The sequence below is a fragment of the Contarinia nasturtii genome, unplaced genomic scaffold (assembly GCF_009176525.2).
Source record: "Contarinia nasturtii isolate CC-2019 unplaced genomic scaffold, AAFC_CNas_1.1 Cnas_scaffold_2678, whole genome shotgun sequence".
Taxonomy (NCBI): domain Eukaryota; kingdom Metazoa; phylum Arthropoda; class Insecta; order Diptera; family Cecidomyiidae; genus Contarinia; species Contarinia nasturtii.
Genome location: NW_022199997.1, coordinates 1,006,313 through 1,073,451, shown reverse-complemented (window position 1 = coordinate 1,073,451; position 67,139 = coordinate 1,006,313). Strand labels below are relative to the sequence as shown.

The window sequence follows — 67,139 nt, the reverse complement described above, 5'->3', positions numbered from 1 at the left end:
CGTATTATTATTGTTAATTAAATTCTGTTTCAATTTTGTGAGATCTTTGATTACCACGAAAGAGAAGTGGTTTGGTGTTGTGCACAAGATTATTATTTCCGTTTGGTTATGCTACCAACAGTCGTAAACTTCCATTCAAACGATCATCTCTTATGTTGAGTTTATGCGAAAGCCTTAGAAAACCAAATTGTTTGGCTTAACAGATTAACACAATGCAGTGCAATTATTTTCGATATCTATGCAATAAAGTGGCAAAACTATTGTAACAATTTCTCCGATTGAAAAACGGAAATTCAAAGTGTTTTGCCAAGAAATCGAATTTACACAAATTTCGATTTGAACACTGGGTTGCTGCAAAACACGTATCACTGGTGCCCTCACTGTATTGCATAGTGAAACAGCTCATTAATACGTGTGTGAAATATGCATGTTTTTTCGCGCACAAACTAGATGGCGCTAATAACTAAGTGTCTTTGCAGCAATGGTGTGGATTTGAACAATGAAACAGCAATCAAAACAATTAAATCATTTGAAATATTTGAACATTTACATCATTTATTTAACTCCACGTTAGGTGCAAGTGGGTGTGCAGCAAAATGTTGTTAATATTTTCCTGTTTTTCACATGACGGATCAACGAAAGTTAGACTGAGTTGGAACGAAAAAGATTTTAGTAGTTTTGAATATAATTCAGTTTACTCTTAATAATGATCTGCTAATTGAATTTGCTATAGAATAAATAAGAAAAACATTTTTCCGCTTTTGCGTCAAAGTACGTTGTTTGATGCCACACATTGTGAAATTTAACTTGTTCACGCAAATACACCCATATGTTAACCTTATTACCTCTGTTTTTTTAAATTTGATCCGTCGTTCCGTAAGTCGATGTGGGAGACAGCGTTCCCATAGCGGCATAATTATCTCTTTATTTTAATTCAGTAAATTTCCTAAATTGTGGAGCAGAACATCTTCAGATTGAACATTTCAGGAATTTAATAGTTGCGACTTCTTGGCAACCGATAATGTTTTTGCAACGATCGTTAAAGATACTGAAGGATGCTCGTATCAACGTTACCGTAATCACTTTAATGAGCAAACCATGGATTAAAAGATGATTTCATTGCGATAATGACTTTTCCACTTATGCATAGACTATTGAAAATCATTTTATTTCGTTTTTGCTTACACTAGCGATGACGAAACTTTCACCATTTTCATTGCGAATGAAATATGTTGTACGTAATTTGATAAGATGATTGGGCACGTCAACATCATACGAACTCTCTTTTTTCTTGCTCCAAATTATGATAATTGTCAAAGTTGGCGTGGCTTAAGTGCACCTAATGTTATATTTGCTCATTAGCGCAAAGCGAGGTTTTTTCGGAGACATATCTTATAGGAAATCACTTAAAAAAAATTCGTTGCCAAAATTCGAATAAGGATCGATTCACAAGTGTCAAAAATAGAATTTTCTTTTTCGCTCTTCAGTCTGTCGACGCCACCTATATTCCTCCCACTCTCTCTCTCTCTCTCTCTCTCTCTCTCTCTCTCCCTGCCTTCATAGCGACAGAATTTTATTATTTGAATTGAAGTTACATTTTTTGCGCATTTAACTTTCGATGTTTAACAGTGCGTAACTGTAATCGTTATGTTTTTCTACTTTTTATTTGAATATGGATTATTCAATCGCAAGAAACAAATTTAACCCGCATTTCAACGGTATAATGTGGAAAAAATTACAGCTCAAAAACGACTATAATATGGCAAATGATTTGAAAAGAAAAGAAAAGAAAAATACACACCCGCGGCTGCATTGTGCGATTATGTAAATGCTGACGAATTGTACATTGTGAAATGTACACGCATTACACACGTGCTGCTCTTTCCACACATAAATTTGAATAAATTTTTATGGATATAGCAATTGTCTTGGTTGTTATTCGAAAATGGATTTGTTGTATTGTTCAAAACCGAATTTGATTTAACATAGAGCGGCGAACACTGAGAACGTTGACGACGACAGCAAAATGCGACCGGTCGCGCTTTTTCCATCACTTCAAGCACAAAAACGAGAATAGCAAAAAAAAGGTATCGTAAAGGTGATAACAATGAATCGAAGTACACTTTTTTTTCTCTATCGAGAAAGCACCATATAAAAATCGCACACAAACCTTCTTATATAAACGAAATTGAAAAATAATCCCATTTATTTTCGTAGATAGAAGACGCAAGTGACAACAAAATAGTAACGTGTTTTACATTATCTCGATGATCCTTCGGAAATGCTGTCCCAAAGTGATTTCGATATCCACTTGGAGGACGGTTGCTGGCGACATCAACATCAATTGAATGATAAAGCCTTGAAATCAATTCAATGTGAGTATTGGTGTGCGAATTTCTGAGGATTTCGTTCCATTGCACAGGTGCCAATTTGTTTTAAGTTCAAAATAAATGGCTCATAATTGAATGATAAATGGGATCACACATTTGAGTGCCTTCAAATTAGTTATAGGCAAACAAATTTCTTATGATGGGCACGTCGTCAAGGCTCTTTTTTTCTTGTTGTTGCATTGAATAGCTCTTGATGCTTCGTTGAATAACATATAAAGATATCTATTTGTCAGATTCTATCTGCTGTGGATTTGCTTGATGATTTTAAATAAATGATCAAATAACAAACATACAACGCAACTTTATCGCTTGAATGAAATTACTTTTTTGAAAAAAAAAAAAAAAAAAAAAAAAAAACTATTCAAACGCATCCCAATTCATTCTTTGTTATATTGGAAACGGATAGATAAAATTTATCATTGTTATAAAAGTTTCACTTCATTTTTTGCCCTTTTAATGCGCCCGAAACACGTGCGACACAATGAACACAATAGAAAGAACGGCACACAAAAAATCCTGAAGTCATCGTACCGCTGTAATGATTATGACCAACATCACTTGACGTTGATACCAGCTGCTACTTATTGGAAAATATTACATTTAAATTGAATTATATGTGAAATTATTGAGAGTAAAATGAAAATTGGGGGTGACCAAGCGCAAAAAAAAACAGTCATTTCCGAAAAATATGGTATACTCAATTTATAAATGTGCAAGTGTGGTCGAAAAAAAGTTAATATTGCAGATGAATCAAACGACAGAAAAGTTACATTCATATATTTTCTTCATCATTTTCGTCTTTTGCATTCGACGCTTTTTGATGAAACTGGAATGAGGAAAATGTTGAAAGGAAAAGTTTTCAAACATGATGGTGTTTAACTTTCCATTTCATTTTCACCAGCAAATCTGTCTATCGGCTTGTAAACATTTCGGAAAAGTCATTATTTTGAAGGATCTGGGGCTTTTGTTGAAATTGAATTTTCTGATTATTTTGGGTGCGTTTTTTTTCGTTGTAAAACGCTGATTAAAAATTTGACACAACAAATGCGCCACCTAGCAACTAGATACTTTTGATCGAACAAAAAACTGTTCATGATAATACAAAACCATATTTAAATGAAATGTTATATTTCATACGAGTTTGACAATTTCAAAATGTTGAGTCCAATTTCGTTCGATTTTAATTTTAATTCTTAAAACTTTTTTCGCTCGTAATTCTGTTAAACCAAACTGGATTTGACACACTTTGGCCAAAGATGTTTCATTCCAACAACATTCGCTGTCACTTCGTTGACAAAATAGCGGTAAATTAGATCAAAATTCGATACACTGAAATCCATTAATAGAATTATCATTTATATGAACATTGGCACCGTACAAGCAACGAACATTAAAGAGTGAGAGAGAGAGAGGGAGAGATAGAAATAAAGACAGAATACAATTTCAAGGTCAATGCCATTACAATGCTTCAATTCTACTGTTCTTCTTTTTTAATTTCAGTTTGGTATGCGACTTTTCATGAATTGTTCTTCAATTCGTTTTGTTCGTTGGTTCGCGCTGCGCCTTTGTCGACACTCTCTGTGTGCGGTACGAGAAGTTCTCAGATTCATTTATTTCAATCAGCGGTCGGGCAAAAACGTTTCAAACAGAAAAAAAATAGCATGTCACCCAGACAAGTTTTTATCAAGCTTCGATTCTTTTATAAGTTCAAGCGCTTCGAAATCAAGGATCAAATTTAAATCATCAACAATTTACCGACTCGAAAAAAAAACACATGAATTTCGAAAAGGAAAGGACCAGTCGCAAAAAAAGTGAAACCGACTTTACAAATTACACAAAACGGCTTTCATGTCTGTTTCTCTGATCCGAGCTGCGGAGTTCTTTATAATAATTGGATTATGCACGCAAATTCAAAGAAAAAATCCATTTACCATTGATACAGTATTTAAATATGTAGTGCTTTTTTAACGATTCACATCGACATGCAATGATAATTTTACGAATGGGCAAAATCAAGTTAGTTCACAGAGTTTCCATTGAGTTAGGTAAGTAAATTGCTCAACGACTTACTCATCATGATTAAGTACTAGAAGTGCCTAATTAATGCGTTTGAATTCATCGAACATAAAATGTCCTCTGAGCACGTGCAAATCCAATTGATATGTGAAACGAATGTCAATCATGGCAAAAAAAAATCCCAAATGTGCTTATATACTTACAATTCTAAGCGTCATCGAAAAGTCCAAATGCAGCAACAATTTTGTATGGCATTTATGGATTTAATGGATTTATTCCTGATGTCAAATCACATAAATTTACTTTTCGCCAACCTTTTTCCCCGATTTGATGGCTACGGAATTTCACCTAAATCAATTATCTTTTATCTTATTCACTAACTCGTCCATTTGTCAAACTTTCGATATTTTGTAAGCATACGCATTGAAAAATATTCAAATGTTAATAATATGTTAAGAAAATCATGACGAACCATAACCCGCATGAAATGTAAATAGCTTCCGACCGAATTTCGCGAGCATTTCGTCTTCAATCGAATGTCGCTTAAGTTGTAAGAATGCACTAAAAGGGAAAAGCTCAGCATGCTTATTATACCAAATTGCTATACAAAGGACAGACAGACAAACAAAACCGTAGACAATTCATTCAAATCATGGAATTTCCATTTGTATGGTTTTTATCGTTGCAATTCCAAACAAAATGATGCGAATTATTCGTCTTTATCCCATGATAATGGTGGAAATGTTTGGGTTTTGGTGCGAGTTTAAATTTAAACTAGCATAAAATTAAGATGAATCTACCGTATGATGCTCGTTCTTTTTAATAATGTTGTGGTCGTCTATCCGACGGTATGTTATACTCCGTCTATCTACGTTCGGTTCAATTGGTTCAAACAGCGCGACATGAATGAACGAATAACACGCGCTGCGCATAGCATTTTTTTGTAGACTTGTTTTTTTCTTCGTCTCCGTTCAACATTCAGCAGCCAAAAAGGAAGAGAGGGAGCCTTTCGTTCGTCTTATTTGTGTACATCAAAATTCACTTTATGTGCGATTATATTGTTATTGAATTGAGACATAATATTTACGAAATGTTTCACCACATGGGATAAGCACGCATTCTAATCAAATAATCATGTGTAAGTAATGTGCTATTTTTGGTTTCAATTAGGATTCACACAAATACACATATACACTCGCGTACGAGTGACTCGCCACTGAATGTTTTTCGTTTTGTTTTGCCCAAAAAGCTATTTTCTCTTCTTTTGCATGGGCTATGCCCGTATTGGCATAGTAAGTTTTAATAATTCTGAATAAGAAATGAATTGACCATTGAAATGGCATAAAAACTTTATCAACAAATGATTGAGCAATTGAAACAAAATATTTTTAGGTAGCTAAGCGATAATACCGAATATTGGTGTGGATAATTATTACCAATAAAAGAGGCAAGTTCATAATTTTGTGTGCCGTTAATATGCTACCAACGCATTTTCTCACATGTCGTCTGCATGGCTTCAAATGGCTCGAATGCTCTATCATCAATTCTTACGAATTGATCCATGAGCGAGTGTGTGCGCCAAACTCGGTTCATGTTCATGCATTATTTATATGGGCTCTAGTGTCAATTATTTTCACCGTCTCGAATGAGCCAACTATTCCAACATAATCAAATAACAAACAACCAAAAATGCAGCGTAAAAAACGAGCGATTTTTCGTCATTCTCTATGTGCGTCGCACAAAAACTCAGATCATTTCATTCGTCGTGTATTTGCCTGTGTGTGTGTGTGTAGTATATAGTATGTAGTATTGAATTATGAGCTCTCTATAGCGACGAAAGAGGCGTAAATTCAGTTAAACACGCAATATAAATACATATATTTTCTTGGATATGTTATCAACTCATCTACTCTCTCGTTGATAACTTGATCAACATAGCCCACGATTCATTCTGAACCGAAAATATAACTTCATCTTCTTTTAACTGTCTTTATCAACAGAACAGCCGCTCCAACAACATTTAAAATTTAACTGAGCAAATGATGTTGACAAAGTATCTGCTTAGACGTAATAATCAGCTTAATTGCTCTTCATGATTGATTCACAGCCAAATGGATAACGAACAAATCGACTGTACCAATTGATAAAAATTTACATTAATCCAAAAAATCAGCAGACATAAATTATCAATTTGTACATCGTTACACAATGCAAACATACAAATAAAACATTTTTCATTTCAAATTTACTTACATTTGATTTTCTTGCAATTTCTTTGATTAATGATGACTTCTTAGCGCTTTTTTTTAAAGAGACTTCATCGGACAATTCATTAACCTGTTTACATGCACAGTCTATTTCTTTTTGTTAATTAATTAAATGTTTTTTCAGTTCAAATACTTTGTAAATATAATCATTACACCCACAATAGTCATGTTTCAATTAATTATACTTTATGAATAATTAAAAAAAAAAAAAATTAATCAGAACAAAAATACACTCCCTTTTTGCAATTGAGAACTGATTCTGTTTTATTTTCGCTGATTTAAGTCGAACGAGGGCGTTAATCTTAGTTTTCTTCTCGTACAACACAGTTTTGCAGACGATTTTTATGTGAAACAGAATATCCGGTTGTTCGTACGTTTTTCTGAATGATGTGGAAAAAACACATGCAATTTAATTACGTGTTCACCGAGTAAAAGCCACTGTTTCAATGAAAAACAAATTGTAGAAATGTCATACCTTAACTGATGGTTACAACTATTTGCTTTCGCTTTTATGCTACAAACATAACACACAAACTCTCTATTTCTCTCTCTCAATGGTACACTCTCTCACGATAAACGCAATGCTCGAATATATTGGTGCTCATACATGTATGTATGTGTGCATAAATAGGAAAAAAACACAAGAGAGCCATTTTAGTGTGGTTGTTGTGCTTTGTGGCATCTCTAGTACTCTTTATGAAACTCATGTTTTCCATCGCTATTCTTGTGTGTTTGATTGTATGTGTATCAATGAGAGATGTGTAAAAAACCTCTAACGTGCTCATGCGCTGCGCTCCTTACATTTCTCCAAGCTGGAAGCTGCTATGTTGCTGCTTATGTATTCAGAATCTCAGCATTTTATCATCATCATCCAGAAATTCATTTCGGCAATTAAAAGCTAATGAAAATGAATTCAAAGCTTTCAGTCTTCAACCAATCAGTTTTTTTTTTGCACTTCTCTGAAATGAGTTACTGAAAATACCAACACTAAACTCGTTATTTGAAGAATTCACAATGTAACAGCGATTTATTAACATTTTCAAATATTCTATTTCAATGGGTTACGCCTTTGAATGAAGAATGAGAATGATGGTTCAAAAGTCAGTTATCTGGAATTTATTCGACAAATTAACAAACAGGTCTTCTATGATTCATACCCATAAACAATTCACACCTTATAGACACATGTTTATGTTTAAATTAAAACAAATTATAGAATTAAGGTATCGGAACTGCTTCGATGATAACAAACTCTTTTCTTTAGACAACTTCTACGTACTATAACATATTTTATAACCTTATGATCTCAAATGGCCAAATTCATTTAGATACATACTATAATATTTGGCACTATGACATTTTGACATTCTTTATCGGTTTTTTTGCCGATGATAAATCGCACATATTTGGAATCGTAATCGCGTTTCATAACAGGTTTGTTCTCGATGCCGTTGTTTACGTGTAGAATTCAACAGCGGTTTATCTAGTGATCGTCAAAGCAGCCGTATTGCCCCTTCTTGTATACACACACTAATTAACGTATAAATATGAATAGTTCGTATTCACTTTGACACAGTCTATTTTCAGTCACATGCCTATTCAAAATGGTTCGTAGGTTTTAATTTGTTTTAATGAAATTTAGTTTTTGATTTCACTTTCAATGTTCGAACAAATTGCTTGATATATGTGTTTGTGTTTGTGTTCAAACAAATCATTAATTTATTTGTATATTTTAGAGGTGTCTTGTGGTTCTATTCAATTTTGCAGTGGTATTCATTTTAAGCATAACCGCCGATGACGATTTATCGTGCCCGTTTAATGCGAAAGGAACGCATCCCAAGTGTATTTGTAACAATGAAAATCCGTATGATGAAATTAATCGGATATGTGCAACTGTTTTAGACGCAGAATTTTTACTAGCCAAGTGTCCAAAAGGTATATTGAATTTGATCGTTACGAATGTCGAAACAGACGATTGCATATGAATTTCTGTGTTTTAAATTGTAATTTTGCAGGCAGTGAAGGTACATTTCCGGCATGTATTTGTGGAGATGGAAAAGTATATGTACCCGACAGAGATGAATGCGTTGTTGTCGATAAATCTCAATGTCCAACTGGATCGAAAAAAGTGAATAATAAATGTGTTTGTGAAACTATAAACGATTTCAAATATGAATTTGACGAAATTTTCTGGATTTGTCGGCCGTGGTACATACCAACGACACGGCCACCACCGACTCCATGTCCAGCGCATCAACATCGTGTTCCAAATGGTGATAAGTGCGAATGGGACCGTTGTCCATCTGGATATATATCGAAAACCGGTGAGTAGAGATAGAATCATAGATTAAAAATAGATCTCTTTTTGAAGAAATTGGCAGAACTATGAAACCGGTTTGGAATTTTCAAATTCTCCATAAACAAATATTCTTCGGTTAACACAGGTTACTGGCCGGACTGCGAAACTTTACCAACATGTCAACAAAAGGGTATGATCGGCGAATATCCAAATTGTTATGCTCGCGTTATTGAACATCATTGCAGTGCACATCAAACGGGCAAATATCCAGACTGTCATTGGCTACCATGTCCAGACGCGTACATAACGAAAACAGGTAATCTTAACGTCATTTTTTAATGACGATATTGAACTGTTTTTTTGTTTCGAATCAAATCGGTTGTTTTGCAAAATAAATAAATGTTGAATTGAAGGATCCTTATCAGTTGACAATGAAATATGTGTCGGCTATAAATATTTAAAAAAAGTGACAGAATCGCATATCGCAATTCATAAAATAACTTGTTTAATGAAAGTTCAAAGTTTAACAATCCCATCATCATTCGCAATAAATGACCAAAATACCGCCCCACAAATCGCACAGGCCAAATTACATGTGGTCGGCCAAAATTATCAATTTTTGTTAATCTTATGATTTTTCAAGGTCCAACATGTTAGAATTCATAGAACCAGAATTAATTTTGACTCATTGGCCATAACTCAAAATATCGAATATTTTTTACAGAAACATCTAACTTTCGCTTCTTTTATGCTGAATTATTGGTTTCTAATTTATTTCATATATTTAATATCAATTTGACACGATGCAATATAGTAGGGGAAATCGATGCAATTTTGTGAATATATTCTATCGATGGTGAAGAGTGTTACTAAAATAACCAAAAATAAAAGAGTATTATAATTATAAATTAATGCCAAACATGAGATTATACTCAACAGGAAATATTCACGTATATGTGCGAATTTTGTTTGCATAATATGCAAATTTTAAACATTAACAATAAATATAAACATATTTTGACGTGTGATTTAAATATGCATTTGGAAGTGTGAAAATAAATTGAAACTTGATAGCTTCATTGTAAATCATGACTTAAAAAGACATCTCTATTGTTATCTGTAGGATTTTGGCCTGATTGTGCAGCTCCACCCAGCTGTTACGACCTTGGAATGACAGGCGTTTATCCCGATTGTGTGAAACCACCACCGACATGTCCGCAATATCGTATGTTTTGATTCCAACAAAATACTTTTTTATCGTTTGAAAAGATTTATTATATTTATTATACAAACGTCTTTTCTTAGATCATCGTAACTCAAATGGAGAATGTGTTCGCATCCCATGCCCACCGGGACATGAAGGAGACTACCAACCAAACTGCAAATTAGTTCCGAAATGTCCTTCGAATTTTCCAGGCAATTTTTTTTTTATTCTCGAAGCCATTTCACATTTTTTTTCATAAATTACATTCAACATTTCTGATTTATCATTGCAGGAAAATGGCCAAATTGTAACATTTATGCTACAACACCACGTGATCATGTATAAATACAGAATATTTTTATAAATAGAAAAGAAGAGCGTGTGAATCATGACAGTGGAAAGTTGACATTTCAGAGAAACCTACAAAATTCAGAGTTTACTTGATTGCCATGATTCATTGTTATCTTCTGACAAATTTTAACTAATTCGTTCATTTTATTCATACCAAAATTTGAAGGCAAGCTTTTAATTAATATTTAATACAATTTCCAGGTAACATCGAGAACAACAACTCCAAGAACAACAACTCCAAGAAAAACAACAACTCTAAGAACAACAACTCCACAGGCACGAACGACCACTACAAAGACAAGTACAACTAATACCGTAAAAACAACGACTCCAAAGTCAACAACAACCACAAAATCTACCACGACCACACGATACACAACACCAAAACTTGGAAAATGTTCATGTGATTGTTACAGTGATGAAATCGTTATCTTCAAAGATAATGTCGTTCGCGACCCCTCAAGGAAATATAAACGTTACATCAATGAAAAATCGTTCGAAAGAAACTAATTTTTTATAACGAACAAGAAGATCTGTATACCAGTTAACATACAATAAAAATGCCATAAAAACTTGTGAAAAAATTACGCATTTATTTCAATTCGATTAACTAATAAGGCCGTTGATATTTTTTCTCTATGCCATCTTAACCAGACGAAATGGATTTCGTTGAAATATCCAAAATACACACATTGTAAATGTGCGTCAATTGATTTGGCATTGAGAAAACAGCATTATGATATAATGGTCTTCAATTACTTAGATCTCCATCTCGTTCAAGCCAGTATATGCTTATTGTGGTGTCAACTCATCGGGACGGCCTAGCACACGGCATTTCTTTGAGGTCATAATTAATAAACCGATTTTATGATGTCTCAATCGTTCGCATATGCATGCACAGCCTTGGTATTAGAGATTTTTAGAAGCAAGAAAAATGTATTAGCAGGTGATTATGAAAATATATTATTTAAAAAAATAATAATATAGTGATATAATCTACTACGTTGAGACGATAATTTGAAGCATACAAAGTGAGTAATAAAATAAACTAAAAAAAATTAACCAGGGCACCAAAAATACTTGTGTATCTCTCATATGCACTTGCAGCAGCTTTTTTTAACATAAAAAACTTATTAATTTTTATTGATATTGTAAAAAATGTCATTTTATGATGATTTTTGATATGCAAAATAACCATGGTTCAATATGCATATATATGGACTAATCAGATTGATCGGCTTTTGTGGCCACAGTACACGATCTTTAGAAGCTAAAAAGATAACATTCGTCAGAGATTACTTAATTAATATGGATTTTATGGATTTGATATAAAATGAATTAGCCGATAAAAGCTAATCAGACTATAAAACTGAATTCTTTTTATTGCATAAAATAATCAGAATGAAAGACACTTTTTTATGTGTAAAACATAGCCATGTTTTTAACCAAATGTGCAGTTTTTGATGATAATGTGACAAGCGCTATTAAATTTTACAATCTCATTAATGTCAAAGTAAATGCATATAAACATGACAATTTTATGGTATATTCTTCCCATTCATGTGTGTCCAACTGTCCACATTGAAGTTTAAAATAAGAAGAAACTTACATGCACATTATGCGGTTGTGGTTCATATGAACTGAAAAAAAAAGACAAAGTTCTGTGAGATTATCATGCATGCATAAAGGCCACTGCAAAATAGACAACAACAAAATTGGTAAAAAAAGACCGTTCTCAGTATGAATACGTTGATTTGCATAAGATTTAGAAATGACAAAAAAATGCAGTTTAGCAGTTTTGATATTCTGCTTAAAGTCAAAATTTGGTTAAGCTCAACTATTGCTGACTTAAGTAATAAGCGGAAATATTTCTGATAAAATATCATGCAAATTATGCATAATATTGCATAATTAATGAATATAAAGTTGATTTTCATCTTGATTAAATTTACTAAATGCCTCAATAGCTGATCTACTGAAAGATTTAAGAATGAGGAATAGATTTATAGAAGAGCATCATTACAGAAAAGAGAGAAAAAATAGAAAGGGTGAGGCGCTTCAATAAACTATGACACCATCCACAAAAAATGCACAAGCATAAGATTTTTTTTAAACACGTCGTTCTTACCTCAGTTGATTTAGTCATTTCTAGTTTTAGATTCGAGTTTTTGTGTGTTAAATTTGAGATAACAATAAAATTCGCATCCAATTGAGAATGAAAGAGAGTCTTATTTTATACAATTTCATGAATGATCTTTGACAATGACCCAAGGCAGCTTGCACATAGCCAATTCATTTTTCTCAGAATAAAAAGCATCCGTATCACTACAACATTTTCTATATAAACAAAAATATACGATTTCGTTTGTTTAGGATAAAAATTGGAGAAAAAACAACGTATTGGTAGCTAATTTATGTTGACTTTTATTTCAAAAGTGTCAGCCTGTCCTTTGTAAATTATTATTAGCATGTATGACAATTTGAATATAAAAGGAATGGCATAAATGACTCAAATCGTCAAACTTGTTTAGACACCAATTTGGCATTCATGAGCTTTTGTTTCGTTTCTTATATAAATAGAAGTTAACATCCACGACATTTCATTTTATTTTGTTCAGTGATTGTGCTCAAGTGCTTTAAATATGGTAACTGTACAGCTGGTAATTTTGAAATTTGAAATAGTGAAATTGATTCGTCCAGAAATGGGACACCATTTAAAACTTAATTTTTTCGTATTTTTTAATTAGATAAATGCAATAAAGATTGCATCATTTTTGATATTAATAGAGAGTGTAGCAACATCATCACTTCATAAACGTGATGTGGACAAAGTTTGCCCTTCAGGCAGTTCCGGGGAATATCCCAAATGTGTCTGTGATAATGGTTCCCAATTCAATCAGGTGCACAATATCTGCCCACCAATGTCATTAGAATCGTTGAGCGGATCGTGTCCAAGCGATGCCTCAGGTTTGTTGAAAACAAATTACTTCATACCGCAGACAGATGACATCATTCAAATCTAAAGTGTTTTTTTTTTTAATCGATCAATAACAAAAACATCGATCTTCTCTGACACCCACTTTAATTTCGATTCATTCAAATTCTTAGGAATATTTCCAAATTGTGCCTGCAAATTGGGCAAAGTTTATGATCACAAGCACTCTGTAAGTGTGATGGAAAGTTTACTATAATAAGAATACGCCGTATTCAATAAAATATTTTTTTTTAAAGATTTGTTTGGATATCGATCGTTCAAAATGTCCACATAGAAGCGTCGGAGAAATTCCAAATTGTAAATGTGAAGAAGGCTATAAACTCGATCATGGTAAAATATTCTAATATGATTTTATTAACGCTTTTTGCAACATTTTTAATTTATTTTTGCGTGTTGATTGAAGGACTTTCTCTCTCAACATACATTTTATTACATTTCTTTGTCTTTCTTCTAACAGTCCATTGGTACTGTCGTGCATGGTATTTGAATGATACTCATGGTAGCGATTATGATATTGGACCAATTCCACACTGTCCAGTTTTTCATATTTGGGATGGCAAAAAATGCGAACCAATCCGTTGTCCAAACAATCGAGAATTACTCTATCCTCACTGCGTTGATACGCATTATGAAAGATCATACCCTACGTCGTGTCCAACAGGACAAAATTACACCATGGACAAACCGTATTGTCATTGTCCCAACGATCAAGATTACACCTTCCCAATTTGTCACGAACGCTGTATTCATAACTGTAAGACTCTTTCTTTGTAATGAAATCATTCTTGAAAAGTTTTTTTTTTTTCGTTGGGAATGCATGCTATTAAAAAATGATCTATTTTCTATGAATTTTCAGCGTACTTTGATTTGAAAACTAAATCGTGTGTAAAGAGACCATGCCCAGCTGGATGGATTGGCGATTTTTATCCACATTGTAGCGTATCCAACTTCCAAAAGTGTCCAGGTCAGGCCAAATCAAATCATTATCGAATTCATTTAATGAATATATCATATTTTCCTGTCATTCATCATATTTAACGTTGTTGATATTTTATATTTGTAGACGAGTTTCCAGGAACATGGCCGAATTGTAAGCAAAACTGTGTTTTTTAGCTTACACATACCATAACACTTGTTGTGACAAATAACACTTGTTGATTTTAGTTTATCCCGAATTTTCGTCTAGCAATTTTAAATTAATATTCAAATTGATTTTTAGGTAATATCTATGATGAAGGACCACGTTTGGAAGAGCTAAGAAACAGACATAATCGCGTCTAGAGGAATATCAATAAACATTTATATGGATATTTAAGAGAAAAAAAATTGTACAATGGAATTACAATAAAAACAAAACCACACTATTTTTCTTAAAAAAACATCTACTTTATTTGAATGAACACTTGAAACTTCTCAATACTGATAAGTTGTCAAACATAAGCAAAGTAACACAGATTGCCATGAAATCGTCCACAGTGTAATTTTCCGTTTCTTCAAAAGATTCTACTTGCGTATTATAATTATGTGGATTTTCCCAGACCTGTGAGGGCTATTTTACATCTGACATCTCCTGTTATAATTTAGAAACACCCAGTGAAATTTTCAAAATTCAACTTTTTGAGTACACTTTTTTCAAATATAATCAAGACAAACGTGGCCAAAAAAGCGACCAGACCACGTAAACAGATTATATTTTCTTACATGAGTGAGTAACTATGTTAAGTATTTAGTATTTGATTCAAAAATCGCTATCATTGAAAAATTATATATAAAGGCGCTATCTCAGTGAATTTGACTCTAAAAGTAAAGCATACGTTCAGGCGAAGTAGTGACTATCACTTTTTAAAATTTAAAATTTGAATAATTATTCAATAATCAACCGATTCCTTTTAACATGTTTGGCATTGTGGTTTAATGTCATCAACCTTGTTTAACCTGGAAATAAGAATCATTAGAATAAAACTGGATTCTTTATCAGAATTTGATGTTTAGTTCAGTGGATTGGCGCTATTTTAGTAAAAAGTTTTATCACCGATTTATTTTATTTTTTTTGTAAATAAATTCAAAACTTTATTTCTATTTTATTCTCACCCAATGTTTGAAAAAATTGGTTCAATCTTTCATATGTCATCGAATAAAATAAACAACCAAACTATTATCAGAAATTAATAAAAATGATAAAGATAAAATTATCAATTTTATCTTAATCGTTGCATAACATATGTTTTTGCTACAAATTACTTGAATTATTCGCCAAGCAAAGCGCAAACAAATGTGTGGACATCTTTGGCAACCATGTGTTGCTGAATATGTTATATGTTGTTATTGTTGTTGTTAAAAAAAAATGTTAATCATTTGTCACAGCAATCTAAAAAAAGGTCATGCATAATATTCCAAATCATCATGTGATAACGATCACGATCAATTCTTGAAAGTCCATAAAAGTTTTAAAAACACCTGCGTGTTTTAGAATATTTTAACCACCATTCCATATTAATCGATTCGGCTTAAAAGCGTTTGTGATGGAATCAATGGCAGTTTTGAATTTTTTTACGCCAATCAAAGAATACATTTTTTTCTTTTTGCGTATCCACAGTTCATCTAGTTCTTAAACGAGATGTGTCTTCTAGTTTTTTTTTCTCCAAATTCATATTCTATGTTATTTATATTTAACGCATTTTATATTGTCTTTATTATCTATGCGTTTTGGTTGGGTTTCGCATAAATATGTTTGGTATTTAAGATAGCAACAATAAGAATAGAAAAAATGGACATGGTTAACCATTACGGATTGAATATTTGAAAATGATACCTTTGTGTCCATAATAAACCAGTTCGCATCATCTTCATTTTATTAGTTGTTCCATTTGTGCCCTGCTATAAATTGGAAGAACCATCCAATTTCGCTTTCAATTCATTGTGTGAACTTGGCTGGTGATATTCAGAAGAAAAGAGTTGAAGAAATTGTAAGTGTTCAGATTTGAAAGCGAAAGTATATCGATATTAGAATAAGTTGTGGAATAATTCGATTAATTTTTGGTTAAAAATCTTTTATTTTAGACGATGAACGCGTTTATTTTATGTTTTGTGACTTTGTTTGTCACAGCATCTGCTCAACAAAAATGTCCTGAAAATAGCAATGGTATTTATCCATCATGCAAATGTTTAAACGGTGCTGTTTTTGATGTTAATTACAATTGGTGAGTTCAAGCTAAATTAATTTCGATTTTCATTTTTCATCATAAATTTTACATTACATATCATCAGGTGTGCATCAAATTTAAAAGAATTGGGCGGGCAGTGTCCTCAAGATGGACCTGGTATCTATCCAAACTGTAACTGTGGTGTTGGAAAAAAATTCGATGTAGAGAAACAACTTTGCACTGCAATAGACCGCAATGTTTGCCCGAAAGGATCATATGGTTTGTAATAAAAGTATTTTTTTATTAGATTTTTATAAGTCATTTGCAAACGATTTATATTGACTGTATATTAAAAAACTTATCAAGGTGATGCCCCACACTGCCAATGCCCGCCAACATTTGCTTTTGATGAAATTCATTGGTTCTGCCGGTAATTTTTTTGATTATTAAAATCATATTCAAACGAGATTATTACATTTATTTCTTTGTGATATTAGACCATGGTATTTGAGCACAACAGCTGCACCTAAAGTTTACACACCACCACCACCATCATGCGGTGCCTATCAATACGGAACATATCCAGATTGTCACTACAGACCTTGTCCAAAACACTCGCTCAATCCAGAAGAATTCGAACCTCACTGCAAATACAATTACACACACCATGTATACACACCATGTCCACAAGGACAAGTCGGCTCTCCACCAAATTGTTACACACCATGTCCAGCACATCGTAAGTTCTTTTTTTCTCTACGAAAAAGTTATAGCTTTTTAAAAAAAAAATGAAAAAGTACTTCAAACAAGTCTACCCCTCAAAATGAGTTACGCACTCTATTTTACTCTATTTTTTGTGTTAATTTCATCCAAGTGAACGCATCGTAGTGAAAGAAGAGATACATGTGTAGTCATATGTACGTTGAACGCATGCGGCTATGACTACACATGTATTCCTTCTTTCACTACGATGCGTTCACTTGGATGAAATTAACACCAAAAATAGAGTAAAATTGAGTGCGTAACTCATTTTGAAGGGTAGACTCTCTGCTAACACCGCAAGTGCGAGTAACCATACTCGAATATTTGTTTCTGTGTGCGATAATGACTATTTTTGTGATTCGTTCAGATCGTGGAAGATATCCAAATTGTGAAAGAATTAGATGCCAAACCGGAGAAGGTTGGACCGGAGAATTTGAACCAGATTGCCGATACACACCATCATGTCCACCAGAATTTCCTGGAGTATGGCCAAACTGTGACATTTACAAAGCTAAAGTGGTAATTTTTAATCATACATCAGAAAATTAAGAGAAACTACATGTTTTTATGTTTTACCATTCTAATATTAGAGTACTCAAAAACCATTCACAACACCACAAGTTCATGATGATTATAAACCAGGACAAACGGTCCCAAATAAGCCTGTAACACCACCGGCTCCAAATAAGCCCACACCACCAACGGCTACAAATAAACCTCGCTCACCTGCAACATACCTGCCACCAACCACCACAACAACCTCAACAACAACAAGAAAGCCATCGACTACCGCACCCACATATTTACCTCCAGGTCGATTTTAAAAAAACATTTACATCCACAGCCAATTTGTTTTAGAATCCAATCGTAATATCAACGATGTAAATTTAATATAAAATAAATTCTGTGAATATGCCAACAAAAAGTTTTTTATTTGTTTCAATATAAGAAAATGTCTGCATCATTGCCAATTAAAAATCTTGATTGTTTCATACTATTTGGATTAACGTTTCAACAGATTATGGATATTTAAATGATCTGGGAACAAGGAATAAAATTAAAATAAAACCGAAAATTCTACGCAGAATTTACCAAAAAGAGCCATGACAATAAAATCTCAAATGTATTCATATCAAATGTAAAGTATAAAGCCGATTTGAAGAAGCCAATATGAAAATAAAATGAAAAAAAAAGCAAACAAAAAACAAATGTAAAATTAGTACTGCACGTTGATCAAGTGTGTGCGACGACAGCTAACATTGTCTCATCAACATATTTTTTCAATAAAAAAAACAAGCAGAAAATGGATCGAAAATCTTGAATAAGAATTCCATTTTAAAAAGCGAAATTTTATACAGAATTGTCCTTTACATAATGTATATAAAACCAAATGCTCAAATATTCTTCTATCGCATCCAATTAATCAAATGGAATCGTCAAAAGAATGAAACAAGAATAAAAATAGACGTTACATCGCGCGCGCGAGAAAAAGTGAACAAACGCAAGATATAGAGCTTTAAATAAATAAGAAACATGATTTTTATGGTAGTCAAGGTCGTTTCTGAATTTCTTTCCTCCATTTGTTTTAGAAACGGCAAATATATGAATATAAAAATGTTTATCACACAATCAATATTCACGCTAAATTGTTGATCCATTTTTTTTGTTTAATTTGAACGTGTGAAGCATACATTGCGGCACTTAAATATTCAATTTTCAAATGATAACGAAACGTTCATTTTTCAAACGATAAATATCGTTGTTCCTTCTTTGAGTAGATATTTATTTTATTACACATGTTCATTTCATTTGTTATTGTTTCTGGCGCAATCTTCGAGGGAACTGGATAATGAAAATTGAAAACTGCTTGTAATGTATCAATGAAATGCAAATGTGAAGCTATATTTTATAGCGTCGTGTTTGGATTCGATGTCATAATGAACATTTCGTTTCGTTCTAAACCTTGTCATTGAATGGAGAAAAAAAATACTGTTTATTTTGCACATGTAAATTGGAAAACGAAGAAACAAGTCACAAATGAGCGTTTTACACATGAGCAAAGTATTTTATGAGCCATTCACTTGGCATAAACTGGATGATTTCAAGCGAATGTTCTATGCGGTTTTTTACCAACCACATTAAACGATAAACATTTTTTACTCTCAGCATTAGGATATAAAAAGCTTTGAAGTTTACCCCTTCAAAGTTATCATAGTATTTAAATTAAATTATGTAAAGGGATCGATTACACGGATTTAATTTGTTTAAACCATACTTACCTGTCCAATAGAACGTTATTTACGTATAAATCTATATGAACTTTAAGAGTATATTTCAACAAATTATTGTCCACCAGTATTTCTGTAAAAAGTTTTACAACCAGTTTCCTTTGAGAGTTGGGTGGCTTTTGATGAATGTTTATGTTTTTTCCAAATGCGAATCATACCATTAATGTCGTTTAATGTGATAATTTAGTGCTTTGAGTGATATTAATTGAGGTATTTTATCAGCTCCATATAAATTATGAATTGTTGTGCACTTATGCGCACATAATTGTATTATTTTTTAATAATATTTATTTGTTCTAATTGATAGGAAATTAAATGTTAAAAATAGCAACATGTAGATATATTTTAGTTGTAAAACTGCGGCCACTTTAATGTGGTAAACAGAAAGTGTCTATTTGTACGCTATAACAACACACACACACACACAATAAATGCTTGTGTCAAATCCGCTTATATTAAAAGTTATGTTGAACAAAATGCATGTTACTTGTATAAAAAGTAATCGCTTAGCTTCACAATTAAGCAGATTTATATACACCGAATTGAATTGCATACTAAACTACAGACATGACATTAAATGGGGTGTCGAACATAGCCGGTAATTAATTAAATGAAACTTGATACGCTTGATTGAAGTCATCGGTTGCACATTAATTTATGCATGCTCTGTCATTTCAATTGAAATTTCCCATCGAATTTGTTGCAAGTAACCACAAAATCAATCACATGTATCAATTGTCCGCTTATTGTATACTATCACAATAAAGCATCAAATATGAACTCCTACCATTCAATTATAATATTTTAATTATTTAACAATAAAATTTTCAACTCAATCGAGTGAAAACAAACCGAGTTTGGAGGCGAAAAAGAACAGAGTTTGAAAAACATGATAAATGGTGGTTATGCATCAGCGAAATGGAAAGTAATATAAAATCGATGAATTGGCGGTTTTATCTTTGACATCATCCAAAAACCAATGAAAAACCAATCAAGATGATTTTATGCACATCCCAATCAATTTCGGTCTATGAGTATCTCGCTCTCTTCCATTCTCTGTCTCACTCCATGTCTCTTATTCGCTCGTACACTCGTTCACTCGTAGAATTCAATCCAATTGAATTATTGTTATTTAACAAGATTTTACGTGCACAAACAACTGAATTGAATTTTAATTGATGTGTTTGACTTGTCAATGGAATTAATGTTACTTGTTATTGAGGTAGAGAAAGATATATAAATATGGTGTGCACATAATATACACAGATTGAATTGCAAATAAATAATTCAAATGTATTGAGCCAGATGGGGGATGATTGAGTTATCATTTTGGATCAAATTTAATTCAAAGAATTAATTATTTAAAGTCCTCTACAGTCTACAATGCGATTCAAAGCAGAAAATGCACAGAAAATATTGCAAATACTGAATGTCAATAAAAGGTATTCAATTTCATTTATATTACGTGAGATATGATATTCTTAGTTGATAATTTTCAAACTGATTCGATTTCATTTTCTATATGTGTTTATGGGCCATTTCACATGATAAAACCAGCAACCGATTTAAAATAAAAATATATCAATAAACGATGAGTATTTAAAATCCAACGCCCACAATTCAAATTGTATGTTTTTCACATTAAAAAAAAGTAGAAAACGAAATTGTCCGACCGGTGCAAATGTGCTCAGTCATGAACTTTTGTATTTAATGCAGAAAAAAAAACAATGTACAGCAGATAGTGTATATTTACATTCAACAGTATTGATTAATGACAAATTATTTATAAATGGCTTGAATAATTTATAAATAACCAGCTTCTTAACAGGAAAAAAACGTTAAAATATTGTTTTTGGCGCGTTGAAGTGTGAGCACACCTTTAACATTTTCTGAATTTAAAAGAACATTCTCAACGAAACGATATGACTCCTCTCCAGTTTTTTGATGGCTCAAAATAGAATGTAGCATATATGTGTGTGTGTCTGCGTGTGCAAAATAGATATTCAGAAATCGGCTAAGAACTAGAGATGAAGAAGAATTCGAATAGAAAATTAATATCGATTCGTTTTGCATATTTATGTGTATGGCAAATTTTGGTTTTAATCTACCATTCATGACAACAATCATGGAATGTAATCAACCGCACAACAAGTAAATGGGTTCTTTTAATTAGTCCGGCTTAGATAAAGTCATAGTTTGATCTGATGTGTAAGAATTTGTGAAAAACATGGAGATTTTTTTCGAAAGAATAATTTAGATGCTACTACGTAGAAGCAAACAATCATAAAAACTGAAAAAATGCCATACTGATTTAAAAAAAATTAAAAGTTCTCGTCTTGACACAACTTGCAGAATATCATAAGTAAACAATATGACTAACTTTACTACATTTACTCTACCATGACCGTGGCATACAAGTTAAATTACGTCAGTTTATATAACATCGTTTTATTCGTACCAAAAACACTACGAACACAATAATAACTCTGGACCGTCAAAGTGGTCATCGACTAGATATACGACATTTATTGTGTCTATCTTCAAATCATTTATTATTTATGTGTCAGGCCATTCTAATTGCTGTCTCTCTCTATCGCTCTCTTTACTTCCATCTAAAACAAAATATGCATTTAGGTTAAGCACCGTCCACAAATCTTTGCTAACAATAATTTAATTAAATCGTTTCCACCACTGCAAATAAACATATTAATTATGCATGGGATCACCACAATTTATACAGAATCTGCACTTCATTCACAAGTCATGATTGCACTTTGATTGGACTTTGTTCGTTTCATACGTCGTTTGTTTGGCATTTAAACAATCATGCTATGCTATACATTCGCGCACCATATATGTATAGCGGCTTATAGGATGCATTCTTTTATATCTATTTATTATTATTTTCTATGTTATTATGTGCTATATTTTATCGTGCAGCAATTAATCATATGACTTTGAGTTGTATGGGAACATATCAATTTCAATTTGAAAATCAACAACGAGATAGCAATATCCGTTAAATCAATATTCACGAGTGAAAGCACAAATAGATGTGCATTGGTTTACGCACGACTGTAAGTCACATGATTCACATTTATTGACTGACATGACGTATTGACTTTGTGTGACAAAATGAAAATGAACGAACCGCCGTTAGACCACATGAAAGTAAGAGATTAAAAACGCACAGCACAAACATTGACTAAGGTCACGAAAAGCAAACGTTAATCGACAGTGTGTTCAGTGCAATACACATGAAACAGCAACGACAATGAACTACAATGGTCTCTTATAACACGATTGCACGACCAAAACTGGTATTCATGTTGTTCTTAGTCAATTGCAGAATGAACGATTCTCAGTTCGGCTTATTCATTCAGTTGAAACACTAAAATCATTTAAAACCAGTTTTTGACGCGAAAATTCTTTTAAAAAAATCTTTTGGAGAAAAAGAAAAGAAGCACTGCAGAGTCTGGCTATGATGATTGATTCTGGATTAATGGCGAGACAAAACAGTCACAACATTAAGATAGATATATGCTAGACACAGAGATCAATATGAACGATTGTTGGATGATAGTCTTTTTTTCAAGCAAAATCAACAATTTTGACTTCATTTCTATCGATAAAACTATTGTAATGAGAAAGACAGAGACAATGTGTTGATAAAATCTGTCAACTGGTTCAATAACCTCATCCAAAATAACATAATTTCAGAAAGTCTATGATACTGTATGTTTTGTACAATACTTGTACCATATTGTTTGATTGAAATTGCTCATACAAAATTGTCAGATTCATAAAAAAGTCATCGAAATGTGCACCAATTTTTTTATTCAAGTTTATTGTCAAACAAGAGAGTATAAATATCAAGAAATCATATAAAAAACGCTTTTATGTGGTTTATATTTTGAATAAAAACTCTCCATCAATGGAATGTTATAGATATTTGACGTCAAGCTAAACTAGTTTATTTGCTTCAAAACAGCAAAAATCTCCATCTCTTGTTTCAAACAGACCGTTGGCATCAAATATCTATCGATATATATATATATATTACGTAAAAAAAGTCCCCCGACCGTTCCATCAATCGAATCGATTCAATCGTAAAAATAACAAAATACTCTACTGAAATGAAGCCACGCTGGCTATTTCTGTCATCGCTTATATATGTATGTGGACAATACATAGAACAGATTGTCAAACGCATTTGATATTCAGCTTATTTGTTTGCGAGGAAATTCCCAGTTTAATGAGCACGTGTTTCCATTTCATCATTTGCGTATGTATATGTCATTTGTATAGTTCAGTAACTGGACTCCAGTTAATCTTTCTAATATCGCAATGAAAAAGACATACATAAAAAAGATACATAAGTTGACATAGAGAAACAAAAATTATACGAAGAAAGAGTAACTTTCCATCATCATTTCACATTTTTGGCGACGATTGGATGTGTCGCAGATTGTTTTTATGAAAAATGCGTTTTTTCGCTTTTATCAGATTTCCTAATCTTTTGTGCCGGTTTTTTTGTACAACTGCCGGAATTTCGTACAATTTAGAATTCATTATTGACTTAATTCGCTATCTCTATGCAAACGTTATCTACAAAAAAACGTGATGACTTTACACACACTTGGCGATAAATTGAGTATCCATAATTATTAAGGAGTTTTGTGTGTACTCTGGCACAGCTGTGGCGCTAAGATGATATCAACAACATCGGCCGATTTCAGTTCTAATCAATGAATAAATCAATTGAACTTAATGACAAGCAGACGCGTTCCAATCAACTTCACAATGCAATTGGCCACGGACGCTAACTTTTTCAATTGTTCATTTATGCTTATTTATTTTTATGACGCGGCATTTTATTGTGGAATTCATTATATTTCGCACTTCATTTAACTTCTAAAATTGAAAATTGAAATTCCGAAAATTATTGTGAGAAATCTGATATTTCACGATAGTAAATATCACAATATTGGCACGCTTCGTCCTTGTCGGTAAATTAATCACATCCGTCACACATATTTATTGTGTCAATTGTATTCTAACTTAGAATTTGAGACATTATTGTCGTTTTGTGTTCTTAATTGTTCAATTTGTTTCATAAAAAAATTGGCGCAGTACAAAAGATGGTGCACATTGGGATGCCTTTTAATTTCATGGCATCTATGCTAGTCAACGAATTCTCTTTGAGAAATTCAAAGTGCTCAATTGATACGATCGACGATGTTATCGAACCAAAATTTTATGCTGTATAATTGTGTGTAGTTTGCAGACAATACATTGAACTAACTGGTCAGTTGAGCTGACAGCACGTTAGCCAGCTAAATGGACTAAAACAATAGAAGTTATTGTTATAATGAACAATCACTTCTATTAAAACAAGTCAAGTGATTCATCATTAAAACAATAACGTCTATTGTTTTAGCCCATTTAGCTGGCTAACGTACTGTCAGCTCAACTGACCAGTTAGTTCAATATATTATCTGGTAGTTTGTTTTGAATCAGGTATTATCGATAGATTTTGATTTCACGCAAAATCGAAAGATTATTTCCAAAAGATGCGTTATCATTTTAAATTGATTCATTTCATGATGAAATGAATCAATTCACTGATGATGTTGGTTTGTCGAGTGCCGAAAATGTCAAATAATGGCAACTCACTGTGACATTATGTATTATTCATGAGAGGCAATGGGACTTGAAAAGAATGTGCAAAATTAATTGAAATCAATATCAGAAAATTCTTTGGAAATGAAACAAAGTAAATTTTCATTTCGAAATTTCAATTTTATTGAAGCGTTGAAATCTATTTTGTTTACCAATCTTACCATCTCATAACAATAATATTTTCTTTTTATGGTATGGAGAGAGACACACCGAGAAAACCAGTTTAATTGTAAGTCACATTTCATTTGAATATGCAAAGCGATGGCACATGATTGAATTTCAAGAAATGTTAAAATGGCAACAACGCTAACAAAATCAAATCACAAATTTCTACTATGATGGTTCTGTGGGCTGTAAATCAGTGTAGCATGCAAACCCATCCAAACGAACAAACAAATTAACGAATTGGTTTAGCGCAAAGCAACCGCAATATAAAAGAGATAAACGCATAAAAATAACAAGTTCTCGTCTCATATGCGTGTGGATTTTCCCAAGATGCATGAATTCATCACCGCCATAAAAGCCGTTCGGTTCATGTACACTGGATATTCCCGCAAACTAATTTTGAGTAAGTATAACTACAACAGCCACATGTGAGTAATGCAAGCAAAATATTCCCACTTTCATGGAACGGATTTCTCATGAATTTTTTTATCTTTGAAGATAAAAACAAAAAACTTCCGAAGGTATGAGCGTCAACGCATATATATATATGTTATGAATTTGCTGTGATGGCGAGTACGTCATTGGTTTTAATGGGCGCTATCAAAACTGGCTAAAACATGTGATAGAAACTGACTCTTGGTGTAGGTTTTTTATTTGATGCGCGTCTGCCTATCGTTGCGATTCGAGTCAAGAAACTTAGTGAGAGAAATGAGAAGAAGAAGAAAAACACACACACATACTTTTATGCATGACTGTAACAAAGAAGACCGCATTATGATATTGTGCTGCTGGACGCTGTTGTTTCTTCCAAAGCAAATACTTGTGTCAGAGAGAGAGAGAGAGAGGAGTAATGAGCGTTTGTCTGTTTGTGTGTATGTGTGCTGTACATGTATTCGCTTGGTTTAGTGTAGAGAGCAGTATACAACTTGTTGGGTGATTTTAAACGATTGCGAATATAGGAAAATGTGTAAAAAAACCAAAACAATGAAAGCAAACAACAATAATGATAGTTGTAACAGCTAACAGGTCGGCTTTGGTGCGGAGTGATCGGCGTTTATATGAGTATCGGTCACCAAAGATTCTTGTTCAGATCGCTTTTGTTAACCGCTCGAATCACAACTCTTAAAGTAGTTCTGATTGTAGACCAATTCAAGACGATACAAATCCCATGAGAAGCAAAGGATTTTGAAAAGATTTTTTTTTTCTTTTTTGAAACCATATAAAATCACTTTGCTTCAAAAAGGATACAGAATTTTATTTGGCAAAAAAAATATCAGTAAAAGTACAAAATTTGAAGAGAAGTGTTGAGCAAAAGTTAAAAAAAAATAAAGTGTCTAGTTTCGATCAAAGAAGTAAGTTTATACAATATTTTCATTGGTGTGTTATTTTTACTCAAGAAAAGGCAACCATTTTTAATCGAAAAAGAAAATCATTTGATTGCACCGTCGTCGAATCATGTCATTGCTACGCACTCTTCATGAATATCATTCTCACAACATCTAAATTAAGAATTGATTGCTGTGGAATGCTGTAATTACATGTTCCAATCCTATATTTTTCTAATGAGAAAAAAAAATAAATAAATGTAGAAACATAAAATTAGTGCAGAATATTGTGTTTACAATGAAACAACATGTTGATTTGCGTTTAAATTAAGAGCTCAACTGCAACAGTGCGTGTGCATTATGATGAACTTGATAAACAAGGCATTTCACAACATTTTTTACCTTCGATAAATCTTTGTGTAAGTGCGGTCGTAGCAAAAAATTTGGGCAATAATAGAAATTAAATGGAGAAAAATACCTTTATTTGGCGCAAAGTGTCTAAGACTCAAATCAGATAGTCACGCAATAGATTTTCAATTTTCCCGTTGAGGTAATTAATGAAAAAATTTGAGTGTACCATATTAGTGTCGATATATGATTCAACCGAAACGGGCCAATTTGTAATACATACTCATTTCGTGTGCTTCGGTCGTGTTTTGTTTGCAATTTTCGAAACAAAAATACTATTTAAGTTTGTGATGACTGATGCCTATCAGAAAAGAGGGCTCTAAACTGACGCCAGAATAGAGAAAACACAGTCATGATTCGGTTGTTGTTGCTTGTTTTGTCAACAAGCTGCAAAATCATGTTCCCAAAATGAAAACGAGTTGAATGCACGCAACCCAAATTGCAATGCATTTTGTGGAATATTCGCTTTTAACTGTTCATTAAATTGATCCGATTTGGTCTGCTAGAAATGACGAAGTTTTAATCATAATCTCAACAATGAATTACGTATATGTTTTATTTTAAATTTTCAAGATTTACATAAAATTCGGTGTATGTGTGTGTGTGTGTGTTTTTGACGTTAATAACAGCCAATTAAAAAGTCAAAGGATTGAGAAGCAAACAGCGAGCATATACCCACAATAGGTAGTGATTGAAACGACGAAAAGATTGAAAGTAACATGAAAGCGAGACAAAAGAATGCATAATGATTTTTCGTTCATTGATTTTTTCTGTGTCGTATAAAATTGTAATGTGTCTATTATGTGACCCGTTTTTCATGTTGGAACAATAACGTCAGCTGGCAAAAGAACCAACTCTAAACATAAAAAATTGACATTTTCCAGTCAGAGAATGCATTCTATACAGTGTTTGTTCTCAGTTTTATTTCTTTTTTTTTTTTTAATTGAATGAAGACGAAATAATAAGAAGAAAAACACAAAGACGGAGAAGAAACACAAAGTGTTGTTGTTACGCCGAGTCTTTTTTCTCTGAATTGAAACAATCTTGATTTATTCAAATTAATGGCATAATACAATCTTATGTTTTGGTGCTGCATGTTTCTTTATTTTTGATTTTGCACGCTGTAATAGCACTCTAACTTTCGCATTTGGGTACTTTGTCTGATTTTTCGTTATTTTTGTTTTCAATGTTGAACCCACATGTTAGAACACAACTTTTTAGTCAAATGATAGCAAATTTTATTGCTGCTGATGACATCAAAAGAACATTTTGCAAATTAGAAATGGAACTTTTTTAACGTTTGAAAGTTATCAATTGACACTGTCTGGCGGTGGCAACAGCAGCAACGACGGTAACAGCCCGTTTGTTTGATAATCCATGACTTCAATGGTAAAGTAACAAACTCGTAAATTATCTCTTGTTGCTCCAAATCGAGGTCATTCTGTGACACCCATTCAAGCAGCAGTGTGATATAAACAAACTTATTCCATAGGCTCTTGCGGCCACACACCGATGTTATTTATTTTAGCGCCAAACAATTAATTGTGTGTTATTTCTTGAAGAATTTCCGGTGGAAACATGTTCTTTAATTGGATAAAATTATAAAAATCCCCAAATTTGACGAAAAAAAGGTCCCACATACACATTCATACGTAAAAATATATTTCTGAAGTTCATCGAATTGGATGTTGAGCTTAAAAATTGCGTGCACTTTCTACCTAAAAATAAACCCACCGTTGGTTGCTCGTTAAAGAATAATTCGTAATTACTTGCATATTTTTTGCCAATCTCTTTCGTGCTCTTCACTTATTATTTACTCATTTTATTTTTGTAATTTCATCGCCCATTTGTAATGAATTCGATGAACATCAGTGAGTCAGATATCCTTTTTGTAAACAAAATAATCGTACTGTGGGAAAGCAGTTTTTTTATTGTTATGTGCTTGAAACCCTTTCAAGGTTACAATTGCGTATTTACTGGTGTATAACAATTGTTGTTTCACTTTTTTTTTACTATACACATCAACGCTTTTCGACATACTACACTTCTACGTTTTAATTTAATCGATGTTCATTTAATTTTTATTTGTATTGTGTCGTTGCGATTCGCTTGGCGGTTCATAGTTCCGATAAACGTATTCAATTATGCATGTGAACTATGTAATATGAGAAAGAAAAGAGTTTCATAAGAATGAACCGTACACATTACTTTGCTTAATGACATTTCAAATGCAAAACGTGTACTGATCACGACTGCCTTTACTGGTTTTTTCTTCTTCTTTTGCTTTATTAATACATACCATGCGTTGGCTATTCGTGTTGTTGTGCAGCATGCAAGGGAATATATCAAGAGGAAAAATCAGCGCACGATTTATTATTATTATTATTTTGGTGCTGCCACAGAAACCGAACATTTTTCATTTATGCAAAGAATATCTTTGTGTTCTCGACACTGAAATGCAATTTCAATAAGTGCGCAGCACGAAATATTTGAAATGCTGTCGAGGCTTCCACCCCCCCCCACGCTGAACGATGTGCCGATATGGAAATGTTCAAGAAAAATCAAAGTGAAAAATGTTTGTTTATTAGCATTTCAAATGAATTAATTGTAATTAATGTGCCGGATACAGATGTTCGGTGTATTGTGCACAGGTGGCAAACAAACCGAGCAATGAAACATATGATATAATAACATTGCTCATTCTGCAAAAAAAAAAAAAAATAAATATTAATAACTCGACTAATTAATTCGATGAATTAAAATAAGACATTGTGACAGACCAACAGCACAACAGTGTGTATTATAAATAACATGTAAAATTAATTGTATCACGAACTTCATGGAGTGTCATAATTATAAGATGATATGCAAAGAATAAACACCGTCTCGTTAACATTAATGATACTCGTTCGGTTTAATTTTTGCGAAGAAAAAAAAAGATTCAGGTTAGCTTCGAAGAGATTTTAATTTCACAAATGTTGACAAAACATTTTTCTCTGTTTAAAGAAAAACGAGTTTCTTCTTCTTGCTTTATTCATTATTTGCGGTTAACAGTAGCACATCATTAATATCAGGTGAATAATTTTCTTTCGCTACGATCATTTCAAATTCAAATGTGAACCGCAATGTTGCAATGTTAGAAGTAATTTCAAAAAAACGCTATTTTATCGAACGTAAGACGCAGAAGTTTGAGCGAAGAAGAAAAAAAGAATGGAAAAGAAAGAGGGAGAAAGAAAGGGATAGCGTGAGTTTAATAGAGCCCAATGAAAGATGCTTATTATCCTTGACAATTCGATGATGTCGTGAAGCAAACCAATAAATATTCATTCAAAAATGCCAGCTATTTTTTTTTCGTATATAATTGGACTTTTTTTTCTTCAAAAAATTCAAATTTAATCATTAAACTTGAAATAGGCCCATTAATACTTCCACAAAACTGACAATATTGAATCAAGCACTATTTTGCCGTAATTAAATATTTAAAATAATCAAAAAATTTGGATGGATAAAATCAGTTATTTCTAATTTAAAATTCAAATATGGCAAAATATTGAATGAATTTAAAATATTTAATCGGTGAAACGTCTTTGAATTTGATTCACTAATAACATTATCAATATGGATAAGAGCAAATTAGCAATGAAATGATTTGTTTCCAGATGTTCAGTGCTTATTATGAATTGTCAGTAATAACAGGTTAACATTTATGTAATAACTTCGATGCAAAACATTTTATCAAGTCATATTACATGAGAGCATAAATAGTTTAGTTCATAACGCTGGCGGTTGTTGTGTTTTTAGAAGCCGATATGCATACGAGGTGAATAATTCGGATGAATACATATCATCTAACATGTATGCCTCACTAATGAGAATAATAATAATTCTTGAGCTGTTCTGAATAGATTCTAATAAAATATGATTTATTAGATGAATGGAATGAAAGCGAAAATCTGTTTATAATCAGCTATCGTCAAAAGTTCATAAGAGAAAATGAAATAAATGCTCGTCGTGACCAGCCATAAATTTGGTTAGAACATTATATACTCAAGCTCATACAAATCGTAATCTCAAGGTAAACAACATAGCATAGCAACTTGATCATTCAATAAGTTTGGTCCACACACACACACACACTGGTAAAAATTGTGGCATGAGAATTTAGAATCTAAGTTTGCTAAGTTCTTCGAAACAATATATACGTCTATCATTTTTTTTGTCCGTATATATTTTTTGTTCTCTCTGGTCAAACGTCATAAATGTGAGCTTCAAATTATTCTGTCAGCGCAAGTGTCTAGCAACAAGATAGAATCGATTTATGAATTTACTATATGAGTAGTTATGAAGTTCACATAATGTTAAAATAAAAAGAGAAAAAAAAGAGATGGGATTGGCGCTTCAACACTTATGTCCGCATCTGAATTAGTCAGCAAATTTTTAGAACTCTTAGAAGGCGTTACTGCGAACTAATGCTTGATTATTGAATTAGAGCACTTGGAAATATGTATTTAATAAAGCTAGTGACGTCGATGGTGTTCAAAAGTATTTTCAATTTCATCGACGTTTAACTCCTTATTACTTCCTTAACTTGTAATTAATTATTTTGTATGACACTCGTATGCTCACAATGCTTCTCAACAATCGTCAAGATCTTGTTCGATTCATTGTTTTGTCGTGTACTCCCAAAGTGCACATACATCAACGTCGGCAAGCATTCAATATACCATGTGCTTGACATTAGCAATGAATTGTTGCAATTTTAAGGTCTATCCATTTCTGTCGATTCCAATTGAATCGATTTCAATTTATTCTATTCCAATTGCGGTATTCGATGTGTTAGGGTTTCAAAGCGGTATCCAATAACAATTAAATGTCTGTTTTTTTATATTTTAATATATTATATTACGACGATTATTATTGTCTCGTGTGATGCGTGTACGAAGCAATTATCATTTGAATAGATGAGTAGGATATTTCTCAAACCTTTTACAAATCATTTGCATATGACACTGTGCGCGAAACAAATTATCATTTTATGACGCTTTAAAATTTTAAATTGATTCGCGCGCGAACTCCATTTTCTGTCGCATGCATAGTTTAGCAACAACGAGCCTGATTGAACGAGGTACACAGAAAAAGCGAAATTTCTTTCCTACAAAGTAATAAGTAGCTAATTTAAGGGGGAAAAGGATATTCCAATGTGTAATCAAAATAAATGGCATGGAATATCTGTCTACGCATTCTGGGTATTTTTTTTGTACTGTGTCACAGCTACAGTGACACATTTTTGTCATATCATCTGGCATTCAATCATTTTAATTGTTCATTTTATAGCGGAAAATATGCTAAAAGTCATTACGTAGAATCCAGTTTGTGAGTGCTTTGCATGTGAAATAACATTCAATGCATTTGCAAAGTATGTCCAATGAATGAAAAAAAGAACATATCGTATTCGTATAGGTTGATTATAAAGGAATGTAACCTTCTGAAAAATACCATGAATCGTATAAAAGTATTGGAATTTAGAAAAACAAAATGGCTTTTGTAAAAGGCAAATTGATATTTATTATGTTCCCTGTTTTTTTTTTTTTTCATTTACCTTTTTTGTTTGCAGAGTGAAATTAGCGGTTAACACGATGACTCAACTGCTCAAGAAATTGGGATTTCTATACGATTCCTATATATTATTTATTCTTACAATTGGATATATTCTCGGTGAACTCGGTCATTATTTGATTGGCGTAACATCGAAACAAACAGCCATTGACCTAGACTATGGAGATCATGCATGCCAACAGAATGTAACTTCGCTTACGCGACACGAGCTGCCTGTCCAATGCAGTACTGTGATGAACGAAACCGAATGCGTTGCATTGAATTTGGATGGAATAAATTATTGTGAATGGAATTATAATGGTTTGGGTCTTGATTATCAATTGTTGGCCGGTCCGAGTTTCATTCTGGTTTTCACAATCATGGGTGTGTTTCTTGGAATTGCCGCGGACAAATATAATCGTGTCAGAATGTTAAGCGTGTGTACGCTTGTTTTTGCCGTTGCAATTATACTACAAGGTTCAGTTAAAAACTATTGGCAATTGATTGTATTGCGTATGATAATGGCAGCCGGTGAAAGTGGATGTAATCCACTTGCAACAGGTATGTTTTTTTATGTTATGTTGAAACGGATATTTAACAAAGTTTCGCTCAGAACTTATGGATTTTCTTTCATTGACTTTGTTTTAGAATGGAACTTTAAAGTCCAATCTCATACAAAATCAATGAGTTGCAAATGAAATCGTTTTCGTTAATTATAATTATTATTTTATAAAATTTGTGAAAAAGGTATAATGTCGGATGTTTTCCCTGAAAAGAAGCGAGCGCTTGTAATGGCAATATTCAACTGGGGTATTTATGGTGGATACGGTATCGCTTTTCCCGTCGGTCGATATATTACAAAATTAAACATTTGGGATTTGGTATGTATAAAAAAACGTTTCTGCTTTTACATTTTTAATGATGCCATTTTTACTTAATGATATCGATTTACATTTCAGTCGTGGAGAATTTGTTACTATGGAACCGGGGCGCTTGCTGTGATTGTTGCTGTTTTTACTGGTACGACATTAAAAGAGCCGGAACGAAAAGCAATTGGAGAAGACCAGACGAATGCAAATGGTCGCAAAAAGGTTTCTCTCTATAAAGTGCTAACACAACCAAGAATTATTTTGCTGGCAATTGCAGCATCAATTCGTCACTGTGGAGGCATGACTTTTGCATACAATGCAGATTTATACTATAGCATTTATTTTCCGGACGTCGATCTTGGTTGGTGGTTATTCGCCGTAACCATTGGCATCGGTGAGTATTTCAATGTAATTTGGATCAATTAAATATCCGTAACTATATCAAAAAATTGTGCATACAAAAATAGGATCCATCGGAGTTGTTGTTGGTGGTGTAGTATCGGATGTATTCGTCGCAAAAATGGGAATTAAATCACGTGTAGCCGTTCTGGCGATATCTCAGCTGATTTCGACACCCGGTGCATTCGGATCGGTTTACTTTGAACCAGTTTGGGCTATGATTACATTGGGTATCAGTTATTTCTTCGGTAAGTTTAATTAAAATATTCGAATATAAATTTTCTATGCTTTCAATTAATTTTTGAACAAGTTAAATGATTTGAAACATTCCCATTATTCAGCTGAGATGTGGTTTGGAATCGTTTTTGCCGTTTTGGTTGAAATAGTGCCTTTCCAAGTGAGATCAACGACTGTTGGTATTTTCCTATTTGTGATGAATAATATCGGTGAGTAGCACAATAAATTCAAAGAAGAATGTTATATTAAATGTACGACTTTTATTCAATTCTCTCTCTCTATCTCTTCTGTGACGTTCTGTAGGCGGCAATCTTCCAATCCTCGTTGATCCGGTTGCCAAGTACTTGGGATATCGTGAATCTATAATGATTTTCTATGCTGGTTTCTATCTTTTGAGTAAGTAAAATTGATTTAAAATTTTTGATATAATTACAAAAGCATTTTAATTCCAGTTTTAATGAATATTCATTGTGTTTTACAGGTTCAGTGCTATTTTTCATTACGATGTTCGTAATGGAACCGTCTTCGGACGATGACAGTACAAATCAACAACAACCCGCTCCCAGAGTGATATACGAGGGTCATGACAATAAAGTATTCGTGGGTGATGGTTTACCACAACCACAGTTTACCCATCCGCAAAGCAACGGTTCCACAAATCAATACTATCCAAATGGAAATACACACACAAATAAAGACATACAACCATCTTATAGAGTCATCGAAAACAGCCGACTGTGATAGAATTTCTTCCGGAAGTTTCGTTTTTCGTATTAAATTCGCATATTTATATTAAGTTTTATTAATTGCATCATTAAACACACTTTGAAATAGTTCCATGCTAAATCGATAACAAATTTAACGATAAGGTTAAATTATCTGCATTATTATTTTTCAAATGAACATAACATGATTGAAAAAAAAAAAAATGTACAGATAACACAAATTGTTGTCACATAATTATCAACAACATACAGTTTCATACAGGTGAATATTGGCTGGTGAATTTTAAAAATAAATAAAGTACAATGTTATTTAATTCCAAAACACTCGATTGTTTAATTACCGAGGAAAACCCCCGAAGTTATGCTATTCCCGAAAAGATTCACTTTGATTGAATTGAGTTTTTTATGTAATTTTTTGTCAATCGTTCATATTTTTGGCATTTGACAAAACTTTGTGCATTTTTTCAAAGTTTGACTGCTTACATAACTGATTCCCAGTTTCAAAGCCATTTCAAAAATTTTTTTTACTCATTTCATCAATTTGTGCGAAATAGCATATCTGTTTGTGGTTTTTTAATACCCACATTTACCGTGCGATGGTTCACGTCAGGCCTTCATGCATCCATCATTTAATAAAACATTTATGTGTATCAAACTGTTAAAATATTTCCTATATGCAATGTTTTTCAAATATGTCACCGAATTTAAACGATCATTTATCATACACCTGCTAATCAATCAAGTGCATAAAATACGCTTGAGTTCAGTTTTTGTTTGAAATTTTGCGTATATGAAATGTGTCGTCAATTTTACGCCAGTCTCTCTCATCTTTGGATACATGTATTGAGGTTTTCTGATGAATTCAGTATGTCCGTTATTTTCCGTATTGTTTTGGAAAGCGTGTGTGAGTTTCACATTCTCTGTGATGATTTCGACGGCAACACATATGGAAATTATGACCTGATTCACCGTGGAAACGTTTGTTCTTTTTTCCTCGACATTTTAAATGTTGACATATTTCATGAGCTCCAAGAAAATTGCACTCCACTAAAGCATAGATTGACAAAATGTGTACCAGTATATTGACTCAATACAATTCAGAGACCGTTTCTTGTATCAACAACAATAATAAATAGATAATGTTAAATATTTTAAGCAAATATTCAACCAAAAAAAAAATACCGATCTGCTGTGTATGTTTTTCTTTCTCTCTTTCCGTCTTCCAACACAAAAGAGCGTTCAAACTTGCGAAATTACACACTAGAACTAGAACATACACAAATTTTGAAAATTGTTGTTTAAAGTGTCACTTATTTCGTCATTGCGAGGCTGGTATAAATCCAATGAATTCTGATAGGTGGGACACAGTCTGTAGTGAGTAATTGTCGAGAAGAGACGATACCATTTTGTGAAAAACGTACTAACCATTTTCATTCAACTTCAAGTGTGATCGACTAAAAATGAATAGTTCCGTGATTTGTTTGGTTGCTCTAACATTGTGTTTTGTGAGTGCTAGTGCAGCACCCCAATCGACCTATCAACCATTGCAGCCATTTCAATCATTTCAACCATTTCAACCATTCATAAGTTTTTTTCAAAATTTTCCTCGTCCGCCATTTCTCAGACCGCAAGTTCAAGTGGTACCATCTGTTGAATCCGTACCGGTCCAACCGCCACCAGCTCAACATCCTCAACAATTAGTTCAAACACAATCACCACAAGTTGTTGAAGTTCCAACACGTCAAAACGGGTGGTTCTGGCAAAATTGGGCACCACTACCATTTTGGAATATTCCACAATATAGTCAAGATGGACCAACGATCATTATTGTCTCCAACAAACCACCGAAAATACCAGCTTCGGAAAATTCAAATTTGAATCAAACGGTTTCGCAAACTACGACAACTACAACGGAAAATACTGTCTCGACTACTATTTCGACTTCAGGTGAATGAGAATTGAATAAAATATTTGGTGAAGTGTAATTTAAAGTACATTTATTTATGCATAAATATTTATAGCTCCGACTACTGAAGCCCCAACTCAAGCAACTTCAACTGAAAATGCCACCAATATGCCAGAACTTGGTTTGACTGTTGTGAATCAGCCAGTACCTTTGGCTCCAATGGAATCACTCAAGCCCAATGTAAAAGCACAATGAGAGAGAAATCGTAGTTCTCAATTTAATTATCGTTCAAAACCAATTTTTCACACCTTTTCTACGTTGTACATAAATTAAATAAAGCAAACGAAATCTCATTTGAATGAAAAATTTCTAAAGTGTTCTACTTTTGATTCGCGGCAAACACAAAATTTGGCTCAAAAAAAATTCATAGCGTATAATGATAATGGTAGTAGTGACTTTATTTATAAATATTGTTGATTTTATGACTTCAATATACATAGTACGGATGTTGATTTGGATTCAATTCTTAAAGAATTATTGTTCATCCTGATATTTACATATTTTTTTTTTTATTTTGCATATAGACTATATGATTTAGCTACACATAGAAACACATAATAGAGTTAGCAACAACTGCTTTCTGCACACACGTGCTAAGTGATTTGACCTCCAATTTTTTGGCCTTGTTTAATGATGGGCCACGGACCCATATTAAATAAATAGGTTTTTTACTTACAAATCGTAAAGAATTGTAGAAGAAGACATAGAAAAGCGCTTTTTTACGATCATGTACGATATCAATTTCATATTCTTTCTTTCTATACCATGACGATTTTGATAGAGCATTCAAAATAAATTTTATATATTTTTCAACAAAAAATGCTATAGATATTTAAAAAAAATAATAGTCAATAGTCATTTATGGTGTATATATATAATCCATGTTCATTCGGAAGAATTTGTTTCTCTAAAAAAGTGTTTAACAATGCTTGTTGAAGCTTAAAATCCGGAAATTTTTCACAAATAAATTCAAATTCTAAATTCTTATAGATTTTACTAAATTCCACATAAAAATATTGGTTTTTATAATCATGATTGAAATGTTTCACACATTCGGGTGTAATGCTCATTAATTGATTTCACTAACATCGGCTGCGAATGAAAATGGGATTCATTGAAAACCGCCATTGGTAAGAATCTGTACAATTTGTGACATTTTTGGTGTTTCAAACAACATACTGTACGTCTTTTTGATGCATTGTCATGTTTCTTAAAATTGCAAAGAGTGAGTTCTTTATAAAATCCATTTTCAACGGGTTTTTCAATATTTCACATTTTCATCCATACTAAATGACATAAATTTCAGTGGCACTTTTGAATCTCGAAAAAGAAGACTTAATGAGATAAAAAACACTGAAAATAATAATAGATTTTTTTAATACATTTGAATAAAATTTCAATACATAGACGATAATTTTAAATTTGGAATGATTTTATTTTTTTTAATTAAATCATTTAAGGGCGTTTCATTCTCAACTAATTACTCTCAATACCTGAACCAGTTTTTATTTATCGTAAATAATTTTTGTTTGATATGAAATATTTTAATTAAAAAAAAATTTCATGTTAAAATTATTTTGTTCCGGAAATAAAAGTTTGTGAAATTTAACAGGAACAATTAGAAGAATATTGTGTTCGAAGAACTCTACTACTCTCGTTGTTGATTTCATTTTGACTTAATATTTATTATATGATGCAATAGTGATCAAATTTTAATAATTGGTATAAATGTTGATTGAAATTAAAAAAAAAAAAAAATTCTAATCAGTCAACGATGAGAATGTTCAAGAAAAATTCATAAAATGCAAAGTCTAAAGATGGAATCTATTTGGACACATTTTCTGGCATATACGTTTATTCTTGATTTTATTCAACAAATTCCGGTTCTATGCATGGGACATTTTGAATGTGTATATAAATCTGTGATTTGTTGAACGAACAACGGTTTTCTTTGTTGGTTTTGTATTTTGTCTGAAAAAAAATATTTATAAAAAATATACGTTTAGAAAAAATCGTCTCCTGTTACATTTAAATCTATTTTTCTTTTTAAATAGTGTGTGTTTTTTTCTCTAAATGAATTGATTTTGTTTGTCACTAGGTAAGTTATTTGTTGTGCTGCTATTGCCACGATAATCGAGATGTAAAATGTCTACCAGTGGTGTATTAATTATAAGCTCTAATAAATGATGGATGCTACATTTTAAAAATAATTTTCACACCCAGCAACGGAGCTTTTCTCATTCATTTATATATTTTCAATGATTGTTTGTAGTTGAAGTACAAGATTTCGAGCCAGCTTCAGTACCTCGTCCATCTTGTGATGTTCGGCCATTTCTGTAGATAAAATTTGAATTAAATTAGTTGCTTAAAAATGCTGATCAGAGTAACAAAAAAGAACGGAGATATTCATAAAACACATGTTAGTCGTTTATGCTGGATTAGGTTCCGTAAATCTCTATTTTCAAATCTGCGCAAATCACAGCTGAACCATACAAATAAAATCTGTAAATATACCGTTAAAGAATTTAATCACGTCGGTGAAATCCATGCTGTTTGATAAAATAACATCACGATAGGTTTCCAGCAATGCGAGCGCTATAAAAAGCACAAAATGGGATGACGCTACAAATTTTGCCGCCCAAATAATTTCCCACATGGTGTAGATGTCCTTGTAAAGAAGTTCGCGTTTAAAATCCAACAAAAACCAACGATAACAAAAATAGAAATGTGTGTAGTCATGGCCATGTGCATGCATCAAATCATACATTTCAGAGTCTAATATTTGAATCAATGATCTGTTCCGAGAATAAAATATATTTATATCGGTAAATATAGGCAGATGTCAGTGAATTTGATTGGGAAAGATTTTACCTCATGTTAGCCAAATGCATATCCATTGCATTACCGCTTGGAAAATTTTCGATCATGCGCTCCATCAGACGACAAAAGCAACTATAGCTCATTGATTCGTCATCGAAAACAACCAAGAATGGAGCAACTAAATCGCACATTCCTTGCATGTAACCAATCTCCAAATGCTCCCACACATATCTAATTTTAGTTACCAAATCAATAAAATGAGTTCAGAACAAAGCGAAACCATTGGACAACATTTTGAATATCGTTTCTAAAACTTACGTGCAAATGACATTTCTCAATTTATCTAAATTTTCGTCCACTTTAAAATACTTATGGGTTCTATCACATCTCTGTACATCTTTTTCAATGCGATGTAAATTCAAGCCAAATGTCTCGAGCAATTCACCCTAAAGCAATCCAAAACATTAACATTCCGTTTGCACAAAATAATGTATGTAAATTAAACTTACGCTATAGATTCCGCCATTCGAACTGGCCGGCGATACGCATGCCGATTTTGGCTCTTGTAGTGCATCCAATGAAGATTGACCAGCAATCTCCTCTTGTAATGGTGATAAATTATTTTTCTCTTCTTCATCATTGTCGTCGCCGCTATTTACATCTCGTTGAACATTTACAATGTCGATTGAAGCATCGGTGACAATGACTGCATGTGGATGATTCGTTGTAGGTGATGAAATTATATCATTTTCGTCAATAGTTATATCTTCTATTTGTCCGGCCAAGTCGACAAAATCATTGGCAACGGTTTGATATGATGACGATGATGGTGAACTTTTATTGCTGTTCGTTTCGTCAACAGCCAATTTGAATTCATCGGATGGATCCTTAACCAAATTTAAAATTGGTAAATCTTCAGCTCTTAATTGGTATACTGATGTTTCAGCAGCCTCAACAATTTCTTTGTTCTCGTCAGTTTCATTTTCTTCATCAGCACTATCGGCAACATTACCGGAATCTGTGCTACTTTTATTCATTCGACTTGGTTTTTCACAAACCACATTTTCAACTTTTTCATTTGGTTTATCGCTATCTTTGCGATGCGGTTGATCGTCATCGTACTCCTCTGGTTCGGACATATCCGAATATCCATTCTCTTCGAATACATCGTTTTCAATATCATTGTCTGGATCCAGTCCAACTTTTTTCCCCTTTTGCTGTTGATCACTTCCACTTTCCGAACTCAATTTAGCAACAGCCATTGCAGTTTTTTCCTTATCACGTTGTCGCACAATTGCTTCAACCGCAAGCCATTCACTCATTGTCGTCTCATAATAATGTCGACTGGTTTCATCAAGTTCCGAACGCTCTTCGGCCGTTGAACCAAACGAGTAATGGCCCAATAAAAATGGCCAGACTTCATTGCGAATTTTTTCATCAACACCACCAAAATAAACCAAACGATATACTTCGTCTGAATCGCTTATAACGCCGTTCACATTCAATGTATTCCATACATCTTTTGTTAGTCCGCTTTCGGCACCATCTGATAAATAGTGATGTGATTTATGGTTTAAATTACAAATTTGATAGATTAAACGAGATCAGACTTACTTTCTGGCGTTATTCGTCCATTTACTAATCCAGATAAATGAGTTCGTACGGTTGAAAGATGCCGACAATACGCTAACCACCCATAAAAGGCTCGTGATATAATTTGTTTGCGCATCGTTGTACAAACTAATGCAATACTTGCCGTTTGATTTGTGGTGACCTAGAAAGACAATTGAATGATTCATACGTCGTACAAATATGCAAATTAAAAAAAATCCAATGGATCACTTACAACTAATGGGCTGTCTGGTGCGTACACGTCTAATGACAGACTTTTATTGGAACCGTCACTACTTTCATTCGTAGACGAACTACTGAGATGTGATCGTCTTGGGCTTGTACGACCCAAATCTAAAATTGATGCGCTTGTAACTGATTGCAATTTACTGCGAAGATGATTCACTTGAAATTTGGATAAAAATTCGCGAAATTCTTCATTGTTTGATTTGTTAACAATGCGAAAAACATAATCAATTGGAACATCTTCTTCCGATTCCGATTCCATAACAAGCGGTAATGGTTTGCGTTTGTTTTTCGAAGCCCATGGAAAGATTTTACCGATACCTTTGTGCGACCAAATTGGTGGATCGAGTTGACCATGTGGTAGTAGACCAGTTTCTAATGCACGAAGAAACGATGCCATATGTCCACCCTCTGGAAATATGATCGGCGAACGCTGTACACCATCATGCCCTACGAGAATTATGGTGCCACTTGTATCCTGGCCGCTTGATTGTTGATGGCAATGCACATAAACGATATCCTCAACATTTATAGTCATTGTTAATTCGTTAAAATAATCCCAATAAGAAGTTGCATCCGGATCATCTTTTTCAATGTAACCGTTCATTAACTGATTTGGTGTCCATTTAATTATCAATGAGTGTGGCCTTTGATGCAAACTCAAATAGCCCGGTAACGGTTCCGTTACATCTTTCTGCAAACCGAACAAATAAACAATTTCACTTAATTTTCATTCTCACATTTGTTTTATCGAATTTCTTTTAGATAAATAAGTGCATAAAATGTCCAAGTGGTAATAAAAAAAGGGTGAAAAATTTAATAGTGCTAATTATAATTACGGTCGATTTCTAACTTTTCTGTATTTTTCTCTTGTGGAAAGCCATTTCAATCAGACAAATAGAAATGCATGCATATAAGAAGTAAGAATGAAGGAGTTATTCACTTTATCATGTATACTACACACCGGAAGCACGAGCACATTGTTTTTTCCATAGAGTAGTGTGGCTCGATGATTTTGATGCAACGATTCAACAATATTCGATTTAAACGAACTGGTGCTTCCATCTTCTGAACTGTTTAAACTTCGTTTGAAATTGATAATTGGCCGTCGGCATGTTGGTGGTGTTGGTTGCGACGAGGTGATACGATGTCTTTGTACCAATTCTTCTGCAGCCGGATCGCTCCAAATGTATTCAGGTGTTTTTGGCCGTGAATATTCCAAAGTACATGGACCAATGAGCAATGAACTTAAAATTGAACCAAAATTTTGATCCGCAACTAATGAATCACGCTCATAATAGCGCGATGCATTTGTTACCAAATGATCAACTATGCGTGCCAATTTCTTTTCATACAATGCCAAACGAATCCAAAGATGCCTAAGAAAAAGAAGAAAACAATTATTTCATCTTCTTTTGGTCGAAACAAAAATGTGAACGCTTTCAAGCTTACTTTATAGTTGGAGATGGTGGACTAGAATTATTTGTAATGGATGTGTTGCTATTTTTCTTCAGAATTGGTGGTTTGCTTGTACTGTCGCTACTTGACGATGAGCGCTTTGTTGGATCAGCATTTTCAATGTCCAAAACTTTTTTGCTTATATAATTCGCCTCGGGACAGTGTTTGGCCACTTTATGCAACAATGCTGTCGTTGATGATGTTTTAAATAGACCAAGCGCTCGCCGACGTAATCCTTGACTTAAGCATTCTTCAACTGCTGCACACAAATGCGTTACTGTTAGAGATTGTTCGTTTACATATTTCCGTGTTACAGCTTCTTCCATCACATGTTTCGCCTTCTCCTTTACGTTGGCCAACAGTTGCTCTTTGAAATCAAGTGCTTCTATAAAATAAATGGAATAAATAAAATTTGTTATCAGTTTCAATGCTGTAATACTTATATCTATCCAGTTTAAAATATCCTTGGATACGTGCTTCAAACAAACAAGCACAACTATTGACGGAGCATACACTGTCAAGGTCATAGTTGATATTGATTTCTCTTCTTTACTTATGACCGTTATTTATACGCACTTTGTTCCTGTACACTCAGTTTATTTTATGACGTGAAAAAAGTGGCAAGAAAAAAGTGAAAAAAGCCACAAATATTGCTGGAAGCCATTTTTAATCATTATAATTGTAGGAAGCCATTGTGAACTATAGCAACTTAAATTAAATCTCGATTCAATGTCAGAAAAACAATTAGTGTAGGTTTTTCATTCAAAGGTATACTTGAACATTTTGAACATAAAATTATATGCAGGAGAAAAAGCATTCATACATTTAACATTTAAAAACAAAGTAAAAAAGTTGTCACCACACTTGTGAAATCCATTTTTTTAATGGTATTTAATATAAAAGGATCGATGGCAGATTGCGTTTTATGCACACGACGAGTTATTTTGAACCTTATAGCAAAAAGGTCATTTTTTATATGCGCAAAACTTACCCTTTTCACGAAACCCTTCAATTCAAATTGAATACAATCAAGATTTTCCAAATGATTTTTAAATGAATGTTAAATGGAATGCGACAATAAAGTACTCTTATATTTCTGCCCACTTGATGTGCGTTTTCTAAGAATTTTACGCCACATTTACTCTTCATATTTGCCTGTTTTCAATCACATTGCATAAATTGATGAAACATGAGTTTGAATTTTCTTCATGTCAACGCAACAACAAAAAACACATTGCGGGTAATACAGTAAACAACATATGTGTGTCAGACAGTGTCTGTATTCTGAAAAACAGCAAACAAAAAGAGATACAAGATTTTATGTGGTATGCGATTAAATAGATCCAAAATGTTTATTCAGTCGTTGTATTTCCATGCGTGGAATTTAATATCAAGTCTGAAATACGTATTGTACCAAAGATAAATATGAAATTTCACGCATTCTATTAAGCATTCTCCGAAATATATCTAACTTTTAATTCCTTCGCGAAACATTTAAAAAAAAAATACATTTTGGCGGTTGGACATGGTTCTTACATGGTATTTTTTAGTGAAACGCAGAGAGCATGTTAATTTTCAATTCTTATTCAAGTTTGAGTTTCTACCACCGAAAATACAATAATTGAATGTAAACTTTGATAAATCAACAAGAAAATATTGCATTATTATTATTTTTAAAATGAGAGCATCTTTTAAACATATATTCTGACTCGAGGTGTGCGTTAAAACATATGCTATTCAATAATTTGTGATTTTTTATAATTTTATTTTGCCTTGATCGAAGTCACTTTGTTCAAGGGATGCTCAACCATTTGTGTGCACCGACATTACTGCTTGCCGAAATATTTGAGGAATATTCGAGGTTTTTTGTATTTTTGTTGGAAATGAAATAAAAAGAGAAATTTATGAAAAAATTGAATTCGAAACGCCTATTAAAATTGTTTAATAAAAAGAAACATAAACGATGCCGGAGAGTTTTACCAAAAGAAGAAAAATATCATGGATTTTCAATTTTTGAATAAGAGTTAATATTGCGGTGGTTGAAGTCAACCAATATAATGCTGTGGTTGCTCGTGTGGTTGCGTCTTCTTACTGCATTCCTTTGTGAAAAGTTTGGCAAGTTCTCTGAAAGTACCATATGGCGAAATGCATGTTTTTATGCGCGCCTCGAATTCATTTACATAAAGTAACTCATTAGAAAGTTCAAACTACTTGTAAGTAAAAACTTTGAAATTAGTATTGTTCATTTGTTTTTGTCTTCATTTTTCACAGATTTCAGTTTCACTTCGAGTGTGTTTTCAATGTGTGTGTGTGCTTATAATCCGATATACGATGCGGTGATATCTTAATCCTTAAATATACAATTGTTCATCGTTCTCGCAAACTGCACGCATGCGAAATGTCATAAATAAATAATGCGAAAAAAGTGCTGTGCTTCAATGGATGTTTGCAATGATTTGCTAGAAGCCAAAGTTTTTCAAATACATATTGGTTTCACACGCTGCGGGTGGAAACCTACTGTACTGATTTGGGCATTGAAGTTGAAACTCGGATGAAATTCCACTGTAATTACTTACAATACATTTCATTAGAATGGTGAAAATACGTCTGAATCTTGTGAATTGAGGGCGACTTTACTCACAATGCACAAGAAATTAATTGGAAATTGATTATTTTCAATCATTGCACTTAATTAAAGTCCATTATTCGATAATGAAAATTTACTACCACGTGCAAACAAAGAAAATTCGCAAAATTAATAATAGATTTCACTGTATATTATCACATTGCAAAATAACGATTCAATTATTTCTGTATGACGCCTACACACCGATGATACCCAATATTTTCTTCTTTTTCGTATCAATAAATAAGCGTAGAATGGCACAACGTTTATACTACTGTTTATGTAGCACATCATGAACATGCTGCTCGTTTTCCGAGAATTCGTTCTAAATCGAACATGAGATGAATATGTGACGAATTTGTATGGTTTCCTTTTTTAAATTTGTAACAATGATAACTTAAAATGACGAGAAACATCATTTTGATTCCATTTCAGAGCATAAAATTGTTTTTGAAATGTCAGTCTGATGAAAACCGAACAAAATATTTTTAGAAATGAACGAGAAAAAAACAATTGCAATCGATAAAAGGTAACGTTCGTCATCGATGTGTAGCTGTAGCTATACCGACAAAAGAAAATCTGCTTTTTTTATAATGTACTTTTTGTATTGATGTAATTTGATACGTACTTTCATCTCATTCATGCGAAAAAAAATGTATTGAGAGAGCGAGAAGGAGAGATATTGAGAACGAGAATGTGCTTAATTTTTTTGCAGGAAGATTTCATGAATTATTTACAACAACACACATAATGTGCTTGCTTCGCATTTAACTCGAAAAGTGGTTGTTTACAAAGAAAAAAGAATCAAAAGCTGAAAAATCTGAAAAGAATATTACAAAAAAGTTTCAACGAAAAAAACGTATTTCGACCCAAACAAGCTCGAGAAAAAGTTGCGCAAATATTTAAACATCACGTTCCATTCATCGCCGTATGGTAGTCCATTACAGTGAATTCGATTATGTTCATTCTTAATGCAAGTGATTTCTTTTTCTCTCATTCTGCGAATCCCAATAGTGTTTGTGAATTTCTTGCTTGAAACTATTACACATATGTATTACATTACGAATTGGTCTAATCAACATGTGGGTGGTTCTGCACACGATATTGATTTCTTTGATTAGAACTATATACATGCACGACAACGACCATATCGCTATGCTGCCTTGTTTGTATTGTTTTTTTTTTTTTTTTTGCTATATGCCGTTGTTTGTGAACGTGCTCAAATCATTGAGACTCACAAAATGACGTTGACAATTCGATAAGATATTATTTTACGTATGCTGAAAACGAAAACAAAATGAATTTTACCAACCTGTTTCATCAGTCATTGTATTGAACGTTGTTGAAATGATAACAAAGAGATGTGTTCTTATTTTAATTATACAACGTTTGCACTATTTTCACAGCCACTTGACCATTAGAACAAGTTTCTTTTGCTCTCTAAATTGTTAGACTATGAAGAAAATTTAAACGTTAACTTTCGTTTGATAATTGAAATAGTTTAAGTTCGGGCTTATTGAACAAACATGGTCCGTTTTTCTAAACATCTGCTTCCACTTATGCTCCAATGAAACACATTCTAAGCAAAGAATTTGATTAAAAATCGACTATTTTGAACAATTTATGTTAAGAAGGAATTGATTTAAGTTTTAAAAACAAAAGCGAAAAAAAATTAAAAAACAAATTTATTGATTCGCCAGGTTGCCACAGAACGAAGAAGGAAAAAAAATATGCGTCTTAATTTCAGAGAGACCGCACACACCAAATTCGTTCGACGGCGTAATGAAAATCGTTATTGTACCCGCTGTTTGTTGAAGCTGAACTGGTCATGGTTTTTGTTGCCTCTTGCTCATGACTGTGCTTCAACTGACATTTTTCCATCGTGTATATGTGTAAAATGTTGTCGATGTAGTTGTGCTCATGAAACAATGTGTGCTGTGCAACAAAACAGGGCTCTACATCGAATTTTCCATCCACATCGAATACAACCATCAAGAGATACACCAAATCATTACATTCCCATATGAAATGTGCGCGCTTGTATTGATTGTTTATGAATTTTTTGGGTGTATGCGTCTATCGGTGTGTGTATCTCTTTCTCTCTCTCTCTCTCTATCTATCTCTCTCTCTCTGTGTGTAACTGCTTGTGTGTACGTACATTTGAAAAGCGAAATCATGGAAAATCGATATTTTTCTGCTCTCATTATACCAGCATAAAAAATGACGTGACATAGTGCATAAGAAATTTACTCTATGTTATGGTTGTATTTATTTTCAACAACATTTTCCATATGGTACAACAAAGTAAAGTAAAAGTAGTTTGATCATGAAATTTTCAATGATTCAAATGAATGTGCATGAAATAAAAAAGGGACGCTTTTTTTCGCTATTTTATTTCAAGTGTTCGTGAAGCGTTGTTTTTATTACCGATGCATTACTTCCAAGCATTTTATGAATAAATCCATGCCACTTTGCATTTTACTTTAAATGAAACACATTCAGTTTCTTTATTTAAATCATTTGCAGTTTGAAATACGGTTTTACTTATTTTTACTTCAATACAGAATTATTGTTAGAATTTTTTGTGGATGCAAAACCCAGGGTTTTTTATAATTTGTAGAAAATTTAATTCGACGAAATATATTTTTGAATTTATATTTATTATTAGACTTTAAGATGATGTGAATAAGCCAAATGCACTTGATTTCACCATAAAAGAGTATGATGCCTTGGAATTTTTTTTTACTAAATTAAAAAAAAATAACTGCCAAGGAATTTCAACTTAAACAAGCTTGCGAAATACACAAAAGAATTAAAGTCATTATCCAGGCGAGTGGACTTGACATTCATGGTTGCTCTAAGTTGTTTTCAAAGACTTTTCACATTTGAAGCTGTTTGAAGCGTTTGCTTTGTTATTCTCAGAATGTAATCTAAAGAAAAAACGAAGCATGCAATTTATTTGGAAAAAATATTAATCATTGGGTTTTTTCAGAGTTGCACTGTGATATTATGTAGACCGTAGGTGCCAGTTACTAACCTTTGTATATTTATTTTCAGTGAGTGTGTATTGAGTTGATTTCGTTCTATTGTTGTCGTTTTAATCCTCTCATGTAACCCACTTTCAGGCATTATATTGAGATATTTTCAGCCAGATGAATCAGCTCAGCCAGATATCGTCAGGAGCTGAAATGGAGTGAAAACAATAAAAGTGATTGTTATAGAGATTGTAGCAATGTAAGTGTAATTATAACCATAACAATAACTTCTATTGTTTTCACTCAGTTTCAGCTCCTGACGATATCTGGCTGAGCTGATTCATCTGGCTGAAAATATCTCATTATAATGTCTGCCCAATTTGAATAAGAAGCACTGAGTAAAAAAAAATCCAAATGTATTTTCTTATTTAATACGTTTATTTATCAGACTTTTAGTTGAAACTAAACGATGTTCTAAATAGTTTTTGAATTATAACATTAACACAATAAAAATATGAGTCACAAATGATTCGACATTTTCTGGTTGAATAAATTAAAGTTCATTTTTTGTTGTTTCAAATTAATTTTTCTGAATTACGAGAATGTATGTCATGTTCATTGATTGATGTGGTCTAATGAGTTTAAACAAAATATGTGACACTATGTCAGTGACACACAGTAAAAAAATAGTATATTATACACAAAATAGACAATTTGTTTAATTTTTTCACACGTTTTGGCAAGACTTTGTTGTTATTGTCTTTGGGATAATATTAATATTTAGGCAATTGTTTCTCGTCCAATGGAACATCTTTGTGGTGCCTCACAACAGCTTCCATAATATGAACTGTTTCGGGATAGTAGACCTTCTTGTTCGTAACGACTGAAAATGGAAGCGGACGCATTGATTATGTTTTGAGATGCATTTGCACGCCACTTAAAATATTAATGGAATTGATATTAACCTCGACCATGTTTGGCAATTTTTGTGATTTAAGCCACTGCACACCATAACATTCGTCATCGGACATGTGTGTTGTTGATCGATAGATATTGTGCTTCCGTTCAAATTTGTTGGTTCAAATTTTCTATCGGAAATTACAAATATGTGGATAATAAAATTGACATCATAATTGAAACAACGAAATTTGCACAAAACTTACAATTTCTCGTTTCGAAGGAGTGGTTCTGTATCGGTGAGTTCTTTGTACGGTTGTGGTTTTCTTTCAAATAAAAGTGTCATCAAAACGATAAAACCGACGATCGCATGAAGTAGTATGATGAACAACACCGCTTTGCGAAAACCAATTGAATCGTACAGTAAACCACTTACGGATGGCCCAAAAAATGCACCAAATGCAAACGTTGATGTCCATAATCCAGATACTAAACCGTACGTTTCGATTGTGTCAGAAAAACCATGGTGTCTAGCACGAAATTTAAACAACCATTAATTTGAATGAATGCTTACATTTATGATAATACTTACATTGCTGTTCGAAGTGCATCTGCGAAGCTAGCCACTAGAATGGCAGCTATACCAAAACCATGCATTACCAATCCAGTGATTATCATACCGAGTGTACTAATATATGAAGAAAAAAGGTATATAAAGAGGTTTTGCATTTACTTGAAAAATGGAATGCGGGCCTTACGTTGAAAACGGTAAAAACGATACAGGTCCAATTAAACAAAATGCTGTGGCAATTAAAATGCCACCTATTAGAGCTGAGAGTTTTGGATGTAGAAATTTATCAACCATCCAGCCCCAAATTGGCGCCGTTACCGCATAGAATCCACCATTTATAATAAAAACAATACCTGAAAACAAAATTTTTAAATCGAAATGAATAAAGAAAAATGTATGATGTTTCAAAGGATGCTCCATACCGAGTAAAACAGGGCTCAGATCGAATTGTCGTAGATGTGGCTCAAGAGTTGCTCCGAGAAATCCAATTGATGCACTTGTTGCCATGATGGACATCGCACAAATGACCATTCCAGGAATCTTCAATAAGGTCAGTATTGAAGCTGAACAAAATCAAATTCAATTAAAAAATCCGCTCTTTCTTTTGTTTTTATTTTATTTTACCATTGGAATGGCCTTGTTGCAGCTGTTCATTGTGTCTCGGTAGTACGCACATTGTTATCACAGCCGTCATGAACAGCAACATACCAAGCGTAGCAAATGGCAAGAAGTAACCTCCAAATTGATAAAGGATACCGCCAACCTGGAAAAAAATTACAAAAAATGAGAAAAATAAATATAGAAAAAAACGAAAATTGTTTAACTAACCATTGGTCCAACGATCAAACCCAATCCGAAGAATGTCTCTAATGAAGCGAAAGTAATGCTTACATTATCGGGAAATTCTTTTGCAATAATGGCAAACGATGCAGTTAAAAATGCTGCATTTCCAAGTGCTTCGATGATTCGAATGATAAAGGCTAATGTAATAAATAGACCGTGTCCCTGTTAAAAAAAAAAAAAAACAATTGATTTCTCACTGCAATGCAATTTTAATATAATTTGATTTCAATTTACCTGTACGCGATCAAGCAAGCCAAAGAAAATGGCTGAAATGCCAGTAGTATAAATACCGCCATTAAATAATACTTTTGGTCCTATATGGTTTAAATATTGACCATACAGCGGTGATACTATAAATACAACTAATTCAAAGACACCGAATACAAGCCCATACTCTGTTGCTGAACATCCCTTTTTCTCTGCCTGCACAAAAAAATGAACGCAAAACATTTAAATTTTGTTGAACACATCTGCTACAATGATCGCATTCAATAACAAAATTACGAAAATCAACGATGCGTGTGCACGAGAATTTGATAACCTTTCCAAACAAAAACAAGTCCTGAAGCAATTTTAACTTAATGTGTCAAAGGTATATTACCCCTGAAAATTGTATTGAACTTCGACCATTTTACATAAATACAATCAACGTTTAGTGTTGCAAATCAATGATTGATATGTTCAATGTAATATTGTCAATATTTGTTTTCCCTTTACATTGTCATCATTTTCTGTTTCACAAACAGATGTGCTAAAATATTGATAGAACACAATTCACGCCACGCCGATTATTTTAAATGCCATGAACTCGGATCAATGAAAAGTATAACGATTGAAGTCATGTAGACAAAACATTTTACAAACTCGTTCGGTTTTTGATTATTTCAAATGTTAATTTCTGTTTACATCTTTTTAAGAGAAAAACAAAATTCCAATGTTAATTTGATGAAACAATTGAATACAAACAAAAATTTATGCTCTTCGACGTCGATTGAATAAAAATTATAATTGTTATCGTTGTTTGAATGTTAATGTTTTTGTTACAATCAATTTTTAAATTTAGCATTGCTACTATCAACCTACTATTTATCAAAATATTGAACTCAATAGCATCATCATAAGTAAATACAGTGTCAGCATTATCACACGTCGTACTGTGTTTGAAAATGAATCGAATTTTCTCGTTGTTGATTTGAATTGTAGCTTTCGCGATCGTTCTTGGTGCACTGCATTTCGCGGTCATTGTTTGAATGCATCATGAAATGATAAAAATATGGAATTTTACTACTTACTTCTTGCGGGAAAAATGGCGCCTGTAGACTAACACAAATTGCATTGCAAAAATCAGCTAGCCCAATAATGATTAACGTGAGCCATTGGCGTTTTGTAAAATTTGGTAGTAGATTTTGCATATTGACTACAATTTTGATTATTAATCTTTTCGCTTTAGTTTATATTGCTTTTATGACAAAAACATTAACTACTGATAGTTTTTGTACATTCACACACTAATTATTCAAAACGGTCGTCTACCTATTCACTTGACATATGCAAATGAATTTATAAAGGAACTTTCAACAAAAAATGTAGTTAAGAAAAGTTAGTTTGACTAAAATGTTTATCGAACTCAGAAGTTCATGAATATCACATTAACAGGACCAACACAACGCATCTATTCATTGAGTTAATCACATGAAAAAAAATGAACACAACACTTTGGCTACCCTTGACATTCGCATGAAGTAAATGTACTGTACAGTCTTTTGTAAAATATTATACTCCAATTGATTCTTGGTTACTATATATTACGGACGATAATACGATCATCGTGCTTCGAACGTTGTTAGTGTGCCCTTTTTGCGTATCGATGATTTTCAACAGTCTATGTGGAGAAATTTGATAGGTAATTGAAAATTAAATATCGTTCGAAGAAAAATTTACGATTGTTCATTTTGAAAAGTTTGCTAAACACACCAATGAATGAGATCAGGCTTGAATTGACTTTGTTCACTGTCACTTGTGTTGAAACAAAATCGTATTTATTATGACACCGAATTATCTGTCAAACAGCAAAATGAGTTGTCCTTCACTTGGAAATTAAAAGAGCTGAACTTCAAAATTTAATCGCTAAAAAATGTGATTGACATCGATTTTTATTCACGAGAATACAACTTTGTTAGTCAATATTGTGTGGTAGAAGCGACACTTTGTCTATTCTTCACTTTGTTATTGGTTTCCCGTTCACTTTTACTTTGATTAAAAGACATCTGTCCCAAAGACTAGCAATTTTACAACTGAATCTCTTCAGATGAATTTCTAAGGGTATACAGGGACCGAATTCACAATTATTACAATAAACAAACATACATGCACAGCTCATTATCAAAAATAAGATGAAAAGTACATCACATTCGTTTTCATCGATTTACATGCACTGAATAAGAGAGCAAGAGATAATGTTGTGGTCACAGCGTGCTTGTCTCTCTTCGCAAGTGTGTAATCTCTCACTTGCATAAAAGACAATACACAAACTAACTGTTAACGGGAACGGTGCGATAACAAAAAAAAAAAAAATAGACGTCAATGTGTAAGAGTGTGTTGCGTTTGAAAGAATTGTTCAATCACTTCAGCTCATTTCATTTGCAACAATGAAAAAGAGCATCGTTGTTCTCGTCGTTTCGATATAGTCGTCACTTGAATTGAGAACACGACAAATAAACATCTTGCAGAGTGTTTACGTTTTGTCGGCGATTTTGTTTAGTTTGATGGCAGATTTTCAAATAGAATTTTTACATGTTACGACGTATCAACAGTAACATTCATGATAAGAACTATATGCACATACTCTTTGCACAAACTAAAAATAGAATTGTGGCGATAAATAGACATTCACTGAATTGATTCGTAATCGGAAGTTAATTGGTTTATCCCTTGTCCGGCGCCAACATACGACTAATTCAATATTTATTATTATTATTTTTAACTAACATAAACAGATCCGTCTGTACACATGAATGGGTTTCGGCGTCATTCTTGCAATAAATCGCATTTTATCATTGCCAAACCAGTGCATCTTTTTTCTACTAAATTGTCGGGTGCAAATGTCATATGGAAATTGTCTTGAATTTTGATTAATTGGTTGATTATTTTTTTCTCTATTTTGCATCTGTTCCAACATTTTTTTTCTCGTCTGATAACATTGACGACGTACAAAGTACACAAGGATTTTTTTGAATAAAATAAACAGAACTGCAATTGCAGATTTTTTGCGTTTTTTTGTTCGCAAATAAACAACGCAGCGCGTAAGAGATAAATGATCGATTAAAGTACGGAAATCATGAATTTTAAAAATAATTCGGCTGGGTAAATAAATGAATGAAATGAATTCATTTCATTCATGCAAACAATTTAAATTGAATTTTTATAAATGGAAATATTTTTTGAAAAAAAAAAAAAAAAAAATCTTTTATTTGAAAATTCGATTCGAATTGGAATTATTGTTCTGAATTCGTTAAGATTTTGAAAGTCGATTTTCAAGAGTACACAGCCAAATATTTCATATTTTCATTTAAACGACTACCTGTTTAGAAGCCAAATATTCGTGTGAAACTACACGAAGAATTTTTTTTTGGTAAAAATGAATAAAATTACACAAACATCAACGAATATAATGAATTATAAGAATAATTGATTTAATCGAATAATTAAAATTGCGTCATGAAACACGCGCCATGTATTTAATTGTTTTGCGACATCCAACTGGCCTGATGTGGATTTCTGGGGCAATAGACGATGTGAAAATCAGGCTAAACACAATTAAAAAAACTCACATATTGATCGATTAGAATGTAAAATTACAGCCGGAGTGATTTTTGTTGTTTATTTTAGAACTGTAATGCATTTATTATCTTCAATAATTTGGCAGTGATCCGAATCTGTCGCCTAAAGATACTGTTCCCAATAGAAAGCACGCCATTTTTAATTATGAACGCAATATGGAGGAATTGTGTCTTGCTCTCCCAGCAAGTAATAATTTTCATTTATTTCGATAAATGCATCGTTTTAAATTGATTGTCAACACGTGGTCAGCGCCAGGTTATCAACTGCATATGTCATCGAGATGTGAGGCAACAGAATTTTATGTTTAACTTGACAAATAAAATCAATATAAGTGCGTCAATCTTTATATTTTATTGATTATTGAATTCATTTTGCTATTTTCGAGTAAAATATTATTCCATCATTGCGAAAAATTTCTTTTCAACATTCAATGAATTGTTTTATTATTTGAAGTTTAAATCTTTACTTACCTCAATAATGCAAAAATTTCGACCGAAATTATTTCAATGTGAAAATCTTTTTGATTCAATTTTATTTCGAAACATTTAAATTTTGAACAGTTGTTGTTGTTTTTTTTATTTAAACTATTTTCATCTGTTAAGACTAAAATTTAATAAGTTACATCTAGAAAATTTGCTTTTTTTATAAATTGTTACTTCAAAATTAATACAAAAATAAAACTATGTCGCATCATAGTTTGAACGCATGAAATAGTATGAAATGAGAGTATTTGCATTGCAGATGATAATAGAGGTGGTTTCTGGGAAGGTGGCCAATTTTATTGGTATTAGAGTTATGCAAAACTAATAAAATATAACGTCTATTTCCAGGGTTCAATTTAATTCAAACCCACAATCAACATCTAATTTAGTGGTGCACACGTGACATGGAGATGAATAACAGATGACATTATAACTTGGCGCTTGAGTCACATTGTTTGTTTCTTCATTTTTGCTTACGAAAGTAACCATTGTCGCATCGGTATGCTGCCGAATGCTGAATTCAAGATTTTCTTGAATAATCGCCCAATACTTTGAGATGCAGCTGGTCTCATTTCTTGCACCAAGTCGTTGGCGTTTGTATTTAAAAATTGATTGATGGCCTCACCTGTCGATCGAGAAAAAAAACAACAACGAAAAAAATGAATTATTTGAAATACAATCGAACAATTGTTTGAAAGTAATTGATTCAAACGTACCGAGAACATTCTGACTATTCACGTTGTCTTTAACCTTGAATCGGGCATTCTTCATCGTGAAATCTAATCCAAGCTTTTCGATGTGCATGTAAGCTTCGTTGTTACGTGTTGTTTCCTTGCCATATACTTTGATGACAGCAGTAATATCACTAAATTCAGTCCAAAATTCACCATTCGATCGAACTGGCAACAAAAGTACATTGCCAACAATGTCATATTTGCCTCTTGCTTCGACACGTGGAATGGTCAAACGCATATCGAATCGAAGTTTCTACGGATTCAATAGAAATATTATAAGCATACGTATTTGAAAGAAAACATTTTTTTTTCCACTCACCTTAACATCGCTGCGAACTTCTTTGATGGTATAATTGCTAGCACCTTTGGCTAATATTTCGGCAAATCTGGCTTTTATCCGTACGGCACCGGCATCATTGTCCATATTCATTTGATCGATAAGCAATGGCTCTAGTGGCGGCACATTTATCTCAGACAGTCCTTTACCCAAAAATGGCCTCAAATGATTAAATGACCGTTTTATACAGTTATTTATTTGTGGATCGTTACGTTCGCATGGTAAAATATATTTGGCTGTAATGAAATATAAAAGAAATACTGATTAGAATGCAATGAATTTCATTGAAAGGATGTTGTTCTATTCTAGTGCTGACATAAAGACCACTATTTGATGCATTTCATCTGACATTGATTGTTCTTTTTTAATACAAATTAATTTCTTTTTTTGAATTGTATTATTTTCCAGTCATTGATAATACAAATTTATTTCAATATTATTTTCCAAGAATCGATAAAAATGGATGTCCACAATGTTTCTTTGTTTTTTCATTACAAAAAAAGGTGATTCAAGCAAAAAAACTCTATACTTGTAAAATCCAATAGTAATTAAATCCAAACCTTGAAATAACAGCCACAAAGATACGCATAATTCAGTAGCATATTTTTTTATTTAATAATTATTGGCTGGAAAATGTCAGCGATCACGTAGTGTGTAATTCATTATATTTTATACGGAAATTGCTTCCAACTACAAATTAAAACATAAGAAAATATGTACTAGCTATGAAATGGCGGCAGCATTAACAACGTCAAATATGGTAGTTTTATTACCAGTTTCAGATATTTCCAGTGAATTAAAAAAATATATTTGTTTTTTTTTTTTTTTTTTAAAAAAAAAAAAAATATCCAATTATTTTGATGATGTGATTCAGGGACAATCATAATTGATTTCGGATGCGCAATCAGTTTCTTCTGGGGATAAATCAAATTTTCAAAACAAATTACATTTTTACAATGCTGTCACATCGATCGTAAAACATAAGATCGAATAAGTTTTTTTCATATTGTTTTACATTTTGTTGATCATCTCATGTTTTTCTAGCGGATACCGAAAAATGTATGCTTAGATTATTGAATAAATTCATCGTTAACGGTCGATCTTTGCAGTTGAATATGTTGAAAATGGTATTGTCCACATTGTCATTTCCTTTTGAAGCTTGATAAATAGGTATTACTCTTAATTCCATATTATAGAGTCCATCGAAATGAAACCACGGTTTCAACTCTTTTTGTTCAATGACCACACTGTGCGTCTTATGGCATGCTATTGCAAAATCACAAGATATAATTTTAAAACTAAAGAGAGAACGAATAAAACTCAATGTCATAAAGATTTTTGAGCATACCATTCTCACTCTTTTCATATGCCGCACCTTACTCAGTCGATATATCATCGCATAAAATCGGCTGTTATATCAATAAGGTTTAAATGTACGAAAAAATAAATATTCAAAATATTGTGGAAATTCGAATAAAAATGCAAAAACGGAATGTGATTTGTTACTAAATCAAATAAAATGTTCGATATTGTTAAAATGAACGCACACAAATTTAAACTTGAAACAATCAAAATAAACTTTCTTATATATTTATGTTTCGAAAACAAGAAACCATACACACATAATATTATTGTTCTTAAAACATGTTCAATCTCTGGTTTTCCGTAAGAAACGTGTAATTATCATCATAATCTAAATTATGCATTACAAATGTATGTCGACATTATTCAAACGAACCAAATATTTATCAATTATTGTTATTCATCGTACTACACGTGTTTCTTAATACACTTTTATTTTCGGCTTGGTGCCACCGTCTACTATGGTCATGGTCGTAAAAAATCAAAATAAATATTTATTACACATTTCAATTGTGATAATTGTTTTTTTTTTTTTTTTTTTTTTTGAAAGCGAAGAAAACGAAAACTGCAAAGAAATCACAAATCCGGTTTTTTGTTCGTCTTACAAACCGTCAACATTTATATGCGTCATTATTTTATTTGGAAATCATACTGTCGAAACATATGCATTGTTGTGCATTTCGTATCCAAAATAAAACAAGATGTTGACATATCAGTTAGCCTTGGGGCATGTAGCAAAGCAATTGGCCCAACGAACACTTGCACTTGATGTACGTCTAGTTTCTTTTTGAGTTCCTTTGATATAAATATAAATGATCCGATTCATTGAACTTTTAACGGTAACTAGAAGTTAATGAGAATATCCGGATATCAATGCTTCCGAAACTTTACGTGCTTTAGATCATATGGTTTAAATGAAATACGAAAAAAAAGGTGTGCAACCTCCAGTCAAAAACCACAATTTCCAGTTGTATCGTATTTCATTCATATGGATTTTAAATTATAAATGCGAATAAATCAGCAGTGGTACACGCATTTAGCTGGTTTACAATTGAAATCTGTGCAAAGTGTATGAATAAAGGCGTGATAAGGTCATGGAAAATGACTGATTTACATAGACCATTTAGCAAAACGCCATCCGCATCGATGTTGAAATTTACAACAACAAAAAAATACACATCAATCAATTGCTGACTGGTTTCCTAATAGATACAAATAAACGTATTGAGACTTCCATCAATTGACACATAGCATTTTTTTTATTGCCGGTTTTTTTCTCAGCATTCATGCCGTCGCTCGTAAATGTATGTTGTTTATATAATCGTAACATGCTTCTATTTGGTTTATATTCTCAATTTTGCCAGTATTTTTTGCTGCTTGTGCTAATTTTTAATGTGCAATCGAAGCGATGTGTCATGAAACAGTTGGGTTGAAGCAATCGCAACATAAGAAACAAAATGAGGAGAAAAAAAAGAGTATTTTTCTTTCTCGGTGCTACACATTAAGTTTATAAGACAGCATAAGAATTCTCGTAACTAGAAACGACGCTTGTGTAAATCGATACGTGAACGTATTTATAATATTATTGTCGCAACTTTGAGAGATCCAAATTTGTATTTCGTGAGTTGGTTTTTTATGATTCCCTTAGAAAAATAGAAAACTTGAATGAAATAAACGCGTGGAAGCTAAAATATGTGATAGTCGAGTGCAATAATACGCGGCAAATGTTAAATACGCATTTGAACCGAGCAATTCGAAAACGAACGACACTTAAACTTTGGACTTAATGATTAAAATCATTTTCTTTTTTTGATATTTTGAACTTTGTGGCTTAACCCTGTTGGAATGACCAATGCATACTTTGAATAGCGCTAAATATTCATGGTAGCTGGTCAGCTCGGTTGAGATAGCTGCATTTTCAACGCCATTCACATTGTATTATATAGAATCGTACCAGACACTCAAATGATAACAAATCAAACCCGACTCAATATTATATGAACTCAGAGTGTGCGTCTCCGTGTACACTTGTGATTTGTTTACAATTAAAATAATAATATATATTTCATGTGAATGAATGATAATTGTAAATTATACATTTTTCTGTGAAATGATTATTGTTGTCAATGTTGCCAAAAAAACGCCAAAAGAGGCGAAACCGCAAAGACTGTTTGACATTTTTAAAACTGTTATGATGAAACAAATTCGATAACCTTCAAACCAACTGAACCCGTTAAACTTTGGCCATTTGCCATTGATACAGCCAATTTGCCGACATCTATGAATCATTCAGCTGGATGACTTCTATGTTCATGAATTCATAAGGTGATTTGTCTTATAAATCAATGCGAATGTAGGTCATATAGTATACGTTATCAGTTTTGTGTGTTAGTTTATTGCCATACATAAAATATGTGCTAGTTGAATCGTCACTTCGTATCGAAACTCTCGTATTTTACCGCAGGCGTTAAATTTGTTTTCGGGCAAAAGAGAACGATTAAAATTGGTTTCGCATGCATCGTTTCAAGCGATCCGGTAGATTGCAGCAAATGAGTGAAATTGATTTTTTTGTACTTTGTCGTATATGCATGTGTGATTCAAGCGTAAGCGATACGAAAAATGTATTGCAAAATGCGTTTGTGTTTTGTGTGTATGCGTGCTCACTACAATGGTTTGTGTATGTGTTTGTTGGCTGGTGCAAAATGAAGAAATTTGAAGTTGAAAGGCAACTTGTTGAGCATTCTGATGAAATCGTTGAAATGTAATATATTCAATGCTTTGCCTATGCACCATAAGCACACAGCTGCTGCTGATGTGATGTCTTCTCTTGCGCACATTTATTTACATCTTGAAAAGTGCCGCAAAACCCACCGATCGGCTTAGACTGATTCAATGCAACGAAAATTAAACTGAAACCGCCTCATTTAAAAATCTAAAGTGCGTGCAAAGGAAAATCATTTTTTTACATAATTCAAATTAAGGTTTTTTGCTACATCTTTTACAACATTTAAGAAGAATGTTTTTTTTTTTTGTATTTCACCAATATAATTGAATCTAAATCAGAACAATTGTATTTGCAGACGATTGGAATTTTTTTCAAAGGCCGAGCCAAATAAAAAACAAACTTATTGCATTAGGATGGTGTCTGAATAATTTTTGTAAACATTTGGAATGTAAAAATTGCATGAATCATTTGGCGCATAATCTCTTGACTCTGGTATTGCACCACAAAAACACAAAATTAACAACGACATTAATAGTACTAATAAATGTGGTAAAAAAGGCAACGACTGCTGCATGCACAATGAAAAATAATTCAACGGTAACATTTCACCATACTTATTATTTATGATTATAATAAGCTACATTCGTATCTGTGCGCGCGTTGTGTGTATAATAAATTCTCACATGGTCTCTCTGCATGTATGTGTGTCAGTTTTTGTGATTGCATTATGCTTCACATTGCAAGCATGTTGATCGCTTCTACATTGCATTATGTGAAATATTTTTTGAACTGGGCCTGTGCATATTTGAATATATATTTTTAATTGTCGTGTTTTGAGTTTTTCTTTGTCTGTTGAAACTGGAATTCGTTCACGATTTGGTCCCAAACGTCGTTGTCAAAAAAAATTATAAACAGTGTCCAATAAAGTTATCATTGGCTTTCAATATGCATTGACGTAAATTCAATCAGAATTAAATTTTATCCTTTCGATTGTTCCATTCAAAATAAATCTCAATGCCATGGGAATGCAAAAAATAGCTGAAAATAATGAACATAAATTATGATGAATAAAAAAAAGTCACTTACGTGTCTCTATCGATGAGCCGACTGCAATGGCAACCGCACTGAAAACAATCCAATTCATGACAAATTCCATGGCGTTGATCATACCACACAGACAAAACTCGATTCGTCAATTCTTGAATGCACTGTTTTCTCAGAAGTGATTTCACTCTTTCGAACTATGAATGTATGCTTGTGTGTGTGTGTCTGTGTTTTTAAATGCCGATTTGGCTGGCGATAATATGTTACCCAATTTCGAAACACTTAGCAAATAAATAAAATGCACACAAACTCGAATTACCCAATACTTTATGCGAACGAAAAAAAAATGTGCACGTTTGACTCTGTCGGTCGATGCCTATGACGCTATCACATTAACTTAACTTTGATCACCGATCGATCACTTGGCACTATCCAGTTAACAGTTTTGCGACTTTGCTATAGAATGCACTGATTCAAGTGTTCGATATGTTTTCCTTTCTCTCTTCTGTTCACCAAAAATCAGGCCAAAGAATAGATCCAACCAATTTCCACATCCGATAAGTAGTACTGAAGAACACAAAACACACGTTTCAATCAATTTACAAAAAAAAAAAAATATCGAAATTTCACAATTTAATTCTTTGTTTTTTTTTTGCTCAAAAACGATAAAACCGAATAAACACCTTCAGTGTGGAACAAAAACTAAAACGGTATTGCTAATTTTAATTTAAAATATATTCGCGTTTGGGCCGTTTCTTATATTATATTTTATTTTTTTTCGCGTGTATAGATGTCTGCATGTGCGCATTTATATTTATTTCACTTTTGTTTATTAAAATAGCAGCTTTATTTATTGTGTTTTACATTTGTTCATCATATGTGTCTATACACGAAGGAAAAAATGAAGAGAAAAAAAAAATTATGGCAGCAATAATCGAGTTATTCTGTTTTTTGTGCAACTATTACAAATGCCATTGATTTGGATTGCATAAATTTGTTGCTTTGAAGCTATTGTTATTGCAAGTGGCTGACTTTTCACACCAATGTACAACAACGAAAAAGTAACAACGGCAATCAATATAAAAAAAAACGAAATTCAGAGAATATCGACACGAAATATGATGAATTCAAATAATTTTGTTTGCTGGTCTTTTTAATTTAAAAGTCATTTTAACACTTGATTAGAAATGCAGAAATTGCCCTCAAATACTTTCAATTTCAATTAGAAATATTCAATTTAATTTTTCTTCTTCAAAATTGTTCGCTTTTTCGATCGTTTTAATGAATTTTGTGTTGTATTATGCACCTTGGCTTGTGAAACGCTAACTGATTCGGTCAATAAATTCCACGATGCAACTGTGCAATTTTACACGATTACCCGATCGAAGCTACGTTGTCATGTGTTGCTCGATCTACGATGAAACTATGAATAAAATTCACTTTCGGTTGGCTGTCTCGAGTATACGCGGGCTTTGATGCTTCGGTCTTTAAGTATTCACGTCGTTTGTTTGAGCTACATATCGTATGAAAGAAGAAAGAAAAAAAAAATATTGTTGATGTGTTTATTTTATGTAATAATTTAGCATGCTTTAACGTAATATGTAAAAATAACAGTGACGGCAAAAAAATATGGGCGAAGCAAATGAAGAAAAGATACACCACACATCGTATCAACACCGGATTAGTTGACTGAACGCATTTGAGAAGATTACAACATGAATTAGCCTGTTCGTTAGTGCGATGATTCATTATGATGATGCATAAAAATCAATTCAATATATCACTGAACCCATTTTAATCCAATCATAAAAAAAATCAAATTTAAATGATAATAATCGTTCTTTGATTGGTCTAATTTACTCGTTTATTTGCACTAGATCAACACGGCATTTTTTTTATAAGTTTATTCAATCACTCGTAATCGATTTTTTTTCTGTGTCCACTTTAAATTTGTTTTGTCTTGTTTAAACTTTGATTTATTTGTTGCATATGCAATCGAATTTTAAAAAAAATGATTTTATGTCTTACCAGTTAAAGCAAAAATTCAATGTAATTCTTGTTTGTTTCGAAAATATATAAAAAACGAGAAAATTAATGAAAAGTCTCGAACTAAATATGGTTAAACGAACGACTCTGCTCCACAGACAACTTTTTGGATGAAAAGCACCTTTTCAAGTAAACATGTAGAAAAATTCCGATGGATTTTTATATCATCGTCTGGTGTGATTCGTCGCTTAGAGTCGTTTTTCATGTCTCTAGTTCAAATACAGTCTACAAATACCAGTGTATTGGTGTATAGATGTGCACTAAGACATTGTGCGCTATTCGATGGCTTCTGAAAACACAGGTTGTGTGTATGTATGCTGGCCCACCGCAAGTATTACTGCCAACAAAATATCGGCCGTTGCTGCAGAAGCAGCTTATTGTCGTATTACTTATGTGTTTTGCTTTCTTTTGTTTATGTTTACAAACAATCAATGCAGTGGGGTTGTAAACAAAATCTATACTTACTTTTTATTGAATTTATTCTTATTGCTTTGGGCCAGTGATTGCCAAGCTCCAATTATAGAAATTTAAAAATCTGTTTTGTAAAACCAAATTCTATAAAAGCAAAAAGAATCAAAATAAAAGTTGAAATTCCGGTATTTTTCGTTTTTTATTCAACAGACAGTATATTCCCACGCCACAATGTCATCAAGAAGTGACATTTCCATATTGTGACAGACCTCGAAAGATTATTAACATTTCTTTAAAAAAAACTTTTGCGAATAAATGCGAAATTTTCACCACTTGAGGACATCATCATCATTTCATATGTTTCCATTCTTCTTAATTGCATCAGTTGTCCACTATTCCAAGCGGAGTGTGTATTGTGGCTATAACGCAGTAAGTTAAAAAGTAAATCTTATTTTTTGTGTTTTTTTTTTATTCCGATTCAAGGTCAAACAGTAAAATAGAATGAAATAGGCGAATTACCTTAAAAGAAAATCTAGTTCATAGCAAAGATAGGCAAAAAACCGTTTTGTAGTAAAAAAACGATGTCGCGACGTTGTGTGTGTTTGTTTGTGAATGAATGGTATAAATTGGGTATATATACATTAATTTCAGTTTCGGAAAGATCACAAGTTTGAGTGGTGCGTATAATGTACGGTGGATTGCAACAAATCAAATAACAATGGGAAAATACATTTCTTTGTTTACATTTTGTGAGTCCGAATTTGTTTCTCAATTGCCATTATGCTTTTATTTAATGGTTTATGTTCCATGACATGCTCCAAGATTGAAACACTATCGACTACGATCAAGTGAGAAATTACAAATGGTCACAAAATTACCACTCGACAGCGAATGGAACATACTTCATAATTAAAGTGTAAGCTATACTGTGTGCACGTCACGGCCCGATGACCTTCACCAAACAGTAATTTCGTTTTTGTTTCATCTTCTTCTTTCTTGTTTCGAATTCATTGCTTTAAATGTGTGCCACACATTTAGATGACCGCTTCCAATAATCGTGGCTTTGACCTTTTTCTATAATGTAATATTTTCTCACACATTTGATGACTAAAACGACAAATTTCGTCTTCGTTTTGTATATCACAATGTTGATTGCAAAAAATATGGAACAAAAAACTTGATGAATTTTTGAGAAAAGACAGAGTCGAACATCCACAAGAAATGATTTATTCGATAATTGAACTGTACGTGCTTTTTTATGATTTTGAACGAACTGGATCTTGTTCTTTAAATTTGTACTCGCTGTTTTACTAAGTGCCTTTCGTATGCGAGTAAGTTCAATTTTTTCATAATTGAATCGCTAGATGTCGCTCATTTTAGTGGAGGTAATAACTGACTAATCTACGCAAACTTCAAACCAAACCATATATTTTTTTAAATAACGCATCCATTAAACTCAAATATTTACACAACAAAAATATACAACATTATTTTTCAAAAGATGGAAAGCATAACACTACACTGCCAGTCTTTGACATAGTCTAAACGTGGGACTACTAGAAGAAACAAACTAATGTCCAAATGAAATCGAATGGTACAGTTCGTTATATCTGCATAGTTTTGCTATTGCCGATTACTCCAACCGAATTCTGTATATCCAGAAAAAGTTACACATAGCCCAAAGTAATGGCTATAACTTTTATTATATCAGTAATTTGTTACTTATTTGTATTGCATTTTCTCGGTAGCAATCGTCTCAATATCTGCACTATTTTCACAAAAGCTTAATTATAGAGCCACACAATTAGTTTTAATTACGGATGTTATACTAATTTTTCGATATTTTGATTTGCTCAATCTGCAAAAAGCCTTTTGAATTAATTGTTGAAAGAGTCCACTTCATAGAGACGAATTCGGTTAATATAAAATTCAAAATTTATTAAATTCCTACAGATAGCAGAATAATTGAGAAACAACTTCTTAAATATTTAAATTATACATCAATTGCAAATATTCACCTATTCCGATTACCCAAATGGAAAATTTAAAAAATAACTTTTTTATTTATGAAATTATGGAAGAAAAACTTTAATTTGTGCAAGTCAGTATTCAGACAGACATTCACAGACAGACGTTCACAGAGTAAAAAAAAAGATTCCCAGATTTTTTGGGTTTTATCGTCGAAATTCAATCGCACGGAAAATCTGATAAGTTATTTTTGAAGCTTAAGACGAGCTGAATTGAATGATATTATTGTTTCTTCGATAAAATTAGAAATGAAAAAAATGGAGTTCATGAAACCAAAATAGTCACATGGGGCTAAGTTGGCCACTTCATTTTTGAATTTTTGTCGTTTTCAGTGTTTGTAAAATATTCTGAACACATTCGAAGTGCTTACACATCATTTTCTTTTCAATTCAGTGTGTCGTTAAAGCAAAATGGTTCACATGTACAAGTATAAAACGGCTGGAGTAGACAAATCAAAGATGAAAGCGGCTGTTCTATCAGTTCGTCGTGACAAAATGTCATTTTGAAATACAGCTTCATTACATGGTGTCAATCGAAACACATTGGTAAACTGCTAGGGGGTTCCGACTTATGCGAATGTTCCATATGCGAGCAAATGTTTATATATTTGTATACATATATATTTTGCAAATGGAAACGAATGCTCGCGAATGTTTCATACAAATTTGCGGGATGTATATTCGAATGTCCGCACATGTGAAAGTCGAAACTGGGGACTAGGTTTAAATAATTGTACCAAAAATGTACTTAATTGTACCGCAATTTATTTTTAATTGTACCTTACTCGTTTGGCTAATATTTGAGGTTCAAATTTCGGGGTACTTTTTGAAAAGTACATTTTAGGTACAATTATTATCAGCCATAAAAATTTAAAAAATATCGTTGAGTTTTTTTTCGTCATTCTATCACAATATTGAGTTGGCCCGTAATGTGAGCTCCAAATATTATCGAAACGAGTAAGGTACAATTAAAAATAAATTGCGGTACTATTAAGTAC

General features: G+C 32.6%; 8 protein-coding genes across 10 annotated transcripts; 5 read left to right on the top strand and 3 right to left on the bottom strand.

The window, feature by feature from the left end:
- The first annotated feature begins 8,179 nt into the window (after positions 1–8,179).
- Positions 8,180–11,105, top strand: LOC116348832. The gene is made up of 8 exons (XM_031779985.1): positions 8,180–8,280; positions 8,410–8,608; positions 8,689–8,997; positions 9,118–9,288; positions 10,096–10,197; positions 10,278–10,388; positions 10,469–10,515; positions 10,729–11,105. Exons 1-8 carry the CDS (start codon positions 8,278–8,280, stop codon positions 11,035–11,037), a joined length of 1,251 nt encoding a protein of 416 aa, XP_031635845.1. The 5' UTR covers positions 8,180–8,277; the 3' UTR covers positions 11,038–11,105.
- Positions 11,106–13,108: 2,003 nt separating this feature from the next.
- Positions 13,109–14,895, top strand: LOC116348868. Its single transcript, XM_031780048.1, has 8 exons — positions 13,109–13,187; positions 13,275–13,494; positions 13,636–13,691; positions 13,759–13,852; positions 13,980–14,276; positions 14,379–14,486; positions 14,586–14,612; positions 14,742–14,895. Exons 1-8 carry the CDS (start codon positions 13,170–13,172, stop codon positions 14,801–14,803), a joined length of 882 nt encoding a protein of 293 aa, XP_031635908.1. The 5' UTR covers positions 13,109–13,169; the 3' UTR covers positions 14,804–14,895.
- Positions 14,896–16,358: 1,463 nt separating this feature from the next.
- LOC116348772 (extensin-like) lies at positions 16,359–18,352 on the top strand. The gene is made up of 7 exons (XM_031779884.1): positions 16,359–16,488; positions 16,583–16,722; positions 16,790–16,944; positions 17,032–17,095; positions 17,163–17,404; positions 17,795–17,946; positions 18,018–18,352. Exons 2-7 carry the CDS (start codon positions 16,586–16,588, stop codon positions 18,249–18,251), a joined length of 984 nt encoding a protein of 327 aa, XP_031635744.1. The 5' UTR covers positions 16,359–16,488; positions 16,583–16,585; the 3' UTR covers positions 18,252–18,352.
- An 8,292-nt stretch (positions 18,353–26,644) lies between these two features.
- On the top strand, positions 26,645–35,442 carry LOC116348815 (putative metabolite transport protein HI_1104). Its single transcript, XM_031779953.1, has 8 exons — positions 26,645–26,914; positions 32,910–33,451; positions 33,638–33,771; positions 33,850–34,153; positions 34,227–34,406; positions 34,500–34,604; positions 34,699–34,791; positions 34,877–35,442. The coding sequence occupies exons 2-8, from the start codon at positions 32,932–32,934 to the stop codon at positions 35,134–35,136; spliced, it is 1,596 nt and encodes a 531-aa protein (XP_031635813.1). The 5' UTR covers positions 26,645–26,914; positions 32,910–32,931; the 3' UTR covers positions 35,137–35,442.
- Positions 35,443–36,481: 1,039 nt separating this feature from the next.
- LOC116348814 lies at positions 36,482–37,392 on the top strand. Its single transcript, XM_031779952.1, has 2 exons — positions 36,482–37,067; positions 37,142–37,392. The coding sequence occupies exons 1-2, from the start codon at positions 36,581–36,583 to the stop codon at positions 37,279–37,281; spliced, it is 627 nt and encodes a 208-aa protein (XP_031635812.1). The 5' UTR covers positions 36,482–36,580; the 3' UTR covers positions 37,282–37,392.
- A 66-nt stretch (positions 37,393–37,458) lies between these two features.
- On the bottom strand, positions 37,459–47,652 carry LOC116348813 (small G protein signaling modulator 1-like). Of its 2 annotated transcripts, none has more exons than XM_031779950.1 (10): positions 47,160–47,652; positions 43,216–43,606; positions 42,707–43,142; positions 41,753–42,457; positions 41,521–41,680; positions 40,416–41,452; positions 40,225–40,352; positions 39,958–40,137; positions 39,601–39,881; positions 37,459–39,420 (listed from the first exon to the last, which is right to left on the bottom strand). In XM_031779950.1, the coding sequence occupies exons 1-10, from the start codon at positions 47,173–47,175 to the stop codon at positions 39,332–39,334; spliced, it is 3,423 nt and encodes a 1,140-aa protein (XP_031635810.1). In that variant the 5' UTR covers positions 47,176–47,652; the 3' UTR covers positions 37,459–39,331. The 2 variants fall into 2 exon arrangements, with proteins under 2 accessions (XP_031635810.1, XP_031635811.1); XM_031779951.1 differs by having other exon boundaries at positions 42,728–43,142.
- A 1,714-nt stretch (positions 47,653–49,366) lies between these two features.
- LOC116348770 (MFS-type transporter SLC18B1-like) lies at positions 49,367–53,514 on the bottom strand. The gene is made up of 11 exons (XM_031779880.1): positions 53,108–53,514; positions 52,426–53,015; positions 51,368–51,556; positions 51,119–51,295; positions 50,915–51,053; positions 50,713–50,853; positions 50,478–50,643; positions 50,312–50,407; positions 49,986–50,249; positions 49,788–49,910; positions 49,367–49,705 (listed from the first exon to the last, which is right to left on the bottom strand). The coding sequence occupies exons 2-11, from the start codon at positions 52,543–52,545 to the stop codon at positions 49,603–49,605; spliced, it is 1,518 nt and encodes a 505-aa protein (XP_031635740.1). The 5' UTR covers positions 52,546–53,015; positions 53,108–53,514; the 3' UTR covers positions 49,367–49,602.
- Positions 53,515–55,550: 2,036 nt separating this feature from the next.
- Positions 55,551–63,846, bottom strand: LOC116348889 (protein takeout-like). 2 transcript variants are annotated; one of them, XM_031780086.1, is made up of 6 exons: positions 63,686–63,846; positions 62,964–63,170; positions 61,700–62,224; positions 56,509–56,762; positions 56,172–56,442; positions 55,551–56,080 (listed from the first exon to the last, which is right to left on the bottom strand). In XM_031780086.1, the coding sequence occupies exons 3-6, from the start codon at positions 61,779–61,781 to the stop codon at positions 55,929–55,931; spliced, it is 759 nt and encodes a 252-aa protein (XP_031635946.1). In that variant the 5' UTR covers positions 61,782–62,224; positions 62,964–63,170; positions 63,686–63,846; the 3' UTR covers positions 55,551–55,928. The 2 variants fall into 2 exon arrangements, with proteins under 2 accessions (XP_031635946.1, XP_031635947.1); XM_031780087.1 differs by having other exon boundaries at positions 63,036–63,170.
- Between the last annotated feature and the right edge of the window lie 3,293 nt (positions 63,847–67,139).

What these genes read in the sequence shown, in the direction of transcription:
- LOC116348832 (XM_031779985.1), top strand. An exon ending in ACTAGCCAAGTGTCCAAAAG is followed by an intron (nt 8,609 to 8,688) that starts GTATATTGAATT and finishes GTAATTTTGCAG; the next exon opens with GCAGTGAAGGTACATTTCCG. An exon ending in CTACAACACCACGTGATCAT is followed by an intron (nt 10,516 to 10,728) that starts GTATAAATACAG and finishes TACAATTTCCAG; the next exon opens with GTAACATCGAGAACAACAAC.
- LOC116348868 (XM_031780048.1), top strand. An exon ending in AGGCTATAAACTCGATCATG is followed by an intron (nt 13,853 to 13,979) that starts GTAAAATATTCT and finishes TTCTTCTAACAG; the next exon opens with TCCATTGGTACTGTCGTGCA. An exon ending in TCCAGGAACATGGCCGAATT is followed by an intron (nt 14,613 to 14,741) that starts GTAAGCAAAACT and finishes ATTGATTTTTAG; the next exon opens with GTAATATCTATGATGAAGGA.
- LOC116348772 (XM_031779884.1), top strand. Translation starts at nt 16,586, where the DNA reads ATGAACGCGTTTATTTTATGTTTTGTGACTTTGTTTGTCACAGCATCT. An exon ending in CACACCATGTCCAGCACATC is followed by an intron (nt 17,405 to 17,794) that starts GTAAGTTCTTTT and finishes TGATTCGTTCAG; the next exon opens with ATCGTGGAAGATATCCAAAT. An exon ending in ACATTTACAAAGCTAAAGTG is followed by an intron (nt 17,947 to 18,017) that starts GTAATTTTTAAT and finishes TTCTAATATTAG; the next exon opens with AGTACTCAAAAACCATTCAC.
- LOC116348815 (XM_031779953.1), top strand. Translation starts at nt 32,932, where the DNA reads ATGACTCAACTGCTCAAGAAATTGGGATTTCTATACGATTCCTATATA. An exon ending in GGGTATCAGTTATTTCTTCG is followed by an intron (nt 34,407 to 34,499) that starts GTAAGTTTAATT and finishes CCCATTATTCAG; the next exon opens with CTGAGATGTGGTTTGGAATC. An exon ending in ATTTGTGATGAATAATATCG is followed by an intron (nt 34,605 to 34,698) that starts GTGAGTAGCACA and finishes GACGTTCTGTAG; the next exon opens with GCGGCAATCTTCCAATCCTC.
- LOC116348814 (XM_031779952.1), top strand. Translation starts at nt 36,581, where the DNA reads ATGAATAGTTCCGTGATTTGTTTGGTTGCTCTAACATTGTGTTTTGTG. An exon ending in GACTACTATTTCGACTTCAG is followed by an intron (nt 37,068 to 37,141) that starts GTGAATGAGAAT and finishes AAATATTTATAG; the next exon opens with CTCCGACTACTGAAGCCCCA.
- LOC116348813 (XM_031779950.1), bottom strand. An exon ending in TGTGTAGTATACATGATAAA is followed by an intron (nt 42,458 to 42,706) that starts GTGAATAACTCC and finishes TTCGGTTTGCAG; the next exon opens with AAAGATGTAACGGAACCGTT. An exon ending in CACCAGACAGCCCATTAGTT is followed by an intron (nt 41,681 to 41,752) that starts GTAAGTGATCCA and finishes TTGTCTTTCTAG; the next exon opens with GTCACCACAAATCAAACGGC.
- LOC116348770 (XM_031779880.1), bottom strand. Translation starts at nt 52,545, where the DNA reads ATGCAAAATCTACTACCAAATTTTACAAAACGCCAATGGCTCACGTTA. An exon ending in GTTTGATCGTTGGACCAATG is followed by an intron (nt 51,054 to 51,118) that starts GTTAGTTAAACA and finishes ATTTTTTTCCAG; the next exon opens with GTTGGCGGTATCCTTTATCA. An exon ending in GATGCACTTCGAACAGCAAT is followed by an intron (nt 50,250 to 50,311) that starts GTAAGTATTATC and finishes ATTTCGTGCTAG; the next exon opens with ACACCATGGTTTTTCTGACA.
- LOC116348889 (XM_031780086.1), bottom strand. Translation starts at nt 61,781, where the DNA reads ATGATCAACGCCATGGAATTTGTCATGAATTGGATTGTTTTCAGTGCG. An exon ending in AAGTTCGCAGCGATGTTAAG is followed by an intron (nt 56,443 to 56,508) that starts GTGAGTGGAAAA and finishes TTGAATCCGTAG; the next exon opens with AAACTTCGATTCGATATGCG. An exon ending in GAATAGTCAGAATGTTCTCG is followed by an intron (nt 56,081 to 56,171) that starts GTACGTTTGAAT and finishes CTCGATCGACAG; the next exon opens with GTGAGGCCATCAATCAATTT.